The following is a 60,948-nucleotide window of genomic DNA, read 5'->3' on the forward strand; positions in this document are numbered from 1 at the left end:
GGTTATCGTTATAGACAGTTTGATTATTCATGCTGACATTTTGCTTTGGCCAAAAAAAAAATATTGTTAAAGACAGGTTATCGATATAGTCAATATCGTTATACACAGGTTTCACGGTATTTCGTACCAATCGTTATTGAAAGGTTTTTTCCTGATTTACATGATGAAAATAGCTTCATAAACTCTAAATATACTAACGAAATAATTGTTGCCTGCTCTCATAGCTGTAAGAACTGCTTTCAATTTATTCTAATGGCTTATTAATTACGAAAAACGATTTATATATATACATTATTATTGTTATTATTATTATTTGCAAGGGCTTCTATATGCAAGTTTGTTTTATTTTTTAATAAATTTGTGCCGTGTGATTGCGTGACATACTTCTTTCTTCTAGAAAAATAACTGTGCAATTTATACGTGACGTTGTTACATTCATTTACTATTATTGTTTACATGGTGTTAGTTGTTGTCTGAAGTTTCATGTAACGCGAAGACACCTGTCGATTGCCCCAGCTGTAGCACGATTTGTCAGCATGGGGCCTCAAACCTGCATTTTGTTTACTCTCTTAATGGATTTTGGTTGTTTCAGCTACTGGAAAAAGTTTCATTCGCTGAAAAAAAATACCGCATGACGCACACAACTGCATAGCTAAAAAGCTAACAAACCACGTGACCAGTGGATGGCGGAATGCACTGCCTTAGATGCGATGGATGTCGCAGAAGTGCGAACTTCCCAGAAAAGTCGAGATGTTGAAAACGAAAGCCACCCCAAAGTTTGATATCGCCAGAAAGGTAAAGCAGAATTCTTAATCAAAATATTCGATGATCAATGTGTATGATGAATTCTGAGGGAAGGTTTCAATAACTGGGAGTCTTGACGATTTTCCCAGCAAGACAATCCTAATGTCTTGATGCCAAAGACAAAGAGCTAGTGTATTTACGCCTTGCTGACTAGGCCGATGAGAAACCATGTCAGCCTAGTCGGAAATTAGGGGCCCAACCCTTTGGAGGTCCCGCCTAAGAATCGGAGTTTTTAAAATTTTATGGAGGGAAGGAGACCTAGGAAACCAACTGCAAGGGGCCCCCCTTTGCGCTCGGTGGCCCTGCGCAAGAACAAAAAGTAAAATTCAGTGTAACCATGCTTCATTCTTTTTTTTTTTTTTTTTTTGTTCAGAAAATCATCCAAAGTTAGGAACGAAACATTTATATCGTTACTCAAATATGCTGTCATCAGTGCATAAAGTATGTGATAGTGAAGAAACTGGTCCTGGTTAAAGTTATAGTTGTAGTTGAGTTATGGCTGTGAATGATGTTATCTATCGTTTTTGCGCCAACTCCAAAAATTATGTTTAAAAGTATTATCGATGGTGTTTAAATAACAAAATTACTTTTCACTTTTTAGAGCAATTTTTTTTTTTTAATGTAAACGTAATTCAGAAATAGTAAGAAGTCACCATCACGAAACTTCACCTTATTTTTTTCATTAAAATGCTCCATAATAAAAAAAAAACCACGCCTTAAACGATTGGCACTAAAAATTTATCTTTGCTCCTCTTTGGAATTCATTTGTGTGTTGTTATTTATAACCATTTAAATATTACGTTTTCCCTAACTAATTTACATTTCACAGAATCAGGGCCGGATTTAAACTTAATGGGGTCTTAAGATATTTCAGGTATGGGGCCCCTTTTGCAGTTTGAACAACGTTTCTCTCGGTAGTGTAAGAGGCATTTTTAAACAAAATTCCCCCTGCTCTATGTTTTATCTCTGGTAGGCAGAAGAAGCAGTGGCGGCTCGTGGGAGGGGCAGAAGGGGCCCGGGCCCCCTCAATTTTTTAGACAACAATTTATAACTTTTTATTTATTTTCCCTTTTTTTTTCTTTTTTTTTTTTTGTGCGCACGTGCTTGAAATTAAAAAAAAAAAAGAATTGTACTGCATTTTCTTGCCATTAATCCGTGGATTATCTGTTGAAAAATTGTAAAATTAAAAAGGTGCAGATTATATACGCTGCCGTGGATTATCTGTTTTCTAATTTTTTTCCCCTCAACACCAACGCATTGAACCTCAATATTTAGAGCAGTATTCGCCGAGACCGTTACCCTGCCTGTAAGCTATTTATTTAACATAGCATGAATGTTCTTCTTCGCGATTCAGGCTATGTAAAATGAACAACATACAGTAAAGGAAGAAGTCTTCATTTGCACAAGATAAGACCATTTGTCCCTTTCTTGACTCTTTGTCTTCAAGTAATTAGCGTAATATAATGACAACTTAGAGAAAAAGTCATTATTTTTAGTTTTTTTTTTTTTTTTTTTTTTGAATATATGTACCTTAAAAGTTATTGCTTCTTCACGTTTTTAATTTTAATTTAGTTGCTGAAATTGTATGTAAAATCAAAACGCATCTGAGAAACACAATAGGGCAAAAGAGATTTTAATTACAAAAAAATAATAATGTTAAGGTAAACATTAATTTCTTTTAAAAAGAAATCTGAATAAAGAATTTTCAATAGTTACAGCTAATTTGTCAGCTAGTTACCCTCCCCCCCCCCCCTCCCACCCCCGTTCTATTTCATCCTGCTTTTCCCAATGTCGTCTGAAAACAAAAAAGTCTCTCCTTCGAATCCCCCTCCCACTAAAAACATTACAGAAAATCTTAACTTTCATTTCCAGATCTTCATTTTTGAAAAATTTCCTGAGAAAGTCTCTGAATACCTTACATTATCGCTTAAAATTCTTCGAAAATCGCTTAAAATTGCGTTTTTGGAGTTTCAACTTCGAAAAGTTGCTGTCCCTAAAGTTACCAGATATAGTCCTCTAATCACGTTTTTAAGACTTTATTTTCAGAAAATATTCGGGCAAATGCCGCTGAATCTTCTTCCTTTAATATCGTTAAAAAATAGGTTTTTTAAACAGCCGCTTTTTGAAAAATTAAGTGGGATTTTCTCTGAACGCCTCCTTATAATATCATGGAATATTGTGATTAAGTTTTTAAGGCTTCAAGTTTAAAAAAAATTCCAGGAGAAAGCTCACCCCTTCCCGTAAAAATCTTCAAAGTTTGTCTACAATTGCGTTTTTGGAACTTCAATTTTGAAAAATCGGAAGGGAGAGGAGGAATTGATTTCTAATTCTTTTTCAAAAAAAAAAGAAAGAAAAAAAACGATCGGAGAGAGTCCTGGAGACCCATCCCTTAATCTAACGTCAATAAATATGGCCTATAAACCGCTGGTTAAGGCTTCAATTTCTACAAATTTCCGCGGAGTCCCTTGTAAAGGGCGCTTTAGCGTTCCGTGTCGCTGATGGACAAAGTGGTGTTTAACATCGGCGATTGTTAGCGCTGTATAGGAAAGTATGTGATGAAAATTATGTGATTGAAGTCTTATATTTTTCCTAATTTCAAGTGCACCAGATTCGCAGGCAGCTGAAGACATTAACTCATTTGATGCAAGTTGTTATTATATCTGTATTTATATTAATTCCAATGATAGGCATAAGTTTAGTTGCCAATAGTGGATTGTCGACTAATTATTTTCCAACTTGCGTTTCTGATAAAATACTATCGAATTAAGACATGATTAACATTCGTTATAAAGTTTTGTGAAAAATGTTTAGGACCGATTCATTCTAGTAGTCGAAGTGTTTAAGTTATGTTTTTCGCTGTTAAATATTACATACAGTGACTCCCAAAAGTGTTCGTACACCTAAATGAAATAGACCTCTATCCATTGGTTAGAATTAATGTTTCGGAACAGGTATTTAATTATAAGGTCTATAATCAATTTTCAACAAAACTACATAAAAAAATTTTTAAAAATATTAAAATTCAATTTTTTAAAAATTAAAAACCAAAAAGTGCCGGAAATTTTATCTCACAAAAATCTTCGTACACTTTAAAGAATGTCTATATATTATTGAATAATCTAACTTTTTATTACGTTATTAATTAGTAGAATATCATGCAGTATCAACAACACATTTTAAACATATGGGAATATATATCATTGTTTTTTCTCTTTTTTTTTGCGTAATTTCTGAGTAAGTGTTCAGTCACATATCGAGTCTTACTATTTCTAGCTCTATTTTCGTTTCAAAGCCGCATTTTCGTAATCTAGCCTCCGGATATCTCTAAATATGTTAGATTAAGTTTAAATCTGGAGACTAAGGGGGTATTTTCGAAACTTTAAGACAATTTTCGAGGCACTAGACGCAAACGTTGAAAACCATGTGCTTCTTATAGTTATTTTGATAAAAAACAAAATTGTTTCCGATGATCAAATTTTTGACTAAGAGTTTAAAATTGGTTTTTAAAATATTTAAATGAACAGCATGATTCATTATTTCATCAAAAAATTCCAAACTACCAAATCCTGATGCTGATATGCACCCTCACACAAGAACACCTTCACCGTCCTGATTAACTGATCGATCTTAAGCTCTCAAGATTAAGTTCCTGATTTTTTCTTCTACTTATAATTATACAACAATTTAACCAAAAATGTTGAATTTATATTTGTACTAGCAAAAATACCCGGCGTTGCCTGGGTCAGTAATAATTATGAGAAACAATCGTTACTTGCCCTTGTTTTCTGTTTTAAGCGAAAGAATTTAAAACAAACCTTTTTGACGTGATTAAAAATCGAGCTTCTTCCTTACTCCTTAAACTAAAATAGCAATAAGTATAAAGAACTAAATAGTATTCAATTAGAAACGAAAGCACGACATTTAAGCATATACAAATTTGAAGAATTTCCGAAATATGAAATTAAACTTTACATATTTAAAAAGATTTATCTGTTAGTACTTTTTTTTTTAACTAAAACCTTCTCTGTATGGCTATTGATGTACGAACTGTTTTAAAAAATGCAGCCGCCCGTGTTCCCCTTACACTTGCTTTAGTTATTAGATACTTTTGGTCAAAAAAAAAACGGTTTCATCCGAAATGTTTCCAAAGTAAGTAGTAAAATTTGACGATTGTTTGAAATCGTGCGAAAAGAAAAATTAATGGAAGTTTTTGTGCGGTTTATGGATTTGCTTATTTAGTTGTTGAATTATTTTACACGGTATTTTTTTTTTTTAAGTATCTTTGATTGGCGCTATTTTGTTTATATGGTGAAAGCTGAGAAACATTATTACGTAGTTTTTGGGCTCAAAAACAGCGACAGTGGAAAAAAACTGCCAAATGCATCAGCTACTGAAATCTTTCTGAAAAAATTCTGGCGATATTTCTGCTGGTTGGTTGGATATAGTGAGCAAGTGTTCAATCAGCTTAAATAATAATAATAAACCATTAATTACATAAGTTCCGTTTAAAAGTAAAATAATCAGCGAAATTCATTTATTTTTAGCCAATCTTGCGGAAAAAACGTTACTTTAAGATTTGACTTGAAAAAAGCCTCAAAAAGTCAGACGAAACGCAAAAATATTCAACAATACAATAATTCTTGGGAGTTGAGATGACACACTAAATAATGACTTGGGTTGATGAAAGCCTTCGAACAGGGAACAAAAAAACTCATAACTCGTTTTTTATACAACTTAGAAACTTCGAACCGATGGTATCTTCAGCAGAAAAATTGGCGCTTTCGATGGACATAATATAATGTTAATATGTTAACGTTTTTTTTTTCACCCCCATATTGGGGCATTTATGCGAAAATTGGGACTAAAATTGGAATAACAAGAAGTTCCGTCTAGAACTAGACGAGCCTACTTTCCCGTATACCCATACTACTTTCTAGTACCTGATCAATATTCTCAAAAATAGCTAAAATCGCAAATTTTTTCAAACATATTTTTTTTAATATTTTAAGCTGATTTCTAGGAATAAAATATTCCTTACTTTTCTTCAAAAAAACGAACAAATAAAATAGCAGCACCTTTTAAACAAAGCAGCTAATACACTTCTTTCCATTAAAAAAATTATTTTAACAGCTTTCAAAACGAAAAAATAATAATAAGTTCATTAAAATAAATACATCATATAAAAAATCGTTTCTTTTTCCCCTGTTGCCGAAAATAATTTTTTAAACGAATTAATGCACTTACCAAAATAAAAAAAAACAATAAAATGTCAACTTAAAGAAATAATTTTCATTGTCAAAAAAAAAAAAAAATCGTCTGCGCATATTTTTCGAGTTTATTCACCAAAAACTAAATACCTAAATTAAAACTTTAGCGTGAAAATAAAAACAAATCATATCAACAATAATTATTTCACAGTTAAAACCACAGCAGCGGAGTCGGAGTCGGAGTCAATCTCATTTTGGGATAAAAGAGTCGGAGTCAAATATCCAAGAATCGGAGTCAGTCATTTGTCCTCCGTGTATAAATGTTTGCCAAAGCTACGAAGTCAGAGTCGAAGTCGGGGAGTCGGAGTCCGATTAATTGTCGGGAACAGGAGTCAGAGTCAGTGTCAGGTCCCCCTAAATTCTCGGAGTCGGAGTCGGGAGTTGGTCGTCAAGAGCTATTTCCAACAAAGTTTGTTTGAAGTAAATCCGCCTTCAAGTACGGAATCTACATTGACTTTCAATTTCCCCGTAGGCGCTAATGTTAAGGGATTTGAACTGTTCAAAATTGAACGGAAAATTGTTCAAATCAAAAAGATATCTTATATACAAGTTTTTTATCAAAAGCTTTTTCCTACAAAGTTTGTTTGAAGCAAATTCGCCTCACAGTTCGGAATTGCTTTGAATTTCCCCGTAGGCGCTAATGTTAAGTTTTTTTGAACTGTTCAAAATTGAACAAAAAATAGTTCAAATCAAAAAGTGAAATATGGGAATGAGGTGTCCTCGCCGAAATCTTTCGAACAAAAAAAAAGTTTGTTCGAATCGGACTATTCATTCAAAAGTTATTAGGGGGGGGGGGGCAGACAGACAGACCGACAGACAGACAGACCGACAGACAGACAGACAGACAGACCGACAGACAGACAGACAGACAGACCGACAGACATTTTTCCCCATCTCAATACCCTACTTTCCAATTTTTAATTTTTCAATATTCATTTAATTATTTTATTTATTTTTGACTTTTTTTTGTTTTTCACGATATTTTTAAGATGCATTAAGCCTTCTTTCATGCTTTTTTCTTCTTTTTCTGACTTTTACTGGGAAAGTAGGCTAAAAAGGGAATTATCAATCGGATTTTTTTCGAACTGGTCTATAAACCTTCCCAGTACCAAACTGAACAAACGGTGAAAGTTTCAGCCAAATCTGCCGGGTAGTTTCTGAGATCTTAGGGAACAAATTTACCAAACTCCATTTTTATATATTAAGATGTAAGTACGACGTAATTCCAAAAGGTTTTGAACTTATTTATCATTGATTTAGCGACGAAAAGCGTAAGTTTTCTGTTTTTCGCACGATCAAGAAAAGTTTTGTAGGAAGAGGTCCCATTTAATCCCGCTAATCAGAGAACTTGGCGAACAATTTTAGGTGAAAATTTAATGTAAAGTGTTTCATTTAACTCTGCAGAAACTTTTACAGTACTCAAATGTGCATTTTTCATACATTTTTTTAACTTTAAATCTCCGATCACGCTTTGTCAACTTTGCCGGTTGACATTTTCTTACCTTGTTTTCGGTCCGATTCCTTTCTTTAAAGCATTTTATCAAGCACTTTACAATAGAATCGAATAAATTAACTAATTTAGAGACATTTCAAGCCAATTTACCGCTACTGTAAGGAAAAAAATCAAATTTCGAATGGTGTTTGTTGTTTTTTACGAATACCAGCCATTTCAAAGAAATAAGCACAATATTAAGGAATAAATAAACAAAAAATTAAAGCCAAAGGACTTTTAAGGGTCATCACAATGCAAAAACAACATATGATAATTTTAATTACGAATTTATTCGAAAATATTTGAGTTTACGATGACTTTTGTGGCGCGTTATTTCTCTGTCTCTTCGCTTTTTGACCCATTTCAAAAAGAAGATCCGTCAATATTTTGAAAAAACTACTGGGTTGTATTTAGAATGACATAGGCATGATGTGAAAAAATATTGGATTTCATATTCGAATTCAGTTTTGCGTTATTTTGATTTAACTAAAAAATTTCAAAGTGTACGAACACTTTTGGGAGCCACTGTAGGGTCTGGTGGGGTAAAGTGGTCATAAAATCGTAGGTTTTCAACTTAGGTGGATAATAAATACAATACTTTCTTTAAACACTTCAACTTTTTTTGTTGTTATTTTACATTGCATTATTAAAGAACACGGTACACTGAATTTTAGGAAAAAAAATATTGATATAAGTAGTTTTATAGCACTTTCTTTTACCTATGTATTTATGGCCACTTTGCCCCATGAGGTGGGAGAAAGTGGTTATAGCATGGGGTAAACTGGTTATAGTTAAAATAGATGCAAAATCATTATAAATAACCCTAATATTTGTTGATTTCGCTTGTTTTTGTAGTTAAAAGTATATGCACGAGTATATGCGTGTATACACGAGTATATACGTCCCGTGTAAACGTGAATAAACACATTCCTGTATGAGTAGATACATGTGTACATCAGATACATGCATGCACGTGCTTACTGAAGCATATACGTGTATACACGAGCATATAAGCATGTATACGTGATTACCTACAAGTGTGTATACTTGTCTGCACGAGTATATACGTGTCACGTTCATATACGAGTAGGTATGCGTATAAACGAACATCATACGTGTGTATGCATTTGTATCTGAAGTATGTACGTGCATACCTGAGTATATATGTGTATAGTAGACGTATATACGCATATATAAGTAGTGTACATACATAAATATACGGGTATACTCGAGTTAATTCGTAGATACATTCAGTGTGTGTCTGTACGTATCTACTCACGTATATATCTATGGAAGCACGAGGGCACGAATTACACGTATGTATACGTGTAAACACGATTATATACCTGTATAGACGTAAATACGTACATTTACGTGTATGCACCAGTACACGTATGTATACATGAGTACACACGCTTATATACATGTATGCCTGCAGAGGGAATCCAAGCTCTGGGACAAAAATATAAGGGGCGTGAGAGGGCAGGATAAGAAGCAAAGAATCATAAGGAACTTATCGTCGCTGACGCGCTACATGCACACAAAGCCAGAAACTGATGGCAGCGAAACAGGTCACAAATTTGTTGCACAAAGATCATTTTACCCAACATTTTAGTTTAAGAAATATTTAGAGCAGTTTTTAAAAGTTATAGCCTGTAGTAGCTCTAATACACGCATCGCAGCAAAGGCGCAGCGACTGATGAAAGTTTTTCAAAAATCTCGTTATTGCAACAGAGAGTGCTTTTTGATTATGACGCATGTATTACAGCTGCAGGCCGCAAATTTCATCAATCCCTTAAAACATTTCTTGAGACCTAAAGTGTTGTGTAAAATTGTCTTTGTGTAATAAATTTGTGACTTGTTTTGCCTCCATCAGTTTCTGGCTCTGCGCGCATGTAGCGCGTCAGCATTCTGTTTGTAACCATATGCTCCTTATGTGATTCTTACTTCATATCTTCTCCTCTAACACCTTTTAATAATTTGCCCAAGAGTTTAAACTCACCCTGCATACATGATTATCATACGCTTGCACGTAAGTGTCTACTCGAGTACGTGAGCGTATGTGTCAACCTGAGCATATAATTGTTTGTATATATACGAGTATAGGCTAGTATATACGTGGATAGTCAAATGTATATCTGTATAGGTAAAAAATACTTGCAGATACCCATATACGTATTTATTGGTGCATTTATATAAATACGTAGATATACGTGCTTACACGAGTATATGCAAATGCATACTCGTATATTTAACCCCGTTTACTGGAGAAACAATACTTTTTGAGTGAAATTAATATTTAATTGTTATCTGCCTTATATTTAAAGATTGAGTGACTTTAGAAGAACAATATTTGATTAAGCCTAATATTATGACCACTTTACCCCTTCTTACTTAAATTGCTCTAAAAAAAATTATCCAAAATAGATTCAGCTAGCTACTAAAGAGTAAGGGTTTTTAAGACATGTAGGAAGCTACTTGTGCATAATTCTAACAAACAAAATTTCCCAAGGAAGTTAAAAGAGATATTTAGATTTTAAAAATTTTCATATTAACACAAAATATTTTTTTTAACCAAATAACATTTCGCCAGTTGTAAAATTTTGGATTCAAAATGTAGTTTCTAACCGCTTTACTCTAAAATAAAAATTTCACACTCATTCGAACATTTATTTCCAAACTATTGGCATTTTTTTGACGTATTACCACTTTACCCCATTGACCACTTCCCCCACCAGATCCTAGGGTGTGAAATCGGTCAGTCGATCTCTACTGGTTCTAATCGAACTTTAATAACTAAGATCTAGCTTGTACTTGGTTGACAGTTGATTGTAATTAATATTAAATATTACATTAAGTTAAACTAGCACTGGTTAAGCGTTTTTTTATTTTGATTTCAACCTGCAGTGAATCGACAACCCACAATATCGACCGCATAATACTTTTTATGTTAAATACGTAACTGCAATGACTTTCCAAAAAATAATAACGATTCCTTATCAATATACTCTTTATTAGTTTTACAAACTTAATTAAAATACAATGCTTCGAGTTGTACCAGAACAAGTCTAAGAATTAGTCATTTTTTCCACAGCTAGTTATTAAAAATCTTATACATATAAAATCTGAGTATCTATCTATCTATCTATCTATGTCCAAGCTTCTTCTCCCGAACGACAGTGAACTGACCATCGAACCAGGTATCGATGGATTCGTAATCCTCCCGTCTTCATGTTTAGCTATTTAACATAATCCTCCGATAATAATTAGCGAAGATATCAATTAAAAACTATTAATTATGACTCTTAGATTTCAAAATCAAATCCCTATTTTTCGAAGGCTTTCCTCCATTTAAATTATTATTCAGTGCTTCATCTCAACTTTCCGCAACAATGCTTTTATTAAAATGTATGTGAGCGTGAAGAAAATCATTGAGATGAAAGATCTGTTGCCATTTTTTTTCTCGAATATGCTCAGGTAAAATTCTTGTTTTTGTTTTGAGGCTTTTCCTGTAATCAGGGGATTTAAAATGTTTACTTTATGGGGGTTTTCCGCAATCTGCCACAAAATTTCACTGACTTTTTTTTTGGTTCAAGCCTGAGTGTTGAACTCGCGTCACATGACATAACTTTCATTTTCGAGGAGGACCGTGCACGTCGTAAAGTAAATGAGTGATTTACAAGTTATTTGAGTTCTTTGAGGGTTTGTACCTGGAAAACGGATTGATGTAATTCTTGTACGACCATGTGGATAGAATCCATCCAAATATTTATCTGAGTGGTATGTTGCATTAATAAACACCCGGGCAACGCCGGGTAGTAGACTATTTTATGTAAAAAGCGGATTGTTATTGTGCATAAATATTTCCGATATAGTCTATCAGATGTAATTCAGTTTAACGTGAGTAAAGATTATAGTTGATAATGCATATATTTTCCTCTTTTGTGCTGACTGAAAATGTACTCATAACTTGTATCATTGATAACGATTATTAACGTTGATGAGGTGTTTTGGCAAAAATATGTTTTACTGGTGTTTTGCAAACCTTGCTTTACGCGCATTTATTTATTCCTTAACGCGTTAGAAACTAGTGTCAGTGTACTACAAAAGCATCAACTGGACTGCTCTTACATTTTTTAGGTAGCCCGTGCTAGTATTAATTTAATATTTGTAGTGTACCAGAGTACAAGGTTTGCTATTGTAATAATATTTGATTTGTTAATAAAGTTTGTTCCCGTATTAATACATTTGCTCCCGTTTGGTTGGTTGGTTTGTTTGTTTGATTTTTATGGTGCAAGAGCCCTTGTGGGCTAACGATTTTTTATCATATACTATTTATTTTTCATTTAAGAATTAAGTCAGGAAAAAAGAAAAGTACGCATATTTTGAAGTAAAAAGCATAAAACTTCAAGTATTAGCATTAAAAAAAAAAAAAAAAACAGCCGTTTAAAACATGAAAACGTTCAAAACATTTAAACAAATTGTAGATTAAGAAAAAATAGATGAAACAATATCTTGAAAATAAGGAAAGGACGAGATCACATAATGACGAGACAAACACGAAATTAAAAAGGAGAAAACAATCTTCTGGAGGAAGGAGTATAATTTGCGATGGGGTGGGTCTCCCAGCAAGTCCTTCAAAGATGGATTAAAATCAATAAAATATTTAAAACGTATATGATTAAAATTTGAACAGTTACTTAAAATATGTAACACGGTCTGATTCACATTACACGTTATGCACGTTGGAGCTGGTTCGCGGCATAAAAGATATTTATGGGTGAATCTAGTATGGCCAATGCGAAGTCGAGATAATAAAATCTGTTTTTATTACTAACACGCTTTTATTAGTTTCACCTAAGGCCCCTATATATACGAGCCGGCGCATCAGCTTAAGATCAGCCTTTTTGGATCGGAGCGCGAGTTTGAGTGGTTGTCTTTTCTGGCGATTGTTCGCGTTTGGTGATTGTTCAATGCGAGCGATTATTAGCGGCACGTGAATTGTTTATTAAATAAAGTATTATTTTCGGCAAATTTGGCGAAACCCGAAACTGCGCTGTGGTAACCCAAGCAGTGCAAGAATGAAAAATCCGATCCAAAATGGCTAAACTTAAGCTAGCTTTCCCAGACTTGCTGATGAAAAAACTGGTTCATGGATACATCATGTGACTGGAGGGAGGCTTGGCGAAAACTTTGGCAGCATGGTTTCTAGATGGCAACATAATCTATAGTTTGGCACTCGACATGTATTTTAAGACGTAATGTGTTTTCATTATAATTTTTTTGGGCCGTGGTAGCCTGATCGGTAGGGCATTGGACTCGGGGCCGGAGGGGCTCGGGTTCGATCCCCGCTGGTCGAAGACCCACCGTCGTCATTAAAGGGGACTGGGCGACGTTAAATATGCTCGTGGTCTCAATGTCCTCCAAGTGAAACGATACCTCTGGGGGTGCTAGTACCAGGTAGCTATTAGCTCTTGGACTAGTTCTAAATTCTCATTAACTGTTCGATCCGGTGATGGTGCTGCCATCTATCGGTATATAAAATAATGGAGGCAAGGCACTAGTATGCAGACCTCGACATAAAATACAGTTGAAGTCAGTTGTGACTCTTGAATAGAAATTATAATTTTTTTTCCAGGTGCAGAGATTGAACTGTTTTTCTTTTAGTTATGCATTATTTTGAAATTAGTAATTAGTTTTTGATCACTGTTTTCAAGTTTTTATTTCACTTGGAACTGCTACGTCAGCGTTGGCGTGAACGTAATGGCGTAAATGCAAAAGGGTTGCCACAGCTCGGTCTATTCTTATTATTAGTCTATGGCTTCACCTGTATGTATGTATGTATGTATGTATCTTATAACGGAATCTTGCAGCTCAAATTCCGCCCACTTCCTGCGATCGGATTCTTTTGAAATTTGGCGCGCGACCTCAGACCCGATGACAATGCAATATTCTATAAGCAAAGTAATTAATTAACTCTTTTAGTTGTTAGTTTCCTACAATTTTAATCAATATTTTGGCATAAATTCAACAGTGTGAAAAAGGAAAATTTTTTTAAAAATACATTAAAAAATGCTCGCAAAAATAATTTAAAAATATCTACAAAAACCTTTAATTTTTCTGCATCAGACAAAATTTGTTCCAATGTTCCAAGTAATTAGAACATGAAATGTAATTGTTTTTAAATAATTTCATGCCAAAATTTAGGTGAGCCTTCAATTGGAAATTCATTGCTGATCAGACCATTGTTGAACAAAACTTTTATTCAAATTTTCAAAGTAATATAAATATGATTTCCGCAAACATACATCGATGACTCACAGTAGCTTCCCATCGGGGTGCCCTTGTCTTAACTTAAATATATTACCTCACACTCGTTTTACAAATAATTTCGTCAATTAAGTTCCAACTAAGACTTTTACGGAAAGAAGTAATTGCGATTTTGCCTAATAATTCTCCAACATAAGACTAAAAAACAGAAAAATAAAATAATAGTTTAAAAAACTAAAAAAACACGCTTTCGTAGCAAAATGAACTAAAAAGTGAAAAATAATCTTTGGATGATAGTATAGTTGACCAATCACTTAATTTTAATGTAATACAAAAAAGCGTGGGGGGCTTCTTATCAGTTGTCTTGAATTTCTTTCATTTGTTGTCCAAGCAAAAATGTAAATAGACAGCACCCCACGGTTTTTTGTATTACATTAAAATTAACTAATCGATTCTTCAACTCCGCTATAAACGTACTGTATTGCTTAAACGACTGAGCGATAAAATTGCTCTTTATTCTTTTATTTATTTCTATATATTTGTTTCTCTGTGAAGGGAATAGGAAAAGAAAAAGCGACATTCTATTATCTAGTGTGTTTGAATTATAAATTTAGTTTTTACTTCATAGAATGTTTTGTTATGCATTTTTTAGTTTCCTGGTATGTGAAGAAGCATGATTGCTGTATAGCTTTTGTATTTATAGCTGCAAAAAAGTCATTATCTAAATATCTTTTTGCCTAGTGTTTCATGATATAACACCTACTGTAAGTCTAATATAATTAAATTTGTGACTGCTTTATTTTAATCTTTCAAAATTAATAAATTACCTTTCAAATAGAGCTAAGGCTCCTAATATACGAGCCGACGCATCAGCTTAAGATCAGCCTTTTTGGATCGGAGCGCGTTTTTGAGTGGTTGCCTTTTCTGGCGAGTTATCGCGTTTGGATTGTTCACTGCGATCGATTATTCCCGGCACGTGAATTGTTTTTATTAAATAAAAAATTATTTTCGACAAATCTGGCGAAATCCGAAACTTTGCTGTGGTAACCCTAGCAGTGCAACAATGAAAATCCGATCCAAAATGGCTAAGCTTAAGCTGATGCGTCGGCCTATCTATATAGCGGCTCTAAATAGAGTTAAAGACGAAGTGTTTTACATTGAATATTTATTTGACTTTTTCTTTTTCTTTTTTTTTTGCTCTGCATTAAAAAATGATTTAATACTTGTAAAATTGCTGTGTATTTGCTAGGGATAAGCTGAGATTTCTATCGTAGATCTATAAACAACTTTCTGCTGTTCATTTTAATATTTTATTTTTTATTGTTATTAGCTATTATTTGAAATGAAGTGTAAGAAGCAATTTTCTATTCTCCTAAAATTAAGTCAATTTTCGTAAAGTTAGATTTTAAAAGTGACAGAAGAGTTTGATAGTTACATAGTGCACAGGAATGAAAGGTATGCCATTGTTTTGAATTTGATTAATGTGTGAAGTCTATTCTCACGTTTCTTAATCTATTCCTCAATACATATGACATGGTTTTGTATCCTTAAAGGGTATGAAAAAGTAACTAGATTGTCTAGTGCATCTGAAGTAAAAATTTTTAGCTTTAATTTTAAAAAAGTTTGTTATGAATTTGTAAATTTTTTATGTACATGCCAATAAACCTGATTTTAATATAACTGTCGTGTTTATTGTGACTGAAATAATGTTTCATATTTTACCACCTACAAAAAGTTTGATATTATCTAAATTTCTGTGTTACTTTGATTAAGCAAAAAAAAAAATCCGATATTAGCTTATTGTCAGACTAGAAAGAAGATTTTGTGGTTATTTGTTTTTAAAATTACACAACTGCACAAACTTTTATTCAGTTGATAGGCAAAGGGTTTTTGATCCAAAGAAGTTAATGCCATCAATAAATTTGTGCTCTTGATGAATTTCGACTTCAAATAGTATTTTCTTCCTGACGCGAAAACGCCGTACATCTCGAGATTGTCAATGTTTTCGTTTTTTCCAACGCTTAGTCATCATTCCTCAGTACCGGACCCGAAAAAGCAGCAGAGCTGCTCTCGCGGCGGCCCCGCTTGTACCGTCTTTTCTCCTAACATCACCAAAGACCGCCTAATATTGCGTTTTTGCACTACAAGTTTCAAAATTGAGAGATTTGATGAGCAAATCAAGTCAAAATCAAACTGATGAGATTGCTTTCATATTAGTCCCTCCGACCCCACCCCCTTCAAAATTATTTTCTAGTTGCGCCACTGCTGTGTGTTGTGTTGTAAGATGTACGTGCGTGCATATATCGTTACAAGATTATTTGTTTGATTCAAAAAATGTCTTACCATTGCTACACAGAAATTATTACGTATTTTAAATTACTGATTATGTAGTTTTACAGGTAACTATAGTCGATCCGTGCGGAACTCCTCACTGTGCTTCGAATCGTTTCATAAGGCATTTCGCTCTTAAAAAATTTCAAAGGAAGAACATTATGAAGAAGAACCGAAAAAAAGTAAACGCAGAAGAGAAGGCGTGTAATTTAAAGACATCAGTAACAAAACCTCATTAAATACAACGTTGTGATAATTTGATCATCACTCACCTTTTGGTCGTACGTATTTTCAATGCAAACATAAATATCATTAAAAGTGTGGCTGAATAGTGACTCGTGAAAAAGCAATAATTGTGCATGTGAAAAAACAGGTTGTGGCAAATACAGTCCTGTCCATGTGAGCATCTGACGGGGAAAAAAAAGAAACATTAAAGAGATATTTATTGGCACGGATTCGAATTGGCGCCATTCTGATTAACAGCCCGACACCCCAACAAACCTAGCAATTGCACCTTCCTTTTCGAAAGCTATTCATTGAAGGAATGCGTAGTAAAAAACAGCAAAAAAGCTTTTTGCCAAAAAAAAAATAATAATAATAATAAGATCATGCTTCTATATTTTGTCATTAACCAGCATGATTCGATTTAAAATTATTCGTAAAGCATGGAATTTGATTAAAGAATGACGAAGATCTCACGTAGCGATTGAAATAAGCATTCTAGAGAAGTAATAGTTTAGATTGAAAATAAGTGTTGTTATCTTTGAATATTGAACTATTTCACATAGAAGAGTGCTTTAACCGTTACGGCTTAAATGCCCGCACATGTTTCTCTTTTAATTGAACACTTAAAATTCAAAACCAAAACCAGTTGAACTGAGTCCGTTTTTTAAGTGTAATTTTTCGAACGTACACAAAATGTTTTTTTTTTTTTTTCAGCAGAAAGCAGAGGAGTAGAAAATGATTTTTTGCTAATTAAGTTGATAATAATTTTAATGCTTTATATCGTATTTGCGCGAATAAAAAATTAAAGGTTTACTGGGTGAAACTCGTAGTTTTAATTTGGCGTAGTATTTTTCATTTGTACAAAAGGTTGAACACTGCTATTAGAAACATCTACATTTCAGCATACAATGAAAATGTTTTTCTGCACAAAAAGAATTTCCTTTAGGTAAATATAATACCTTTTTTATGCTTAGGGGAGATCGGGTCTAGTTGATACACTTTTTACTTTGTGATTTTTGTAATTTTTGTTTTTGTCGTACTGAAACAAATACAGCATTATGATGCAATATAACTATTTAGCTATCACATTCCATATAAAAAAACCTTCTATGAAAAAGATTTTAGCATAAAAAAATATTTTCTAAACTTTGCAAGATGTATCAATTTAACCACACTGAGTCAAGTTGATACACTAATGGGTCAAGTTGGTACGCATTTCAGTAGAATGGAGAATCATTGGAATAATTAGCAAGTCATACATTTAAAAAGAATTTTATTGTTACAAAATTATAAAACAGTAAAAAGTACTTGAATGAGTTGAATTAAGTTTTTAATATTCTTCTAATAAAGTCATAATTTCTTAGCAGTCATTCCGTTTCTGACGAGAGGCAAACGTCTGATTCGCAATTTTTACAAGTGTAAAATTTACAGTCTTTTGCGCAGGCTATGTGAGCCCACTTCTTGCAGGAAATGCATTGAATCCAATCTTGACCCGGTTTGGAAGACGAATGAGACTTAAACACACTAAACAAAAGGACTCTCCATCTTCATCAGATTCTGATTCATACTTCTTTTTCTTGGGTTTTGATTTTTTCTTGCCTTTAGCTCTTTTCATGTCCTTATCCTGTTTTTTTAACTTGTCAAGGTTAATTTTTTCGCTGTCAAATAATTTCCTGATTTTAATTTGTTTTTTTCTTCCTTAATAGACTTTTTTCTTTCCCTTTCCTCAGTTTCTTGTTCTGTTTTGTCTTTTATAGGCGTATCAGTAAGTATACAAGATCTTAAGGGTTGCCTGCCTTTTCCGCTATTTTTACGTGCTCCTGCTTTTGGCAAAGGACGGATTTGTTCCGACGTGACAATTGAAGACATCATTCCCCTTGATGTAGAGGGCTGTTGATCTTCGGCTGATGTAGAGGGCTGTTGATCTTCGGCTGACGTAGAGGGCTGTTGATGGTCTCCTTCTGATAAAGAAGGTTGTAGATCTTCTGCGTTCGTAGAAAGCTGACGATCACTTACAAAGCTTGACAAGAAGTCGTCGTCAGTAAAAACATCTGGGTTGTATGGGACTATCCCGGAAGCTTTAAATCCTGCTACTATGTTGTTCGGTGTCATAGCGTTTAGAAAGGCGCAATTGACCAGGTTAGGAATGTCATAAATTGTTACGGTTTTACCAGGGTTGCTAACTAGCCAGTTGTCAACAGCTGCAAAGTAGTATCTTTTAAATGGTCCATAAACAGATACATCTAGGGGCTGGAGGCGATGTGAAGTATGAGGAGGAAAAGATAGCAAAATTATTCCATCGTCTTTACAGAAGTTTAACACTTGTATAGACAAGTTGGAATCATGAATGTCTAGCAATAAAAGGCAAGGTTGATGAAGTGTTGACTTTACGTGACTATGAAAGTGTCTAATAAAAGTGAGAAACGATGACCCAGTCATCCAACCGGAAGGGTGTGCAGTGCCAATACACCCTTGTGGTCCTTCCTTTATGGAATAGTCTTTAAAGAATACTCTAGGGAAAATAAAAAGTGGCGGGAGAGCATTGCCAATAGCATTAACAGCAGTTGCAATTGTAACGGTTTGTCCTCGCTCGGCAGAAGTAGCTTTTGCAACTTGACGGACTCCTTTCCAGGGGCGCCGACTTGCAAAAATTATTGGGGGGGGGGGCTAAACATCACCGGTGATCCAGGGGGTATGTAATCCCACGGACACCCCCCCCCTTTTCCAAAAAAATAAAAGTTTAGATTTTTGAACTTTGAAAATGCCAATTTACATATTTTCTGATTTATACAAACAAGCAATATGTGGTAAAGCATTTTCGAAGTTAATCTAAGAATTGGTACGCGAATTTTCTGGTTCAATTAGATCATGTCATTTGTCTTCAGTGAGGGACATTATTAAAATTCTATTTTGGGGGAAGTCGTCGTGCAGTGTCATGGCTATAGGCATTGATATAAAGTAGGGCACTTGACTTGCATGGAAGGGCACTCCCATCAGTGGCGCCTACCCAGGAAAAATTGGTAGGGTGGAGGGTCTAACCCCGGGAAATTTCCTAAATTGGAGATGGGAAAAAGTAAGTTTTACAGTTTTTTAAGCATTTTAGAGCAATTAATTATCAACATTAGAATCCCGAAAACTTTACTCTCGCTAACTCAACACACGTTTTGGCTTTGAAAAAAGAAAAAAAAAAAACACTTGCACGGTTTTTCGTAAAAAGTTAATTTAATTTATAATATAATAATTTTGTTTTTAAACTACTACAGAACAGTGAATATATATCTATAAAAAGATTGAAATTATATTTAAATAAATCTTAAACTATCATTAAAAAATAAATCATAAAACATTGCTGTCGCACTTTGATTAATAAGTGAAATAGCTAATTTAATCTTGCTTTGAATAAGGCTCAGAGTTCATCAAATAAAATTAATATCCCAAAGTTAATTTGTTTAATATTAGTTAATAAGGTTAATATAGTATGTAAATAGCACGTTTTTATAGAGTCTGTTATAACCTAAAAATATTTAAATGTTTGAAAAAACTAATGCAGTACTATAGTAATACGGGAATAAAATAATAGTAGATACTGTTTCGAAATTTTAATCTAACATTGTGTATGTAGTTAATTCCCTATTTTACAGAGATTTTAAAATTTTCTCTAAACACCAATAGAAGGGTGTTTTTAGAAAGGTGCTAGGCTGTCTTTAGAAAGGTGCAAATGTCAACCGCCTGACTAGATTACTGAATTTAAAATCGTAGACGACTTGTCAAATATTCAATTCATCCAAAATTTCTTGGTGGTTATGAAGAACAGCCAAATTGTTCAATCGCTTCTGCTTTTCAGTTAACCTGCTTTTTACTGTAATAATTGTTTTAACTCATTACGGAATTTATTTTACAAGGTAACCATCTCCAAACAACTAAAATAAAAAATACTAAGACAAATTTGAGTTTAGAAAGCATTAAATAGCTAATAATTCTCTTAAATTATTGGGGGTTCTCTGCCCCCTCAAAATTTTTTTTGAGGGGGCTCGGGCCCCCTCAGGCCCCATGGAGTCGGCGCCACTGCTTCTTTCTCAGCAATAACTTTGCCTGGTCGCTGAACTGTTTGCACCCCAGTTTCGTCCGCATTCCACCCATCCTTGCTTTGAAATTTGTATTTTTCAAACACCTTTTTCAAGTTTTCAAAAAAGCTCTCAACATTATGCTTATTAAAACTAGTTGCTCGACTTATGCCTTTTTAAAAACTTGTAAAACCACTCTGATGTTGCCATTTTGGCGTTTATCCAGGTATCAGGCATTTCCAATTGATTTGCAAGTCCCAACTCATAAGCCAGTTCTCGAAAATTTTTAGGAGTTAATCCATAATAAATTTTAGCACTTGTTAAAATGTATTTACTATGCTCGTTTTCTAAATCATCATTTAATATTTGACAGTGCTTAGCATATCCCATTTTTACTTCTTTTTCAACAGCGTCAGGTGTTTCAAGCTGTTTTTCCTTTTTATTTTTATATCTGTAAAGCGTCATTTTGTCTATAGAAAATGTTTTTGCTGCTTTTCCCTGATAGACATCCTTCCATTTTTTATTTCATCATATGCCCTTTCAAACACATCAATAGATATTTTACCTCTTTCAGTTTTCTTCTTGTAGTTTCTTGGCATTTCTGAAAATAAAAAACCACATTAAAAACTACTTGTGGGTTGAGTTGATACACGTATCAACTTGACCCAAAAGAAGCGTATCAATTTGACCCAAACGACGCCATTACTTTAAACTTAAATTTATGAGAAACAGGAAGCAGCCGAAATAACGAGTTTAAGTCAATATCCTTACCTGGAAGTGACGAATCCGAAGTACTGTATTTGGTTGATCTACTACCTCACACATAAAATATAAAACAGGTCAAAGTATCAAGCAAAATTTTACTTTCCTCAGTCAAAAACAGTTTTTTCCAAAAAGCACAAAAGAACAAGCAACCTCCTCCTCAGGCACTTGACAGGTTACTGGCTATCGGCCTGCCCCTCCTATACTCTGCTTCCCGCTCTCATACACATTCAAATTAAAATTTATTGGGATTGTATCAACTTGACCCTGCATCAACTAGACCCGGTCTCCCCTATATTATGCTGAGTGATCTGGATGTAGTCAGAGCTTTAAAAAAAGGAAGAACACCCTTCGATTAACAGTCAACCTATCTGAATGATAACTGTAGCCTGCATAAAGGAGTCGAAACACCAAGTAGCATTCCCACTGCATTAATTTTATTACGTGTGTATGTTATGAGTACATGTAATGCGTAATACTAATAAAAATTTGATATTATGCCGGACAGCCCAAGCTTGCCCGAAGTTCAGATAGTTTATAGCCGAACGCTCTACCGAAAAACACTTATCAATTTAACCAAACAATTAATTCCAGTGCTTTTAAGCTTTATTAAAATATGAACACACACACACACACACAGGCTTTTTTTTTTTTTTTTTGCCGAAAGCGACGTAAAAAATTGGAAAACTGCATTAGAACTTTGCAAAAAAAAAAAAAATGCTTAAGAACTACAGGCTGCATCAAGGTTTTCAAACAGCAAGGTGCGTTTTCGAAAACTTGATTTTTCGACCGTTAGTCTATTTTTCGTCACTATCCAGCCTGATAAGTTTTAAAATGAGAAGGAAATAATACATAAGATAAGATATTGAAGAGAAATGTTTTTATTTTTGAAAATTTTTAGAATTCGTAACTGCAGGCTGCTTGAACCGTTATAACTTAGATGGCAGCACGTGTTCATCATTTAACACCACGGTTAAAATACAAAATAAATTGAACTCTATTTTAAGCGTAACTTTTCGAATGTAGTAAAAATGTGATAAGCTTTTTTTTTTTTTTTTTTTTTTTTTGCAAAAAGAAGAAAAAATATATATTTTACCCTTCAAATTGAGGTAGTAATTTTTTTATTTGTACAAAGAGTCAAAAACTCATTAGAAGAATATATATTTCAATATACGATCTATTATTTTTTTCTGAACAAAAAACAATTTTATTGTAGTCTGAAATCTTAAACCTGTTACTTATATTTTCGCTTACATTATGCTTTAATTTTCTTACTGGAGCCAAAGCTTAAAGAAAGAAGAAAAACGTACAATTCAGAAGTAATTCAGCACAAAGTCACATCTGGTTTTCATAACAGAAAGGAGTGTTTCCTTCTCATTTATTCTATTCCCTCATATTTTTTATTCGCTTAATTAAGTGTTCATGCAATGCGCGATATTTCTCCAATTTTTTGTTGCAGATTGTCCGGACGTGGGCCCGAACACTCATTCTCCTGTTTACGAGAAGAACGCTCTGCCGATCAAGCTATTCAGCTCGGTCGGTCATAGTGCAAGTTAAAGTTATAAGTTTAACCGAAAACCTCATTCTGGTTCTTTAAAACAGGTTTTTCGGCTGAAAAAAAAAAAAAACAATTTTTAGACCGTGGGTCTATTTTTCGTCAGTAGCCAGCACCATAAGCTTTAAAATAAAGTGTAAATCAAAGAAATCGATCAAGAATTGAGGAAAATCTGGCGTAGAAACCAAAAACAGGGTACAGAAATAATATATAAGGATGTGACGTAATCAATAATTTGAAAAAAATAAAAAGTTCGATTTTTTTTTTTTTTTTTTTTTTTTTTTTTTCTGCATAAAAACTCTGAATCTGGCCCATGATCGCCGGCAGATTCATATGCAGATGGGTACATCTGCATGTAAATCGCTGAGATTTTTTTGCTAGTTTTTTAATTTATTTATCTTTAGTTTTTTAAAATTTAGTTTATCTATTTTTGTTTTATTTATTTTAAAGCGAATACCAAGATGTATTTTCATCTTTAATAAAATTAATTTATTTATAATTATTACATATTTCTGTGATCACAATATTTTTGCACTTTTGTAATTTGGTCTTGCTTAAAATAAAATTACTTTTACTCATTCCAAATGTTTTGTTAATAAAAGATTAAAAATAATATTACTATTAAAAATATTAGATTAATATTGCTTTTTAAAATTTATTTATTTACTAGAGGATCCGACAGAGATGTTGTTCTGTTCAAACTTTGTAAATTGAAAAGTTAAAATATTTCAATAAACTATCAAGTGTTTGAACCGCTTTGTTGAAAAAAATATGTAAAAAGAAAAAGTTTTTAAGATGCTTGGTGTCAGAATGCGTGTATTTATTACAACTTGATTTATTTAATGCCCACTGAGCAGTTGTTTTATTAACTATTTTTTCTCGCGTAATTGAAAGATCTTCATAGATTTTATGGTTTGTTCCTTCAGTCATACTCAAAGGATAAAAATCGTCCTCAGATATTAAGTGTAAAAAACTAACTACCCATCCAGAACAAACGGGAAATCCCGCTGCAACACCCCCATATGAAAAAGAATAAAACAATCGAGAGGATATCGTTTAAAAAAATGATAAAGTTAAAAACAGTTCTCTGAATAAGCGAAAATCACTCATCCCCCCCTCTCCCGATGTAAAATAAATACATTCTTCTACTGCAATGACTAAACACTCTTTAAAAACGAAAAACAATTCTTTGCAATTTGAAATAATTCGCCAAATAAACAAAAAATACAATAAATTGCATTAACAGTAGCTTTAAAATGTAAACAAATGATCACGCAACTCTATTGTTTATAGTCAAAGTCGCCAAGCCACCACGTTACTATAAACCAGCCGATCAGTGAGCGAATCCAACTCCGACCGATTAGCAATCCGATCTTTTGAACGAAAACCCTTTTAAAACTTCATATATTGCCTAATTTATTCTTTCCACCAAAGATAGAGATCTTCCACTGCAGTGATATTTTGTGTATAGAACTACCCTGTTGTAATTTATCTGGACGAAAATAAAATTTGTTTCGTCTTTAAATTCCATCATCTTTTCCATTAATAATGTACTGATTAGTTAGATAATCCTTAAAGTATTCTTGACATTGGTGCCAAAACTCAATGGATTTCAGCCTAGAAACAAATGTTGCTAGGTTCGGTACTTTCTGATCATTTGGTTAGGAAAACCTGAAGCACAGATCCGGTCACATGGTTCGACTACGACGACAGAATCTTCCAGTACTTTACTTTAAAATATATCTCGGGACCTGAAATCGTTGCTTTCAAGAAATGTAGGCTTCTCTCTCTCTTTCTCTCTCTCTCTCTCTCTACGTTTTATCTGTTATCAATTGACATATCACAGTAGGAAATTTCATTACAAAAAGCAGACCTGGCTTTCTTATTGTCCTGGCAATGGGATAAATATGTATTTCAGTTCTCGCTCAACAATAGGTTAAAATAAATATTTATCAATTGGGAGATATAACCATCTAATGTTTTAATTAATTAATTAATTAACAAAAACGTTTCCGATTCGATCCATCGCGCTTCGAAACCATGCTTGCCACAACTTAATTACACACAAAAAATTTGATCAAAATCGGTCCAGCCGTTTAAAAGCCTTATAGTGACAAACGTCCGCACAGAAGATTTTTATATATTAAGATTTTGAAAAGCCAGGGGGTGAAAGTGCCTCCTTTGCAGCCCTTACCGGTACTGCAAGGGAGGCGTACTGGACATAAACAAGAGATTCATAATTTTTGTGATGTATCTTGTAGTTTTTCCCTAATAATTAATAGTTTTCGTGATTTACTTATATTAGTTTAAGTATTTTCCAGCTTGTCCTGTGTTTAAAATGATTTTAATTTTATTAATTTAACACCAAAAAATTAATTTAAAAAAGTTAAAATATTCATTTTCTTTTCCTAAAACTGGGGGAGGGGGAGAGTGACCCATGACCTGGCCCCTCACTTTTTCAAGGCACGAGCCGTCACTGCCGTTAGCGTTAACATTGAAGCAATGAGATGCAAATTCTGTCCTATATTTAGTTTTATGACATTGGATAAAGAGTGCCTGAATTAATTACTACCTACACTGCTTGACAATTGCTAAGGAACAATTACGTTTTTTGGAATAGTTAAGAATAAATAATGATTAAAGAAACAGAACGAAATATATGGTTAGTAGGGAGGATGTGCCTTTATTATAAGTACAAAATAATACAGATATTACTGCATCAATGAAGTAAAAACTTAAAAATAAAAAAAATAATCCTACTTAAATGATTTTCATACAACCACAAAAAAAATGATCTAGGTCAGAATGTTGGAGACATGAGTACCTTAACATGATGCATGATTACCAGGGACATTGATGCACAATTTACATCTGTTTTCCATACTCCCCACTAATTATTGAAGAGTGCTTGGGGGATGTTTTCCCACTCTTCTCTCAATGCGGATATGAGTTCTTGTATTGTTCTGGGAGGTATGGTTCTTCGCGCAACACGTCTGCCAAGAACCTCACAAGCAAGTTCAATTAGATTTAAGTCGGGAAAGTAAGCAGGCCACTGCATACGGAGAATGTTTTCACTTTGCAGTGAGTCTGACACTTCAGTGCTCCAGTGTGGCCGTGTATCGTCGTCCGTAAAGAGAAAGTCTGGACCTACAGCCCCCCTAAAAAGACGAACATGGTCCAGCATAACATGTCTGCAATACATTTGCGACGTATCGCTTTCTTATTCAAAAATGGGAAGCGGTGTTCTGCCATTGTGCATGATGCCTGCCCACACCATGACGCCTGGGCCGTACCGATCACGTTCGCAAACAAATTTTTGTGCGTAACGTGTTAAACGCTCTCTCCACAGTAGTTGGTTACCAGAGCTACTTTTCACACTGAAACGAGATTCTTCAGAGAACATCACTCTAGACCAATTTTGATGATCCCACCAACATGTTCCTTACACCAGCGTAATCCCTCTCGACGATGGCGTGGTTGAACTTGGATGCAACGTACGGGCTTCCTTGCATACAAACCGACATTATTTACTCGCCGTGAGATGGTTCTTGCAGAAACATGCGTACCGGTAGCGGTTGTTAGATTTGCAGCTATCTGTCCAAAAGTGGAATTTCTGTTCCTTTTTGCCACGAGGGCTACATAGCGATCCTCTGAAGGTGTGATGCTCCTACCACGACCCCCGGCATGCTTTTGCAAAAAAATTCCACCTTCAGCGGCCGTCTTTAATCGGGAGATGGCACTTATACATCCATTGCAGCAGTCACAGTAGCGGCAATTTGACCTGCTCCCAGTCGTCCAACCTCTCGTCCACGATCGTAGATACTCAAATGATGTCTTGCTGACATTTTACTCTTAAGTAGTTCAAGAACCAAACAGAATTTCAGGGAAAAACCTTTTTTAACATCCAGCACTATTTTTGTTAAAAACCAAACAGCGTGAATTTTTGTACAAATCTAGAGCGTATATGCACTGTCTTTTATACAGATAACGAGTCTTGGTCTACCACGCCATCTGAACTTGAATTTATTTCCATTGGCCAGGTGGTTGAGATACAAGTTTGCATAAATCACTTGTTCCTTAGCAATTGTCAAGCAGTGTATTTCAGCACTGATGATAGCATATTTGAGTAACGATATAAATGTTTCGTTCCTAACTTTGGATGATTTTCTGAAAAAATCTGAACGAAGTATGGTTACACTGGATTTTACTTTTTGTTTTTACGTCAACTTCAAAAATTATGTTTAAAAGTATTATCAATGGTGTTTAAAAAATAAAATTATTTTTTCCTTTTTAGAGTAATTTTGAAATCGGTTCTTTTTTTTTTTTTAACTTCAATTAAAAAAGAAAATATCACTTTAAAATATAAGAAAGTTCCATATTTGGAAATCATTTTTGTTAATGTATTTTGAGAAGAAAAATGTTAAAATAGCTCTTTGAATCGAAATTTTCTTATAATGGACACTAAATTCGTCCGAAAATCACAATTGCTATTAGCGATCAGATTGCCTACTATACTGAAGTCACGTTCCCAGCGCGTAGACTAACAGGGATACAGCTCTGAACTTTGTACGAATAGCCTTTACCATAACTATAAGTCATCCAAAAATAGCCTGAAATAGCCTTTTTAAAGTCTCAACTTTTCAAAATTTTCGGGCTAAGATTGACATTTTTTTTAAATATGAGAAGAAATCGACGGTATATTGCTTTGTATTAATAATTTTTACCATACCGACTATATTTCTCCTCTCAAATTTTTAATTTTAATTTTATTATTATAAGCATATTAAAATTAACTTCAATTTTTGAGTGTTGCAATCAAGAAATCATATACTTAATTTATTTATAACTTCTTAGTGCGAACCAAGCTTATAAAAGTGTTTAGAATTATTTAAAATCATTTTTTTGTACGCTTTTTAAATGTTAATGTCGTCATTGCGGCAATTCAATATTTGCGTGTAGCTATACGTTCATTTTTTTTTTTTTTTTTTTGTGCTCCGTTACGCCATTTAATGAAAATGCATACAACTCCAACATATCAATGAACTGGTAATGGCGCTTACGTAGGATTGCCAGATTTCTGAAATGTTTAACCGGGACCCCCCCCCCCCCCCCGTTGCTAGTTTTCAAAAGGGAACACACCCCTGGCTGGTTTTTAACGTGTTTTAGAGGGTAGTTCAATATGAACAAGTGGTTACTAATTATGAGCCTAAACCAGGGGTAATAATAAATGACACAAGCAGATAAATTAAAACAAACATTTTATTTCTTACACTTTAATATTAAATATTTACTTCAGTAAGAAGAAATACTATGAATGACAAATTTTAACTTGAACAATATTTGCATGTATCTTTCTTTCGCTAAGACTTTTTTTAGAAAGTCTTTTTTAGTTTTAATCTTACTGTAAAAATCTTTACAAGCTGATCCGATGTTAATTTTACAAGTTTATGTTTCAAATGACAAAGCAATTATCCTAAATAATCCTTTACAGTTAATTATTTTTATACTTTTTTGGTCATCTGTAATCAAATTTATTCTTTTCCGGGACGCGAAGTAAACCGGCCGTAACACTGGGATTTTGCTTGAAAACCGGGACGGCTTACGTAAGCTGGTGAGAAAATGACACCAGCTCAATGACTAAAACCAGCTCACATTGATGAGTCAGCTGTATGATGATGTTGATCCAGATAATTTAGAAGGATATGTTAACAGAAATCTGCTGTTTTTGCAGAGAATCTGGAATGGAATAGTTTACTTTTTCAATCAATCGTTTTAAAAACTACAATTTGAAACTGCTTGTTCGTTAAACCACAAATCAGCCATACGCACTAATACAATTCAACCTCCATTATTCAAAACTCTTTTAACCGGAGCTGCATTCTGGTCTTCTTTATGTGGTTGTGAGTGCGAGAGAGAAAAGAGAAAGATTGCGTATATGAGTGAACGATATCACCTTAAAGTCACTGAAATAACTATGTACGTTGAAACCCCGATTTAATGTTTCTCAAGGGACTGGGTTATAAAAACGCAACATACGGGAAAACGAAAAATACGGGATATAAGTAGAAAATAAACATTAAGAAGCAAAAAAACCTAAAGGTATAGTTTAGATGAATCTTTCGAAAAGCATAATATCTATCTTCTACGAAAAATATTAGTATGCGTACTATTTCTAAATCATTTTAATGCATTTTAGTTGCGAATACGGGCAGGTTGAAAATGTTCGTAACGGTCTATTGTTTTTTAGTCATTGAGTTCAAAGTGATTTCTGCATCTTCCAGGATTTATCTTGTTCATCTTCATAGGCAGATGGAAAGCTTTTATGCGTTTTTATGTTATTTTTGAGCAAAACAAACGGTTTTAAAATGTCCAAAAATGTGTCCTCAAACAATGTGCATTTCTGTTTTCAAAGATTAACTTTCAACACGGATTATCTTTAAAACAAACACAAAACTGAAAAAATATTGCACACATTAGAACATCTTATTTTACTGTTCTGGGTAAACGTAAAATGCGAGAAATTCCTTAAATAACAAACTAACAATGTGAGTTGAATTAACGTTATTAGTACACGAAAAAACTGGGACCGAATGAAAAAAACGTACATTCGGGGGGCGAAAAATCGGGGTTTCACTGCATTTATGTTTAAATCACAAAACAAAACAAAGCTAAATGCGCTATGAAGAACAAAACAAAGCTTAAAGTTTGTTACATTCTGCATTATTGAATTTACATTGCATTTTCTGACTTCAGTGATATTTCTTGAACAGATTTATTGTTCACAACTATAAAACATAGCAGGTATTTTGTAAATAAATAGAGGAATGCGGGACAAAATGAAATAGTAGGATAAAGTGAAATGGAGAAATATTTACTGTTTTTAGCACCACTAATCGGGTAATATTTTAACTATGTAATAACACATTTAGTCTATTCCAGTAAGGAAAAAGTTACCAATGAAGATCAAAGCAAATAATAAAAGAAAATTTCGAAAATTAGTACTAGTATTGTAATGTTTGGTTGTAAGTATTACTGTTTGTTACTGTGTGTACATGTAAAGATTGTATGTTTCCAGATATGCAGTAAATATGAATAAGAGTAGAAATATGTTGGAAATAGTTAAATTCATGCAAGTTTTCTCAAATATTAATTTATGAATATGGTCGAATTTCGACGACTGGGCGAACACTAGTAAAAAACAATAGGATCATCGGTTGCGTCATACGAGTAACCCGAAAATGTCAACAACAAACCAAGATTGATAATAGCTCAGAAAATACGGTAGTACACATTGAGTTACTTTTTTAAGTTTAACTCATGATTCCGCAAATAGCAGATCGATGAAATTATTCATGTACAAAACAAATTTTCCAAAAAAGAAAAAAGCTGCGAATAAAAATTTATTTACAAGTAACAATAATTTAATGTTCATAAGAAATCAATAAATTATAATTTTTCGACTTGACATGAAACTCAAAATCAAAGCATGAAATAGATACCAGAAAATGCGTCTTGCAAAGCGCGATCACAGGCATTTTCAGTTACATATCCGCCAGCCATTTCTGTGTCAGAAGCACTACGCACATGCTGCGTGAAACCTTTACTTCTAAGAGAATTGGGAGAAAATGGTTTGGGCCCACACATATCAAAAACTAGATCTTTGTACACATATATATTGTCATTATTTTCTTTAGGCACTGGTAAAAATACTTGCTGGCTTTTCAATCCAGTTGAAAAGGTGTTTCGTTTTCGAATAGGAATTACTTTCGCTTTCACATCGTCACTCTTTGCCGCATGCGATGCTATTATATCCTTAGCTGATTTATCAGAAAACATCAAGTCATCGATTAAGTTCTCTTTCTTCTTCCTTTTTTCTTTTTCTAACTCTAATTCTTCTTCTATCAACTGCATTCTTCTCGCTTCTAGCTCAATTTTCTCGTATTCTAATAACTCCTCCAACTCTTCTTCCTCTTTGCTTAGTTTTCCTTTGTTTTTCATTATTTGGGTCTTGTTTTCCTTCTTGTACTGCTCAATCTTCCGTTTTGTCGACTCGATGTCAATGTTATTGGCTAAATTGAAGATTATAGTCTCGACTTCCTCAAGATAGTCATTATACTCCAACAGCGATTTAAAATCTTCCTCCTTCTTGTTAAAGTCTTTGAGAACCCTCCTCCGAATGTCCAATTCCTTTTCCACTGAAGAATCTTCGAAAATCTGCACCCGAAAATTACTTCTTCGAAGAGCAACGTTACATTGTGGACAGGCAGCGGACCCTTTGACGAATAGGAGCTCTACGCAGTTGTCACACAGGGCATGGCCGCAAATATTAACCATCAACTTCAAATTCGGATTTCTGTATTTTGTAGTTTTACACCGAGGGCATTCTATCTCATCCATTCTGAAGACAGATTATATAAACCTACAAAAAATAATAATAAAGAATATTAATAATGGATAAATCATTTGCACAAAATAATGAAATACAACAGAAGTAACAAGAGCATATATTTCCTATTTGCGCACGACTTATTGACTTATTGTGTAGCTCGGCATTAATGGCGCTCAGTGGAATGGTCAAAAACATCGAACTTGTATTTGTAGGAAAAGGGGACAGCATGAAACGAGGGAAGGAAATCAAGACTCCCACAATTCGCACCTCATCTGGAAGTTTGACGCCAAAGTTCAAAAAAGTTAATTTATTTTTGTAAACAAACGACGCTTCAAGAGAAACACCTGTTTTGGAAACGCGCTTAACTTAATCAACCCATTGTTATCTTCTTTTAAACCGATTTTGAGGTTAACTTGTCCAAGGTCGAGCGCCAAAAATATTGAGCAGGACAGTACAAATTCTTCGCTCGAGTTCGTCGAATTTTTGAACGCCAAATTTTCGGTCCTATTACTGTATTAGTATTTTTTTCTTAAAACTAGTTGCTTAAAATTCAATTAGTTCTTCCCCAAAAGGAAACCTTAGTTGAATACATTTGAAATAGTCACTGGTCTATCCTTCCCGTCCCTCCACCAGCTACAGAAAAAACATTCTAGTTGCATAACTATTGTTTCGCATAGTTTATTTATTAATTAAGTTATGGCGTATGAATCATATAAATTTTATTCACAAAACAGCATATTTGTGTATTAAGAAACTTTTTAATACTAATAGAATTTCATTGCTAATAACAGCTTATATTTTTCTAGGAAATTTTAAGATGTAAGTTTTTTTTTTTTTTTTTTTTTTTTGAGCAATCACGATTGCTTATTGCTTTTGTTTCACCGTCCTTGATGTTGTGGTTCCTTTTTCAGCTTGGACCAGGGACACCAGACCACCGCCCACCGGCCTCTGCAGGCACGGCTCCGAGCACTGCCTCCTGGAATCCGTTTCTCCTGGTCGGTGGCGTCCATGTCCAACATACACACATACACATACACGCTCATACACACAAGCCTTTACACACATACACACAGGTCTACGCACGCACACAAGCCTACAAATACACGCACGCGCACCTACATATACACACAACTATACACACGTAACCGCCCAGTAGGAGGGGTAGGCTTGGGGGGACAGGAGCTGTTTCTAGAAACAATAGCCCCCAATGAGTAGGGCCCTATCGCAACTCATGATTACGAAAAACATACTTTGAATGCAAGATGTAAAAGTTCAAATTAATTTTTTTTTGAGCAATCACGATTGCTTATTGTTCTTTCTCACTTGACAGTCCTTGATGTTGTGGTTCCTTTTTCAGCTTGGACCAGGGACCTGTGCAGCACCACCGCCCATCAGCGCGGCTCCTCTCGTCCGGAGCACTGTTCCCCGGAATCCACTTCTGCTGGACGGTGGCGTCCATGTCCTACACACGCATGCTCATGCACGTTCACACTCACGCGGGCCTTCACACACATACACACACACAGACCTACGTGCACACACGTAAGCCTACACACACACACACACACACACACAACTTTACACACTTAACCAACCAGGAGGAGGGATAAGCTTGTTGGGGGGGAGCCGTTTCTAGAAACAATAACTCCAATGAGTAGGATCTTGTCGCAACTCGTGGTTGCGAAAAACATAATTTGAATTCAAAGTTTCAGAATTCACAGGCTTTTTTTTTTTTTTAATAAAGTTTTTTTTACTGAGAATACTGAGTTTTAATGTCTATATATATATATATATATATATATATATATATATATATATATATATATATATATATATATATATATATATATATATATATATAATTAAAAGATCACTTTCAGATTGATGCACAATTGAGGAACTAAGAAGCAAAGGGATGTAAGTGGACATTTTCAAATTTTGAGTAAAACGCGTTTAAAGATAAGGTCCTAGGTAGGCTTACATTGAAATTTTTTTCTAAATCATGCTGTACAGCAGCAACTACCAGGGCTAGTAGTACCATCTCTTGCCCCAAGACAGAGGAGAGGTTCACCTACCATGTGTACTGATTATCTCCAAATTTTTAATTTTGCCACTTACATCCCTTTGCTTCTCACTGCCCTCAATTGATGAATAATAATTATCGCAATGTTTGATACAAACTGATAAAAGGAAGAGTGGAGAATTAAAGAAAAGTATAAACTTATTTTTTTAAAAAACTAAAATGTTTGTATCCAGATTCACAGAACGAAGGGACCGTGTGTTTAATCAGGCTCTAGAGGTAGTGTCATTTTTTTTCTCTCGAGAAAAATATAATGGCAACGTGTTTTAGATTAGAAGTAAGATAAAAAGCAAGCAGAAAACAACAAAAAAAAAGACTATATCCAAATAATAAATTCTTGATTTTACATGAATAGCAAGGTGCGAAACATGTGAGTCACAAAAGTTAATCTCATGCAATGGGTGAGAAACGTGAAAAAAACATGATTTTTTACAGTTTTGTTTCAGGTTGCAGATGCTGCAAAAAGCCGAGTTTGACACATTATTGGCAGATTTTCTCTTTTGTATTTGATACATTTTTTTAATACAAGGACTAGAACTGTGTTTTCCAAATTTTCAAGCACTTGGAAACGGCAGTAGGAGGCCCCCAACAAAGCAGGGTTGTAAGGTACAGATTTTTTAGCTTATAGGTAAATACAGCACTGTACATGCACATAGAGTCTAGTGACAGCTGAAAGGTAAGAAATCCTCCGTTTGGAAGAATCATACTTAACCTTGGGCAACAAGATGAACAGCACCACATTAAGCACCATATTTGTAATTACCTTCTTCTGTTATGCATTATCTAATCCAGACCAGATGAACGCCAAGTGGTATAGTGTGTATTATGAGTAATCCATTGGGTAATCCATTGGGTATTATGAGCAATCATGGTTAATAAGAATTGCGGTTAATCTCAGCATCCTCAGATTTCAGAGATAGATTATCATCAGATACGAGAGACCAAATACACATCGATCCTCAGATTTCAGATCCTCAGAAGTTTTGAAACCAGAAGTTATACCCTTTCTTCCAAGCATTCGTGGAGCTGCATTCCAATAGGAGAACGGTCGTCTACCTATTTTATCGGAATGTTAAAGACTTATTTTCAGAATAAAACGTACAGCTTCTCCCTCATATAAAATGTCTTGAATTTCTTTGGTTGGCATCTGTCTTGTACTGGTTGTCTCGCATACAACAAGAATGAAGATCACGTTCCGATTGAAATACAGTGAAACCTGTGTAAGTTGTATACTTGCGGTACACTACTTTAGTGGTCAACTTAAACAGGTGGTCAACTTACAGAGGTTGATTTATTTGATAAGGGCTAATTCCGTGCCTGAAAAATGCGGTCAACTTAGAGAAGTGGTCAACTTATAAGGATGGTCAACTTCACAGGTTTTACTGTAATTTAAAATGCTCCTCCAAAGAAGCAACACTCAAAAATCTGATTCAATATCCTGTGGCACAGAAGCACACACATATATATATATATATACAAAAACAATTTCAAAATAAAAAAAAATATATATTTTTTTTTTTACTTGTAACCAATCTTCTTTTGCTGCATACAGAATCTTTAAAAAAAATCAGGACTTTTTTAAAGTATTTTTTTATTATTTTCAATCATGTTTTTTATTTAAAGCGATTTTTTAAAAAGATTTTAGTTACTTCAGTTACTGATTCATTTTTATTTATAAATACAGCTTAATTTTAAATTAATATTTTTAAAAATTACAAAACCAATTTATTTCAAGTATATTCCAAAAACCTCTCGTAATGTAACGTAAAACCAATTTAATACAAATGCATATGATTCAAATCAAATTTAATATATATGGCATAGTAATACAAAAGGAAAATAAACAAATAGGGTAGCGTTGTACAAGATGAAAATCAAATGAGAGGTATATAAAGGGAGGGGGGGATTATTTTTTATTTTTCAACAAAATTTATATCTTTTAAAACGGACATAATCAGATTTTTAAAATCTTAGTTTTATTACGCTTTACATATAAGAAATAGTATCTTAAACCCAGAGTTAATTTAGTTTTATTTGACCACTTTCTCGTAAAAGTATTTTTAAAAATCTATGTACTTTGCTTGTAATGTGAATTTAAGGCAAAAAAAAAAATTTAATTACAAACTTTAACCTTTTCATTAGATGAATAAATTTCAAACAACTTTTTTTTTAATTACAATTGCATGTTTTAATTTTTTTTACAAGACTGCATGGTTGAAGCAATATTAATTTGGAGTTTCCTTTTTCCACAGTTTGTATTTTTAAAAAATCGTGAATGCAGTGGCTATTAATAAAAAAAAAATAGCAAATAATTTAAAAGCGTCTGCTGAAGGTTACTGAAAAATTGAATCTTCAAGTAAGGTAGGTTAAAAAATCAATGATTTTTTCAAACATATCATTTGATTTGAAACACTGACACCTTGGCTGTCAACATTTAAAATTGTATCCAACTGTGGAACTTATGAAGTAAAATTCAATAAAATCGAATGAGCCCTCCATGGTGTGGTCTTTTTTATGAGTACGAGTTTATATTTTCTTTTTAGCTGCAAGCATCTTAAAACTATCTTAGCCACCTTTAATTCTTCTTTTTTAGAAAACTAATGTTTTCGCAAACTAATGTTTTATCTAACAATGCTAGTATTCTGCATCGTATTTTATAGACTTGATTTTTGGGCTTTCTCTTGCCCATTCTGAGTTTTATATCCGTTTTTGCCTTTTTTTCTTTCGGGCGCTCTACACTTTCTCTACTAGGTTCTTGCAGGCATGACACTGTTGAAAAGGAGGAAATTCATGCAGAACAGAAAGTATGGATTTTTTTTTTTTTTTTTTTTTTTTTTTTAAGAAGCGTATACAAAAAGACTAAAGTCGCCTGTTTGACATTTTTATAGGAAAACAAATTCAGAATCGAATTCCAACTGTTTTTGAACGGAAAATATTATGCTCGGTGAATTCTTTAATTGGTGAAAAATAAATAAGAAATCTCATTTTGCAATTGTATATCTTTTTCTATTTTTATTCCAAATTCTGCAAAATAAGTTTAACGAATTTCATGCAGTTCAGTCAATGAGTGCTTAAAAGAGGGGTGTAGAGTGCATGGAATATGCGATAATTTTTGACTTCAGAATATTGTTAGGGGTGGTTAGTAAGTAAACATACTAAAAGTCCCCGCCCCGGGGGGTGAGCTAAAGTCGGGAGGGAGGGGGAAAGCAAAAATTTTGGGTTTTTTTTAATGTATCTCGGAAATGGTGGAAAAAATGCGTTCAAAAATAAAAATTCAAGCTAAATAAAGTTCCCATAGAACTGTTTCTGCACATATTTGTCAAATTTCCACTAATTTTTACGGTATATGTTGTGAAAAATCGATGATTTTCGGAGAAATTTTCCTTTTGTCAAACATTTGCTCCTAGTGCCTCACAGGATTAATATTCATAAAAATTGTCAATGGCAAAGTTGTAGAGCTTTAAATTTCCTTTAATTTGATATGCTTCTTAGTTACATTTCATTCAACCAATCAAAAGTTATAGAATTTCAAACACGCACCTCCATGGCAAAAAATGGAACACTTGCCATTCACAAATTTCAAACTGACTTGAAAGGATCGCGCACTTCCTCTTTCTTTAATGAATTCAACAATCATGATTGATAATGAAGAAGTATTTATGGATTACTGCAACAAAAATGATGTCACGCTCCTAAGGGGAAGGGGTGTATGAGAATTTGTGACAAGAGGAAGAGCAGAACGACGTGTGATATTAAGCATTTTTTTTAAGAATATGTTTTAGTAAAGTAGCTAATGAAAAGTACTTTGTGACTAAGGTGGAGAGGGTCAAAAATGTTGAAAAAAAGGGTAACATCATTTATGGACAGCCCCTTACCAAGAAATCGGACGAAGATTTGCTGAATTACGTATATGCAGTATGAATTAGCTCCATACCCATGGCATTATTTAACGAAAGAAGACTGGGAAAGTGCTGAAAGTCAGCAGGGCAATTCCACGGTGTCGGACGTAAGAATTGCACGATATTTACTTCAAAAAACCAACACATTTATCGGTTAACAATTTTGAAATAAATCAAAATATTTTTTAAAATACTTACTAGTGTATGCAGAATTGTTAAACATAAAAAGAATTTCTGATACAAAATTTTATTTTAAGAAAAAAAATATTTAACTCATGGTGTCGGACGTATGAGCTGAATCTGAAAAATGAGACGAGCAAAACTAAAATCTAAGATTCAGGTCAATGGCTTAATCTGCAACTATGTAACTACTTTTATGTCAAAGAGCAATGATGAAATATTAATAACTCATAAAGATTTTTTTAATTTTAGAGGTATTAAGTGCCAAAATAGGGTATTGGTGTCGAACGTAAAAACTTGGTGTCGGACGTAATATGTACAAAATTACTATGGTGTCGGACGTAAAGAAAAGTTTAAAACCTTTCCAAATTACTTTCAATTTTGCTTTAAACCTTGAGTAATATGTTAATGACAATAAATGAGATGTTTAGATAATTACAACATTAAATATGAAATATTTTTCGTAAATGCTAATTATCGCGCACTTCTAATTGGGATAGGTGAAAAAAAATCTTTAAAATATTTTATTTTGTACTAGCTTTTGCCCGCGGCTTCGCGCACGTTGATGTAGTTTTTTTTTTTTCAATTGATTCAAGTTAATGTTCATTACAGGCAGAGGTCAAATAGTTACCAAAACATTGTTTGTATCTAGTTTCGCCGACATTTCAAATTGCCTGTCCCCTTAAATGTATCAAAAGGTATGATTAAAACTGAAAATTAGGGGGAAAGGGAGTAAATGAAATAAATGTTGGCAAAAATGAGAAGAAACCCAAAAATCACAAAAAATAAATCACGAAAACGTTCAGGGGTTCTAAAGAAGTCAGTTTGGGTAATTCCCAAAAAATCCAATTCGAGTGAGGTCAACTATTCTTAAATAAAGTGAAACAGTTCCCTTATAATCCCGATCTCCATCAAATACATAATATCCAGCGCTACACCGGCAATCTAAATTATTGTATAATGTGTAACTTTTTACCGTAGAAATCGTCCCAAAATAGGGTCAACAATGATGCTACCCGAACTGTTTCCAATAAACAGTAAAAATTTGGCAATTGTTTGAAATTGTGTGAAAAGACAAAGTAATGGACGTTTTTGCGCTGTTTATGAGTTAGCGAATTAGTTGGCGAATTATTTTACGTGTTAACAAATTTAAAGAAAGAAATATTAAAAGAAATGGCGATATTCGGTTACATGGTGAAAACCGAGAAACAGTATTGCGTAGTCTTTAGCTTCAAAAACAGCGACAGTTGAAAAAAATGCCAAATGCCTTAGCTATTGAAATGATTCCACAAAAAAAGTTTGGCCAGATTCCAGCTGATCGATTAAATACCCAGTCAATACAAATAAATAAAAAAAAACATTAATTGCCTCAATGTTGCATTAAAATGGAAAAAAATCAGCAAATCCATGTATTATTTGCCAATCTTGTGCAAAAATCTTACTTCAAGATTTGACTTGAGAAAAGCCTTGAACAGTCACGAAAAGCAAAGATAGTCAACAATACAACAACAGTCGCTACCGACAGGGAGTTGAGATGATACACTAAATATTGTATTGAGTTAAGGAAAGCCTTCGAACATGGAACTAAAAAGCTCATACCTCGTTTTTCATTCTACTTAGAAATAACGAACAGGTGCCATCTTCAGCAGAAAAATCAGAGCTTTCGATGGACATATAATGTTAATATGTGCAAGTATTTTTTCGTCCCCATATTAGAGAATTTATACGAAAATTGTGTTTTATTGCCCCCCTAAGGGGTTTTGCCCCCCCATAATGGGACGAAAACTACCCTATATGTTATTCTGATGCATAAGCTATATTATTGTAAAGTTTCATCAAAATCCATTCCGTAGTTTTTGCGTGAAAGAGTAACAAACATCCATACATCCATACAGACAAACTTTCGCATATATAATAGTAGTAAGATAGACGATTTTATCTTCCTCTTTTCGCCATTTTAAGTGCCCTTCTGTCCTATACATCACCGATACTTCAATCATTTCACCATTTAACAGGGGATTGCATCCTGTGTATTGTACAGACTCTTCGTTGACCGCAGCAACTCACTTATGTACTTTTAAGTTGTGCAACAAATTCCATATCTTCAAATTCATCCAATGCATCACTGTCAGATAATTCTTCTTTAAATAGAGCAACCATCCTAAGTGTTTGTGAGGAAGAAGTGTCTGAGATAGTAATTTTATTCAACGAAATGGCTTTGACTCAGTGCATGCAGTGCCAAGGATTTTCTCAAATATTAGTGCAATATTGCTGAATTATGCATGATCTCTTCTGATGTTATGTGTACTTCAAGTACACTGCAGATTAATGAAGGAGCCACAGATGCATAATTCTGGTGGCATACCGCTTAACACTATTCCAGCTTGTCTAGTGCAATGGACTTTTGGTTGCAGTGGTGGTCTGATTTGATTGAGCATCCTCCCCCCCCCCTGTCATTTTACTTCCAGCTTTAACAATACGTCTTTTTTTTTTTTAACCTTACCAACGATGCTGTCTACAGTTCCTTCCCCAGGGAACACTGCAAAGAAATTCCGGGTTAATTTTGTGATGAATCTCTGCTCAAATAAATCTAAATTTTGTTAATAGGTATCTTTACTTAAATTGTAAGCTGAGTCTGAGAAAACTTGTACATTTTTAGTGCTTGGTTATTTGGTTTTTAAGATATTCTAACAGGTAACTTACAAATTTATGCACTGCGAGTTTAGTATGATCCAAAGTATGAAAAATTATTGCAAAAGTTTGAGAGAATTATTTGGAAATCCACGCATGGGATGTGAAGAGATCGTGGCTGGGGCATGGCATGCGCCCAGTTTGCCAGATTAAATTTCGTTCTGCTGTAAAATTGCCGCATTTTGAGATGCTTAAAATAAAGAAAAAACTATTCCTTATAAGGTCAGTGCTTCTAGAAAAAAAAATATTAAGTAACAAATTGGACCAGTTAATCAATTACCAGTTTCGTGGTTTAAAAAAAAAGGGGTTTAAGTAAGAGTACCTATTAATAAAGACATTTTAATGACTAAAGTATAAAGAAATGTTGTTATTGCTGTCCTCTATCCCTTCTGTTTTAAATCAGAGAAATTCTGTAACCAGAACGAGGTAACAATTTTACTCTTGTAACTCTTATAAACAAACTTTTGGGGTAATTTTTATTATTTTCATATAATTCAACACATAAGCCTCAAAATGACATCTAATTTGTGAGAAAAAAAGGATTTTGAAAAATTGGTCATCTGTTCCCCATTTCCGTGGAATTGCCCATAGTAGAGTAAAAATAGGAGTCGGACCAAAACATCCAAAAAAAAAAGCTAAACCTGGTGCAAATTGTTTATTACCCTCCCAATAAGAACAGGTAAAAAGTCCCCCCCCCATTGTGCGTCGGGTTTCGGAATGGGGGGCATCTAAAAAATGCTGTTTTGAGAATTGTTTCGGAATTTTTAGAGTAAATTTCAAGAGGGAATATTATGTCATACTAAATTTAAAAGCATGAAAATAAAGGCGTTTACCCCCAAGAGGGATGACACAACCCACCTAGGGCCCCCTTATCCCCGTAAAACGAAGCAGCACCCCCCTCCATACATTTCAAGCGGAAATATTATCTTATGCAAAGTTTAAGTTAGTAATCAAATGTGTCCATCCTCCAAGTGCGATGGTGCCCCTCCTTCCAAAGCTACAGCACCCCCTCCCCTAGAAAAAAATAATACGCCAATCCCTCTCCTCTCCTCCCCCTTCTTTCCATTTCAAATAGAAGTATTATTTCATGTAAATTTAAAATGCATTAAATCAGGACTGTCCACCCAACAAGAACAGTAGCTCACCTCCCAAAACGAAATAATATACTTAAAGATTACTCCTCTCCCCCCCCCCCCCCTCTGATGGCACATTTAATTAAATGGTCAGAAAAATTATGCTGAACTGTTTTTTTTTCCTTTTACTATATTGCTTTTTTGCAGTACTTAAAAGCAAAATTTTTAGTTTGCGTAGAAATCTTATACTGGAAATACCATCATTTTTTTAGGACAAGTGGAAGTTGAAGCTAAATATCAAGGCCAAAAGAAGAAAGTCGAACTTTTTATACTTAAAAAAAAATTTAGACACAATTTTTGGCAGAGAATGGCTATATTCTTTCCAAATTGAGTGGAATTTCGTAAAATCAATTAAATCAGAATCCGTGGGTAAAATATGCGATAATAGATTGGTTTCGTTGCTGTATAAATACAAGGATACTTTTGATCAAGAACTTGGTGCAATAAAAAATTTCGAGTGCAAATTAGAACTCAAACCAGAAGCTCATCCGGTTTTTATCAGAGCCAGAAGTGTTCCTTTTTCTCCGAAAAATAGGGTTGAAATTGAATAGATAGATTGGAAAGCAAGGTATTATAGAAAAAATCGACACATCGGAATGGGCTACACCTGTGGTTCCAGTAGCCAAAAAGGATGGTTCCATATGATTATGTGCAGATTATTCAGTTACATTAAATCCAAATTTGATAGTTCAGCAACACCCTTTACCTAGATCGGAAGAAGTTTTTGCTTTCTTGAACGGAGGTGCACAATTTTCCAAAATCGATTTTAGTCTAGCCTATCTCCAAATGAAGGTACACAAGGAAAGTCAAAAATTATTGACGATCAACACCCACAAAGGTTTATACACTTGTAGACGCCTAATGTTCGGATTGAACTGTGCTCCAGCAATTTGGCAAAAGTACGTGGACAATTTATTCTGTGGTTTAGAAGGCATCAAGGCATTTATGGATGATGTGAGAGTGACTAGACCTGAGGATGAATCTCACTTTTCCCGGTTAGAAGTATTTTTTCAAATTTGTAAGGATAATGGTCTAAAAATTAATTTGAAAAAGAGTGAATTCTTCAAAGACGCCGAAATCAACTTTCTGAGTGACAAAATAAATTCCTCTGGCATCCAGAAAACAGATGAAAAAGTAGAAGCTATCGTGAAGGTACCTGTTGGCGGAAATGTACAGGAAGTTAAAAGTTTTTTAGGTCTTGTAAATTTTTATGGAAAATTTTGCCAAAAACTTTCTACTTTGGCCTATCCCCTCTACAATTTAACCAAGAAAGATGTAAAATGGAATTGGACAAGAAAGTGCCAATCAGCATTTGAAGCAATCAAGAATGAAATTTGTTCAGAGAGAATACTGATGCACTATAATCTAGTCATGTTCCAGATATCCATATCCGCGCATATCCGTGGGAAAATAAAGATCTGTATCCTTATCCGTTGCTTTTTTGACGGATCTTAAACAGATCTTTTCTATTCTAAAAATTTTTAAATATTTGAAAAAAAAATGACTTATAAATTCCGTTTAAGTTAGGTGTTATTCTCTACTAGTGGTATCCGCACGGCTTTGCTCGTAGCAGAAAATTAAAAGCCCATTTGGTTCTCATGTATATTTACAAATAATGGACGATAAATTTCTCGCCAATTGGTTATGTTCATTTTCTTGCCCATGTTACGGTTCCACATTATGATAATTTGGTAATTTATTTTTCCACGTTGTGATAATTTGCTCGGTAAAATTTTCTTAAAATTGGAATAGAGAAAGAACAAAATCGAATTTTTGAAAAAATCGCTTCAAGGTGCACACCCCTATGCTACAAACTAACTTTGTGCCAAATTTCATGAAAATCGTCAGAACGGTCTAGGCACTTTGCGCGTCACAGAGATCCAGACAGATAGAGAGACTTTCAGCTGTATTATTAGTCAAGATTTAAATTGTAAGGTATCATTTCAGAAGACAATTTGCAAATTGATAAGGAGGCTCTGGTTATATCCTGAGGTGTAAAGAAATTTATCGATATCTCAAGGGTCGAAGATTCATTTTGGGGACAGACCACAAGCCTCTAACTCAGATTTTCGGATTGAAAAAGGGTTACCAGCAATGTCAGCCGCACGACTCCTACACTATGCACTCCATTTGCAACCTTTTCAGTTTGACATAGAATATCGAAACAGTAAGGATAACAGCAATGCAGATTGCTTATCAAGATTCCCTCTTATATCAGAAGAATTAGATGTCATATACGATATCTTAATGTTTCAAATCTCCCAGATTGAGACGTTCCCAGTAAAATTTCAGTTATAGGAATAATTAAAAATAATGAATAAATATTGCAACAAAATTAGAATTGAATTAAGTAATAATTCTATTGCATTATGACAGCAACTAGTCAGATTTAGGGGAGGGCAGGCGGGGCTGCTGCCCCAGGGCTCCACAACAAAGGGGCCCCCACAATAAAATTTTTACAAAATATCCTAACTTTCACGGGTCAGCATATATATATATATATATTATTATATATATTGCAGTTATAATAATAACAATATAAAAAAAACAAATAGCAGTAACTTTAGGATGTATTTACTATTAAAGTGCTGATCGAAATATATATATATATATATATATATATATATATATATATCAAATTTATTCGGATATACATCAAAATATCGGACATTTTCGAAAATATGAGGATCTTTCTGAACCCTGATTAGGGGCCTCCACTCCTCTGTTGCCTCGGGGCGTCCACACTTCCAAATCCGGCCCTGAACAGCAATTTTATGTATGAAACATGTGTAAAATCAGTTAATTTTATTTTACCCAGTTTCGTACATTTTCTTGCGCCGTCCCGGACTTTTTACAAAAAGTGGACAAAATATGAGCCCTGCATATGAAACTCTAAAAAAATTTTTTTTTTCTTCCAAAAATATCCATGCAAACAAATTTTTTTGCTCAGTATTGAACAGTCAATGAGGTTTTTCCTCTTATCTCCTAATTTTTACTCTCAATACATTTATTGATGTAAACAGTGCAAGATGTGTTGAGTAGGTAAACTACGGCCCGAGCGACAACTTCTGATGGTGGGAAATTCATGTATAGCGTGTAAGCACAGATAAAAAGTGGGGTCATTCACCTCTTTGATAAGACTAAAGAAAGCCTAAAATTGCGTTTAATGGCGTGTAAATTTTGGAAAATTTAGAGGAAGAGCCTCTGATTAACAAGCTTCTCCCTAAAATTTATCTTTTTAGGTCTTTCATTTCAAAAAATCTTACGAAGGAACGAAATTTAGGTACACATTTCTTCTTAGTAACGTAGTGAAACACAGCCTAACATGCTTTTTGGGGCATCAATTTCAAAAAAAATTGATCCGGAAGAAAACTTTCTCCCTCCTCTTTTCTCTAACATCGCTAAAGATAGCTTTGAAATTTTAGAAGGTAGAGCTCCTGAATCTATCACCATTTCTCTAACTCTACCAAAGATAGCTTCACTTCAATCAGTGGCAAATACAAGGGGGGGGGGATCATGGGTTCATGATCTCCCCCCCCCCCCCCCCAACCGCAACAGTATTTGAATGTTTGCTCAAAATAATTTAAAAATTTGATTGAAACCGTAAGAAGTGGATACAAGAAGGTGGGGTCATGCCCCCTCCCTCCCCCCCCCATCAAAATCTGCAACAATACTTTGTAATCTGTTTTAAGTTTAATTGCATTTGAGTGGTGAAAATGACTGCTTGAAAAAGAAAGAAAAGTCGGACCAAAACCATAATAAGAAACAGTAAATAGTTCTCAAATTCTTTTTTTTTGGGGGGGGGGGGGGGTAAATCTTATTTTCCTATTTAGAGCATATGTATTTAAAATATGTAAACAGTAAAAGAACAGTAAAAGAACAGTAAAAGAACTCTTGAGACAGTTAGTCTGCGGCACTGGGTTAAGGAGCCAGTACAATGAAAAGTAACAACGCCGATGTCTGACGCCCGATAGCTTTTTATGCAACAAATTTACTGTATCCAAAGCTACAGGTATAGCTTCAATCGATGAAACATTTGAGTGTGTAAATTTTTTTTTATGCAAAGTCTCTGTAGATTATAATAGCTTTCTGTTGAAAGTTTTAGATACAGGGTTGGCAAGGTTTTGGACACTATACGGTAAAAACTACAGTAAAAGCCCTGGTTTTTACCGTCCTGTCCAAAACCCTTGTATCCAAAACTGTCTGAAAGTGTCCAAAACTATATTTTTAGAAAAATTGTATTCTGAGAGAAAACATCAAAAACAGAACAAAATTTATCAAAGTAATGTTTTATATTGAACATTTGTTCAATAAGAACATTCAACTTATTTATGCAGCTGATTTTAATGCAGTTACATTGAAGTTGAATTCTTGATTAAAATTAAAATTTGTATGCATGAGGTTATTCAGGGTTTTTTTTTTTTTTTTTTTTTTTTTTTTTTGACATTAGTAACTAGGGCTCGACCGATGGAATTTTTTGGCCGATGGGCCGATGCCGATTGTTGGCCGATTGTTCAAAGATGGCCGATAGTTTTCCTCCAAATGGCCGATGCTATTCGCCGATGGCAAGAAAAAAAGTAAAAGAAAAAATTAATTTGAATTCTGATATTTTTAATTCAAATTATGTTTTTCGCAATCACGAGTTGCGACAGGACCCTACTCATCGGAGTTATTATTTTTAGAAACTGCTCCTGTCCCCCCAAAGTGCCCCTTTTCCTGGGCGGTTACGTGTGTATAGTTTTGTGTGTGTGTGTAGGCGCGCATGCATGTGTAGGCTTGTGTGTACGTAGACCTGTGCATACAGGTAGGCATGTGTGTCTCTCTGTGCATGTAGGCCCTTGTACATGTGTAGGCGCTTGTATATGTGTAGGCTTGTGTGTGCATAGACTTGTGTAGGACATGAACGCTACCGACCAGGAGAAGCGGATTTCGGGGGGCATTGCTCAGGCCCGGAGGAGCTGCGCTTGCAGAGGACGATGGGCGAGAGTGCTGCAGAGGGAGGCGGGGGGGAGGGAAAAAATCAGCGTAATGTCTAGGACAGGCAAATGAGAACAATAAGCAATCATGATTGCTCAACAAAATCTAACAGAAATAAATTGATAAGATTGTCAGGGATTTAAAGGATCATTGATTCAATTCACTTTACTTCCTTTCTGCGAATAAGGAATTGTAATCACAAAAAAAAAAAAAAAAAAATCAGATTTCGACCAAAATTTCTATTTTACGATCACCCAATTTAAACTTCACAAGTTTTTTAAGGCACATCTGTACATGCATATGTACCTAAGAACATATAGATGACCGAAATATCCATTTTGAACGCCTCCTTAGTTAAGTATCGCAAATTCTCTTGTGATGTCTTTATGCGCGTATACTTGTCTCACTCAATAACGTTATGAAATAGTAAGTTGAAAACTCATACGTACGTAGTATGATCTAAAAGTTCGAGGACAAGTTGTATAAAACCTTACCCTGAATAGTTCACATTACCGAAGTACATCTGTCTAAAAAATAGTCACCTTGGACGACTATGCACTTCTGCCAAAGTTCCTATAGCTTTTAGAAGGACTCCTGGAAGACATTTATCGCAACCTCCTGTGCTGGTTGACCTCTTGCGCTGCTGCTTTAACTTCATCGTGGGGAAGATGGTGACTTTCATGTTGAGGATACACGGTTCGATCGGTTAATATTCTGATATGACAAACAAATAATATAACGTTTCGTCGGACTTAGCTCCATGTGACTTTTACCTGTTCCCAGCAAAAAACAAACAAAAAAAAATTTGCATGGACGCCACTTTCTTCCGTCAGGAGAAGATAAAACTGCACAGAAGGTAGCAAAAAATGGCTCCCAGGAATGTTTCCAAAAGTTATATGAACACTGGCAGAAGTACTAAGTCCCTCAGGATGACGTTTTGAAGGTGGATGTGCTTCGATAATGTGAACTATTCTGGGTAAGGTTTTATACAGCTTGTCCTCGAACTTTTGGATCGTACTATGTACAATCTTTTTAGGGTGTAGTTATCCTTCTCCTTTTTTGCCTGCTGTATGATAAAAGACAAAGAACAAGAGCCAAAAAAAAAAAAAAGGAAAAAAGAAAGAAAAAAAAGGAAGAAAAAGAAAGAGTTTAATAACTAATTGATTTGTTTTTGTTTGTTTTTTAATTGAACATATAACTAAGATTACAGCAATATTGTAATAATGTATGGATTTAGGTACAGTAAACATAGTTAAAAAACATTAAATTATGTTGCTAATCTTTCAAAAAAAATAAGAATAAAACTATTAAACCGTCAACAAATTACGCAATTAAAGTGGAAAGATTGTACGTAGACATTTTTTAGTCATCAAATTAAACAAAAAAGGTGACAGATAAATTACAAGATTAAATCGTAATAGGAACATTTTTATACTTATTTAAAATTTATGAATAGGGAAGTTTGCATTTTTCATAAAAGTTATAACAGTGACATAAATTTTGAGTAAATAGGAAATAGCGATGAAAGGAGCGAGGATCATAACGCAGCTACAACAAAAAAACTCAATATTTACAACAAGTTAATAACTGAATACATATACTACTTGATCTGATGTTTGCAAAGGTAATTTTGAACAATTTGATTGTTTAATCTTTTATGAAGCAATATAAACAAGTTCAAATTAAATTTTTCAATTTAACAATAATTTTCTGAAATTTAAAAAAAAATTCATAATAGAAAATCCTTGGAACTTTTCTATAACATATTATTAAAAATATGATGAAAAGGAAAATAACTTATTCACTGATTTTACATAAATACATAAAAATAGTTACTTACAACAGAAAAAAAATCGATCGCTATTAATGATGCAAAAAAGATGGCGCATTACGAAATATAGGTGAAACAAGTATAAGAAATACGCAAAATGACATTTCTTGACCAAAATAAATAATCGCTAAATATTTAAGAAATGCTTGAAACGACGAGGGTGGGTTAGTGGGGTCACCCTCTGATTTTGGAGTAACTCACAACATTAAACTTCGGCCTCATTTTTTGGTACAGAACCGATACCACCAACGCCTAGGAAGAGTTTCTGAATCTACTTCAGGTCTTCAAATTCAAAAGTCCCTTTGATTTCCGAATTATGTCACCATTCAAAACATCTTTAATCAATTTCTTACATTAATGCTCTAAATTCTTCCTAAACAATAGATAAAGCTTGAAAAAAAAAATCTCTAATTTTATGAATGGTGTTAGTTTTAAGCAACTAAGAAGTATAACTAGAGTTTAATTTCAGAAATTGAGGGTGTGGGAGGTGGGGCACGCAAGTGTTCTCGGAAATACAAAAAATAGTCGTAAAAAATAGAGTTCAAAACAATCATAAACATTGAGCAGAAAAACCCTTTTAAAACTTGCACCCGAGTTTGTTTTGACGTGCAGTGGCGGATTTAAAATATAGCAATTGTTGCAATTGCGCGAGAGGCCCCATAACCATAGGGGCACCGTAAAAGTTACAAAAATGCTTATGATAAATGTTTTTCAACTTCTGTGATGGAGAAATAGAGCCCCAAAATGTATTTCAACGGGCCCCAAACTTATAGCTCCGCCGAAGCGCTACAGAAAAGACTGCATTACTGTGATTCATATTACAAATATCGAAAAATTCAAAATTACCGTAGGTTTAACGGGAATCTAACAAAATGAAACAAAACCGATTACACCATCTCATGTTTGTTTATATAGTCTCCAATTCGGCAATATATCACCAAATGATCGTCAGTCTGAGACGCTATATTAGTTTTTCATTGAAATAAGTAATTAATAGCCACTAAAAATGAATAAATAGGCTTTTTAGAACACCCGATCGGAAACAAAAAGGGAAGTGCACAACTGGAACGTACTCACACCCCACATGCGAAAATTTAGCCATCTACAGTTTACCATTTTTGAGTTACAACTTATGAGAGACACATACGTATATCCAGTCGCAAGAAACAACGCAATAATTAACTTGTTTGGTACCTGAATGCAGTATTAAAAACTCTTTCAGGGGTGACTAAAATAGAAATTCATACTGAAATTTAAGTAAAAAATTTTATATGAAAACAATAACTCCCTTTACTTTGTATTAAAAAGTAAAACGACAGAGGTCTTTTTTTTTTTTTTTTTTTCAAAAACATCGGCCAATTCCATCGGCTTTTCGATGTTTTTTAAGGCCGATGGGCCGATGTTTCCTGCAAGTTAGCATCAGCCGCCGATGCCGATGGCTAAATTGTTGAGCCATCGGCGCCGATGCATCGGCCAGGCCCATGCATCGGTCGAGTCCTATTAGTAACCAAATTTCCTTATGCTTATGCATGTGTGCAAATGAGAGCCGAGTTAACAGGATTTTTACCATCCTGTTCAAAACCCTAGTGTCCAAAACTACTTTTTGAGAAACTATATTTTGTGAGAAAATATTAAAATCAGAACAAAATGTGTCAAAATTATTTTTTGACTGTTTAATATATTTATTCAATGTGAACATTCAAGTATAAATATATATGTAACTTGTTTATGCAGCTGATTTTGATCTAGTTATGTAGAAATTAAATTCTTCCTTAAAAATTTCAATATGTATGCAGGAGGGTTTTTTTTTTTTTTTTTTTTTCATCCATAAAACCAAATTTTTCGACATTTATGCATGTGTTCAAAAGAAAGTGTTCAAAACATAGTGTAATAACTGATTTAAATAATTGACTTAAATGCAATAAATTACAATTTTTTATAGTTACAGAATGTATTGCATTAAAAATATGAATTAAAAACAGAATAACACAAGTTTTATAGCATTAGTGTTAAATCATCAATTTCTCATTCTTTAATCTATGATTTAAAAAATAGTTTTTACTAAAACATCATGTAAAACGTATTTGCAAAAACATTCCTTTGAGTTATGAGTTATAAATGGAACTGAAATTAGCTGTCTTGGTAGTGTTGTGAATTTGGTTTCATAACTCTACTAACTGTTACATAAGGAAGTTTTATGTAATATTTATTGGCAACTTTTTAAAGTAAAATTTGTTTTTATGAATATTTTGGAGAAAAATATTATCAAATACTCATTATATATAATTAAACCTCATTAATATCTATATTTATGCATTACGAATAGTGCATTGAATAAGAATTGATTAGATTACACCGCTTTAGCATAGTTTTCGACAGTTTAAGACACTTTTGGACTGTTTTGAACGGTAAAAACCACCTGTCCTGTCCTAAACCAGTTTTGGACAGTCCAAAACCCAACCTTGTTCAGATAGTTTTGTTTTTAGTTGTGCTGAGTTATATTTTAAATGTGCTGTAAATAGTTTATTAGTTCAAATCAGTGTCTTGGATTTAGTATTGTGCAAGAAATGTAAAATTTGAGTGTCGTTTTAGCTCAAAACCTCATTGTACAAAGGGTCTCGCAAACTAGCCCACCGTATTAGACGGAAACCCTGTTGAAAAAAGTCGCAATTATTAGAAAAGCACTACATATAACGGGGGTTCCCAATTTTTTTCCGACTCACGGCACCCTTTGACGTATTACAATTTTTTCACGCCACCCTAATCTATTTCAATTACACACGCATATTGAAAATATGGACAGCTCACCCTAATCTATTTCAATTATACATGCATACTGAAAATATGGACAGCTCGCGGCACTCCTCGCCCCCCCTTGCGGCAACTAAGGTGCAGCGGCACTCACTTTAGGAACCCCTGACCTATAAGAAAAGCAATGAAGCGTACGGGTGACAAAGCAGTGTAGTCTCTTTTTCTGGACTTTTGAAAAAACTCATGAACCCAGAATCGATGGAAACATATCTGGAGTTCCTGTATCAGACTCTAAGACTGTGACGTCTTCATAAACCTCCAATTTCCTACAATTGGAATTTTTTAGTCGGTGAGTAATTTATCAAGTCTGTATTATACTTATGGAATGTTTAATTTTTAATTAAATTTTTGCTGCATTTTTTACCATTATTTTAAGTGATGTTTTACTATTATTTTAAGCGATGTTATTTTTCTGCATACAAGATAGATGTGCTGAATACAGAGCTGGCAAGTTTCTGCCGGGGCGGTTAAAACCACTGGTAGAAACCGGTTAAAACCGGCATGGCGAAAACCACTTTCTGCCACATTTTCGGCAGAAACTGGCAAAAACTCTCAAAATGACAAAAAAAAAAAAAAAAAAAACTCTTGACAGACAGTAGAAAATGCATGGAAAAAATAATTAATTGTTAACCAAAGCACATGTTAATTTACAATATTATCACAATTCAGAATCAAATGTTACATTGTTTGGACCCTTCAGTTACTTCATGGAAAAGGTGGTTCCAAAAATCTAAATAGTTTCTCAATTTAATATGCACGAATGAGAAACTTTAGAATATTCTTGCAACAAAAGAGCTAGCAGGCAATGCATCAAGGAACAAGTAATATTCATAAAACATTCAAATTGTATATATTTTTTTTAACTGGTCCATCATGTAGTAACTAGGGTAGTGGTAAAAATTCGACTTGAAAAATTAGTTTCGAGAAGTGAGGCCAATTTGTTTTGCAAAGCTGTGATATTAGGTACAAAATCTAGATTATTATTGGCAAGTAAAATTTGACACTTTCTTCTGGAAGCACATGATAATTTCAATCACAAGCAATTTAGATGAAGCTTATTTGTGAGCAAATTAAACAGTCGAGCAAATTACAAACAGTAATGCCAGTTTAATTTTGTATGTCACTCCTCTATCCTAAGAACCCATAGGATTTTCGTCCTTTGTTACATTAATCCAAATATTACGAGCATCAGCAATAGAAAAATTCCCTTTCTGAACTAAATCATGGGCACTAGCATAATATTTTATTTTTGAAATGAAGTTACATTTTTTTGTTTACCTAAACAAATATCATTTAGTAATTACTTTAGTTTTTTAAGACAATTTAAAGTTTCTGCCAGTTTTAACTGGTTATAACCAGTTTCTGCCACTGGCACGGCAAAAACTAGTTTCTGCCGGCAGAAAGCCAACCCTGGCTGAATATCATGCAAATATGCAAATTCATAATCTAAGATGGATATGTGTCGAGTACAGTGGTTGGAAGTAGCGCGCTACAAGTAGCGACGCTACTGTAGTAGCTACATTTTTGAGTAGTTTGTAGTGTAGCGCACTACTTTTTTAAAAAAGTAGTGTAGTGAGTAGTTAACTACAAACAAATTGTAGTTTGTAGCGATTTCTGGAAACTACTTTTAAATAAACTGAAAAAAAAAATCAAGGTTCAAACGAATTTGACTGGCGCAAATTTTACACAAGTACATCAGCGGATGCAATGAGAAATAAGATTCATAAAAATACGAGCTGACCTCATGCATTTCATTTTGACGCCATCCGTTCTATCTGTTCAACGCCATTAGTTTTTTTTTGCCGTCGTAATTTTCATATTTCACCAATACTTATATTGCAAAAAGCACTTATTTTCGCGAAAATGAAGATATCGGTGATTTCGCGAGTTGAAAATTTGGAGAATTTTATATTAAAAGACCAGAAGATTGTAAAACAAAAATATTTTAGCGAGGCTTAAACTTTCGACAGTATTCATCAAATAAAAAGAAGCTACTGAAAATGTTATAGAAAAGGATGAAATTGAACTGTTCTGGAGGACATACAATAAATACGAGCATTACAGTGTGTGAGAGTATGATAACGGACGTTTTTCTTTGTGTCTTCTGATGAGCTAATTTATCAATCTTTTTTTGTTCAATCCTCTTACGGTGTGTGTGTCTGCATCAGGGTGCCCCCCCCCCCCAAAAAAATCAAATTGATTTTTCCAGTCACACACTCTTATATTTTATCCTTTTTCGTCAATATATATATATATATATATATATATATATATATATATATATATATATATATATATATATATATATATATATATATATATATATATAATTTGAACAACGGCAGCAAGTGCCGATTATGTCTGAAAGTGTGAACCAGCACTTGTGTAATGCTAGGCAAATTAAATTAAAATGTTTTATTAGAAACTCAAAATTTCTCTTGATAAAACGTTGCTCCTATACCCCACATATGCACCACAAAAACATTTATTCAAATTAAAAACCATTTAGATAGCCCATACGTGCCTAACATTTATAATTTTCTACAAAAAATTTAAGTTTTTGATACATATTTTCAGAAATGTAAGATTTTACGAAATTATCAAGCTGAAAAATATAAACAGTTAATTAGCGTTAAATAGAAATTTTTGTTTTCCTGTAATTTTTAAGTCTCCCACATAGTACTCAAAGATCTGGTTTTTTTTCCAGGTTGAGTTAAATTTTTCATTCAAAATATATTATTTTTTATTATTCGTTTGTAATTGTTGATCTGTAAATGTGTTCGCCAGTGATTTTTGAACTTGATATTCTATTTAAATTTATATGTAATTTTTTTTAAAGATAACTGAAAAAAAAATTAATTTTTTAAATAAAATTATAAATTTTAGGTCAAGTGTGGCATGTCTAAATGTTTTTTAATTTGAATAAATGTTCTTGTGGTACATGTGTGGTGTTGGGTACAGGGGCAATGTTTTATCAACAGAAATGTCGAGTTTCTAAAAAACTTTTTTTATTTATTTGTCCTAGCATACAAGTACTGTTTTTACCCGACTGCGCGTGCGCGACGCAAAGGAGGGTAATGTGTTTATCAGTCTATGTATGTATGTCCGTTTCTATGTGGAGTTCTACTGGCTAAACGCCTTGGCCAATTTTGCTAATTCTAACGTCAATCGATTTGTCTTAACCTTGGGAATGACACTAAACGCATGACAGTAATCAAAAGTAGCATTTCAAAAACCGGTTGCCATTTTGTCAGTTCGGGATCGGCGCACGTTGGGTGTTGCACACTGTGTCGTACGCTACCTGCGTGTGACAAATGCAGGTAGTTTTCGCTGCCTGATTTTTTTTGTTTACTAAATCTACTAATTGGAGTCTCAGTGGCCGAGTGGTCTAAGCGATTGCTTCTCCCACTTGAGGCGGTGGGTCAAGACATCCTCGCTCCGGATGTACTTTCCCCTCTTTCAGATATAAAGAACACATGAAAGAATTTACATGTATTCTGTACTGTAATAAAAAATATATCATGCGTAACGAAGGCAAGACACTCAGATTGTAGTCCTCATCAAAATAAACCCGTGCAATAAGCACCAAAAGAAAGAAAGTCTACTAATTCGATTTTCATCTCTAAACATGTTGCAATTGTTTTTGCTTTGATTCAAGGGACTGAGTTTCGCGACGTGTACTTTCTTGAGAGGTTTTTTTAGTTTGCGAGAAAGATTTCACTGACGAAGGGGGGGGGGGGGGGCGTTTCCGATTTCGCGTCATCATGAGTTATACAGGCTGTTTATATAGCTGTGCTGTGGTTCACTTCAGTTCGCGCATTTTGGCCGAAGGTCAAACACATGTAGCTTTAAGCCGAGACCAATTATCAGTAGTTTAGATCACCGCAAGTTACTTAATAAACCTCACGATACAAACAAACTCTCTTAATGAAATGACAAGGTTGTGAAATGTACCATCTTATAATCATAATAACTAAGTCAATGAAAATTAACTAAAAGGTGTCAAATAAAAAATTATTAAATAAAAACAAAAAACCCGACTGCATAAAAACCAAAAAAACTAAAAAGGAAAATGTATAAGCCCGGTAGTTTAGAATGTATTAAGTACTACTGAATAACTACACCGTTGAAACAGTTTTATAACTGTGCACAGATAAGACAATTCATAAATTCAAAAGTAGAATAGAAGGATCAACAGTCGGGGCCCATTCCTTTCTAATTCAAGGATTCCCTTAAAATTTGAATGGGCCCCGACTGTTGATCCTTCTATTCTGCTTTTGAATTTATGATTTGTATTATCTGTGCATGGTTATAAAACTGTTTCAACGGTGTAGTTATTCAGTAGTACTTAATACATTCTAAACTACCGGGCTTATACATTTTCCTTTTTAGTTTTTTTTTTTTTTTTGGTTTTTACGCAGTCGGGTTTTTTGTTTTTATTTAATAATACACTTTCAGGTGCAAGTAGGCACGGGTTCCCGTTGTGCAAATTATATGAAACTTTTTCTCACGATTGTTTTGACACAAGAGGAAAAACAAGAGTGTATGCGACTTGAAAAATTGACTTTTATTTTTTGAGGGACAACCTATTGTGTATGCTTTTTATTTACTTATCTTTTGGAAAGTAGCGAAGTAGCGACTACATTTCAAAAGTAGTTTGTAGTTGCTAAATTTTGAAAAAAGTAGTTTTAGTTAACTACATTTGTAACAAAGTAGTTGTAGTTCGCTACAAAAAAAAATGTAGTTTTTCCAACCACTGGTCGAGTATTATGGAAATATTGAATCAACCAGGGGTTTTGTGGTCCGAAATTTCTAAAAACTATGAGTTGTTGTTTCCGAAAAATTTTCCGCTTACATTCTCAAACTGAAAAATTACTTTAAAAGAAAATTTTTAAAATGATTTTTATCAATGATTTCGATGATTTTTTTAAACCTATTTGAAGAGCTTTTATGATTTCAATGATTTTTGTTTGTATATTTCAAGAGTTTTTACCAGGGGGCAGGGTTGGCAAGTTTCTGCCAAGGTGGTTAAAACCACTGGTAGAAACTGGTTAAAACTGGCATGGCAAAAACCAGTTTCTGCCACTTTGAGGCAGAAACTGGCAAAAACTCACAAAATGAAAAATTAATTATTGTTATGCAACTGAAAATGCATGGAAAAAATAATTAACCAAAGTACTGTAATTTTATTACAAAATTATATCAATTCAAAATCAAATGTTACATTGTTTGAACCCTGCAACTGACTCTTAGAAAAGGTGGTTTCAAAAATCTAAACAGGTTCTCAATTTGTTGCAAATCTCCGGTGTTTAGCAGCGCTAAACCAGGTCTATGAAATTCGTCACTCTCAAAAAATCCAACACCAACATTGGATCCGCTAAAAGATCCAATCTTGAAAGTCCCAGACAATTCAGTATATGTTCGAGGGTGGCCTGATGGTCGGCACACTTCACACAGGTTGGAAAAGTCTTTTTTCCACTGCAATAAGTCAATGTTTTTAGGTGTCCACTAATGAGCCTAGTGATGGTCGTCTGATCTCGCCTACCACACTTGAGAGATAATGCACCTCCCGGGCACTTCGCCTGGTACCGATTATGGGTAGGAGGGACAGTCCAGGAGGACTTTGCATCTATTTTAGCCTTAGAAAATAGCTCCAGGTAAGTCAAGGAATTAGGTGTATATAATGGCTCACCAGTCCCTTTTTTAGCCAAGACATCGGCCATCTTGTTACCGTGTACATCAACGTGAGATGGATTCCACTGAAAATGCACCTCTCGAAAAGAAGAAATATGCTCCAGTTTGTTAATAATAGAAACACCAGTACCATCATCCACTTTATGAAGGTTCTCAATTTACTACACACAAATGAGAAATTTTAGAATATTCTTAAAACAGAGGAGCTAGCAGACGATGCATCAAGGAGCAAGCAATGTTCATGAAACTTTCATCTATTGTATAACTGGTCCACCATGTAGTAACTGGGATTGTGGTAAAAATTTGACTGGAAAAATAAGTTTTGAGAAATGGGGCCAATTTGTTTTGCAAAGCTGTGACATTAGGTACAAAATTTAGGCAAGTTAAATTCTGGCACTTTCTTCTTGAAGCACAATGACATGATAAATTCAATCACAAACAATTTAGAGGAAGCATATAAGTGAGCAAATTACAATCAGTAATGCCTGTTTAATTCTGTATGTCACTCCTCTTTTCTAAGCACCCCTGTATGATTTTTTATCCTTTGTTAAATTAATCCAAATACTATGAGCCTCTGCAACAGGAAAGTTCTCTTTCTGAACTAAATCAAAAGCACTAGCATGGGAAAATGATGAAATGAAGTTTCATTTTTTGGTTAACTTAAATATCATTTACTAATCACTTGAGTTATTAAAGATATTTTTAAGATTTTGCCAGTTTCTGCCGGTTTTTACCGGTTGTAACCAGTTTCTGCCACTGGCACGGCAAAAACTAGTTTCTGCCGGCAGAAAGTCAACCCTGCCAGGGGGGGAGTTGATGTTCGCAGAACATTTCTGTTTGTAAGACTACGTTCTTGAGCATGCCCCCCCCCCTCCCCAAATGAAACCCCGTACCTGCCCCTGACATAAACATCGAAAATTTTTTGGAGAACCTCCAAACCCTCGTTTCCAATAAGTCATCAAACATAAATCAAAAGCGCATTTTCAAGCCTTCAGATTTGAAAGATTTCTGAAAGAGGGTATTCACTCTCTTTCCACGTTTCTCAGCATACATTCCAAAATTGTTTTTTAACACTCAACACCAAAAAGTTCGTTAGAGTGGTTCCTGAATGTGACATTGTAAAAAATAAACTGAAGTGTATTTTCAGGAATACCAACATTTTCCCTAAAGTTTTAACAAAAGATAGCTTGAAATTACACATTTCTGATTTCAATTTTGGAAAAAATTCTGAAGTAGATCCCCCACCCTCTAACCTAACTTCTCAAAAGATAGCCTAAAACATTTTTGAAATTTCAATTCATAAAATCTTTCGGAGAGATCCCTGAATCTTCTCCATTTGGTCAACTGTTATAGGTTAAACATCTTCAAACATTTACTCCAAATTATGTGTACTTACGTTATGTATTTTCATGGAGATATTTGAATGCTGCAGTAACTCAGGCTAAACATTCATTGTTTTCAAAGGGGGAACATATATTTTCAAACATTAAGGGACGCATAAATTAAATTACTGATCTGCTTTTGCGTGATGCTTCTTTTTACATGAGGTCAAAAAGATAACATATTTGAATAGTCAACGATTTTTAGAAAAAAAATGAGCTAATTTTCTCTGAGCAAGAAAATAGAGCTTTGTGTTGCAAGAGCTGTCAATTTAACAGTTATGAGAAATACATAATCATTTCAACTTATAAGAATTTTAATATTTAAATTGATTAAAACTTCTGTAAACTCAAAATCAATCCCTTGGAGAGAAAAAAAGGAACAGAAGCAATATACTTACTGAAATTAAGGGCTTGTTAAGTAAAGATATTTTATAACACAAAGTGTTTAACTTCAAAATAGATTGCGAAAATTCTTTATTGTTTACATGAAAATCTACACCGTTACCCAACACTAATCTTCGTTAATCGCTATTGGTTCTTTTAGCTTTTGGCTCCAAGATTATTTGTGCCGCTTAAAGAGCAAAAGCTTTAAACATCTGGCTGCCAAGCATTTCTAATCGAATTATTAAGAGAAGGACGTTGCTACTACTCCTCGAAAATAAGCAGCTATGATTGGCTAACGTAGTCTACTCCAGTAGGGGACTACTTATTGGCAAAATAATCGCTCATTTTGGCAAAAAACTTCTAATTCTACAGGAAATAAATTACATGACGAATTATACAGTTGAGTAATATTGTCGGTTGCCATTTTTTTCTTGCGTGCAGAGAAATACGCTCGGAATCAATGTTACAAAAGCTTTGAGGCTTTATCGTAAGCGAAAGCAATTTAAATGTTTCCTTTTTGATTATTCTTTAAGAAATGCTGATGTGTATGAGAATTTTGTGGGATCCTTATTGCGATGAGGACTTCCCTTGAATTTGCTTTTTTCCTTTTTTTTGTGTGTGTGGGGGGGGGGGGGGGAATGCACTAGTACTAGAGTTCTCATGGGTTTTCGAACTAGTATTATAGAGTCCCTACGGAGATTTTTAGAGGGCGGAAATGGTTAAGAGGAATGTATTGGAAAGGAGATCTCTTAATACTCTAATGGAGACTTTTGGGGAATGTTTTTCTTTTTATAATATAGCTTGAGTTCTTGAGTATTAAACGTCCTCCTTCACAGGGGTACCCACCTAGGGGGAGGATCATGGCGTTTTTTAGGGGTATTTTTTTCATTCGGGGGGACTCTTGCTCGGGTGTTTTTTTACGATATTGAGAGGAGATGCGCCCTTGCCCATCGGGGATGAGCACCCCTGTCATTCAAATGAAGCTTTTCAGGGGACTATTGTCCTTAATTTGATGCGTCGCTTGAACAGGACCGTTGACGTTATTTATTAGGAAGAAATATACGCGGAGAGAGAGAGTTCTTGGTGCACAGGCTGCTTTAATTAGGTTTTTAAGGGGGGTAGGTTTAAGTGATATGTTTATCCTCATTTTAGAGGGACTCTCTTTATGGGGGGGGGGGGGGGTACTCCGGTCATAGACGCTCATATGGGTGGCAAGTGAGGGCTCAAGCCCCTCCCCCCTTAGAAATCACAGAGGCGTCACCCTAAGGGCAAGGGCGCACCCGTCTCAATATTGAGCTCCTTCCCCCAAATGAGAAAAATACCCCTCCCTATAAATATTTTAATGGCGCAGTATACGCCATGACCCCCCCCCCCCCATCCCAGGTAAGCACCCTCGGAAATCAGAACTTCCTTGATTTTAGTATTTTTTCTTCGCAAAAATGTATTAACATTTCTCTAGCTATTAATGAATAAGTTATTAAAAATGTCAAATTTTAATAACTCTAATCTGTACAGAAATCGATTTCCACGGGGATATCCTGCTACACCATGGGGAAAATATCTGGTCCCCCTCTTCTCAAAATGTTGCATATGGGCGCCCATTTTCCGGGATCAATATGATATATCAAGGGGTTAAATGGAGTTAGGACATCGCTCATGAGAAAGATTTAGGCACTCTTTTGATACTATTAAATTGTTTCTTCATTCCAAGATAGTCACTTTTGGAGATCGGGAGGTGTCGACTGCCCCCTCCCCCCCGTTATAAAAATTTTTTGGACTAATGTCAACTATACTTTATCTTAATGAACATTGGCAAGGTCGATGCTATTCCGAAACTGTTGACTTTTTTTGTTCAGCATCATTTTTAGTATTTCTTCAGGAGAGAAATCCGACACTGCCTCTGTTTCGGTTTCTGACTTTGTATGCATATCGCGCGTCATCAGCATTACGTTAACGTCATATGTTCCTAAGCATGAATCTTGCTTTGTAACCGTGTTTCTGATCTACACACAGTCAGCACAGCTTATTTGGACGATATAGTTTTGAATCCCCTACTGTATATATGCACAATGGGGAGAGGGGAGCATGAGTGTCCTCGGTTCCAGGGCTGGATCTGCGTACCTGCAGACCCCGCGTTGCGGGGGGGCCCAATGTCCCAAGAAATTGGGGAAAAAATAAAAAAATAATAAATAAATAAAAAAATACACAAAGACTTAATTACGTCACAAACATACTACTAGGGGAATGGCCCCTTCAGATTTTGGGCACAAAATTTATAGATCCGTTCCTGCTCAGTTTAAAGTAAAATAAAAAACAGAGCCCCTTCAAGAAAAAAATTGGGCCTACCAATACAGGGCCGCCAGAGCTTGAGTTTTCCTTCAAGCTCTTATAGTTTTTTCAATTGGAGACTACCTTTTTTTAAGATCAAACTATCCAAATAACGAGCCTGAACCTCCCTCCTCACGACCATATGGCCTATTGTGGCAATTGTCCCTGATGAAAAAAAAATACTTTGTGCTGATTAACTAATACGAATACGACGACCAGCCAGCAGGGGCGGATACAGAAAAATCATTTGGAGGGGGTACGGAAAATTGAATAGCCCTCCCCCCCCGCGTCACCTTTGATGTTTCATAACAAAGCTTTAATGACTTTATTTTTAAAAGTGAATGTTTTTTATTTCTCCTTTAGATCGAGGAATCTACTTCGAAGTACATGAATATTATG

The 60,948-nt window shown here is 34.2% G+C and overlaps 1 protein-coding gene across 1 annotated transcript; it reads right to left on the reverse strand.

The window, feature by feature from the left end:
- Positions 1–28,067: 28,067 nt before the first annotated feature.
- On the reverse strand, positions 28,068–58,344 carry LOC129224657 (CDK-activating kinase assembly factor MAT1-like). Its single transcript, XM_054859196.1, has 2 exons — positions 58,236–58,344; positions 28,068–31,189 (listed from the first exon to the last, which is right to left on the reverse strand). The coding sequence occupies exon 2, from the start codon at positions 31,165–31,167 to the stop codon at positions 30,250–30,252; it is 918 nt and encodes a 305-aa protein (XP_054715171.1). The 5' UTR covers positions 31,168–31,189; positions 58,236–58,344; the 3' UTR covers positions 28,068–30,249.
- Between the last annotated feature and the right edge of the window lie 2,604 nt (positions 58,345–60,948).

Source organism: Uloborus diversus, chromosome 6 (assembly GCF_026930045.1).
Source record: "Uloborus diversus isolate 005 chromosome 6, Udiv.v.3.1, whole genome shotgun sequence".
Classification (NCBI taxonomy): Eukaryota; Metazoa; Arthropoda; class Arachnida; order Araneae; family Uloboridae; genus Uloborus; species Uloborus diversus.

What these genes read in the sequence shown, in the direction of transcription:
- LOC129224657 (XM_054859196.1), bottom strand. Translation starts at nt 31,167, where the DNA reads ATGGATGAGATAGAATGCCCTCGGTGTAAAACTACAAAATACAGAAAT.